The 72,089-nt window shown below is 41.3% G+C and overlaps 1 protein-coding gene and 1 long non-coding RNA gene across 6 annotated transcripts; both read left to right on the top strand.

Moving 5' to 3' along the window:
• Nucleotides 1–18,660: 18,660 nt before the first annotated feature.
• ZNF706 (zinc finger protein 706) lies at nucleotides 18,661–27,970 on the top strand. Of its 5 annotated transcripts, XR_002523916.2 has the most exons (5): nucleotides 19,206–19,300; nucleotides 20,043–20,086; nucleotides 23,273–23,409; nucleotides 24,941–25,048; nucleotides 25,796–27,970. XR_002523916.2 is itself a non-coding variant. In XM_009213444.3 (4 exons), exons 2-3 carry the CDS (start codon nucleotides 23,275–23,277, stop codon nucleotides 25,034–25,036), a joined length of 231 nt encoding a protein of 76 aa, XP_009211708.1. In that variant the 5' UTR covers nucleotides 18,661–18,875; nucleotides 23,273–23,274; the 3' UTR covers nucleotides 25,037–25,048; nucleotides 25,796–27,970. The 5 variants fall into 5 exon arrangements, 4 of the variants coding, with proteins under 4 accessions (XP_009211708.1, XP_003903084.1, XP_009211710.1 ...); XM_009213444.3 differs by lacking the exons at nucleotides 19,206–19,300; nucleotides 20,043–20,086 and adding an exon at nucleotides 18,661–18,875; XM_003903035.3 differs by lacking the exon at nucleotides 20,043–20,086 and having other exon boundaries at nucleotides 19,029–19,300.
• A 13,657-nt stretch (nucleotides 27,971–41,627) lies between these two features.
• LOC110743987 lies at nucleotides 41,628–50,718 on the top strand. Its single transcript, XR_002523915.2, has 2 exons — nucleotides 41,628–46,123; nucleotides 46,459–50,718. It is a non-coding gene; the product is annotated as an uncharacterized LOC110743987 (long non-coding RNA).
• Nucleotides 50,719–72,089: the final 21,371 nt, after the last annotated feature.

Raw genomic sequence — 72,089 nt, 5'->3', positions numbered from 1 at the left:
TAAAGTGTGGGATCAAATGTCATACCTCCTCCTAGTTTGCTGACATGGATGGCTGGTCATATACGTGTTTCTCAGAGATACACCTTTCCAGACCATTCTACCTATAGTAGTGTACCCTCTCTCCCCATCCAGTCTTGCTCTCTCCTGTCCAATCTTTTTTTTTTTTTTCTTTTGAGTCAGAGTCTTGCTCTGTTGCCAGGCTGGAGTGCAGTGGCGTGGCAGGATCTCGGCTCACTGCAACCTCTGCCTCCTGGGTTCAATCGATTCTCCTGCCTCAGCCTCCCAAGTAGCTGGGACTACAGGCGTGCACCACCATGTCCAGCTAATTTTTGTATCTTTAGTAGAGACGAGGTTTCACCATGTTGGCCAGAATGGTCTTGATCTCTCAACCTCGTGATCCACCCGCCTCAGCCTTCCAAAGTGCTGGGATTACAGGCGTGAGCCACCGCGCCCGGCCAAAAATAAAAACATCTTTACATGCCGTTGCAAAATCTTCCACAACAGCATTTTTTTTTTTTTTTTTAAGACAGAGTCTCACTCTGTCGCCCAGGCTGGAGTGCAGTGGCGCGATCTCATCTCACTACAACCTCTGCCACCTGGGTTCAAGTGATTCTCTTGCCTGAGCCTCCGGAGTAGCTGGGATTACAGGCGCCTGCCACCGTTCCTGGCTAATTTTTGTAGTTTTAGTAGAGACGGGATTTCACCATGTTGGCCAGGTTGGTCTTGAACTCCTGACCTAGAAATCCACCCGCCTCAGCCTCCCAAAGTGCTGGGATTATAGGCGTGAGCCACCGTGCCCAGCCCACATCAGCATTTTTAATAGCTACATGTTATTTTGCCTTATGGATTTTCTTTATTGTTGGGCATCTAAGTTACTCATAATTTTTCATTATTGTAAGCACTGTTGCTATAAAAATATTTCTATTAATAGTTACTTACATCTTTGTATTAAATAATTACTTTCATAGAACAAATTCCTTGTCAATAAATTATTAGATTCAAGAATATAAATATTATTAAGGCATTTGATAGCTTCCCCAGACACCCTATTTCTGAGTTTTATCTGTGAAACGGCATAGATCCTTAACTCCACCCTGCTAGTGGAGGCGTATCCCTGTGCCCAGCCCAGTGGGTGGCACCTTGCCCCTCATATATCAGTCACTCATGCTTACTTTCTGTCTGCCTCTTCCCATGACTTTCTTTCTAGCCCTGACTCCTGAGGCAGACCATTTCTCTGAACCATGTTAGGCATTGCTAGACCCCTTGCACAGGATCATCCCTGCCTAGTGGGTGACCAGAGTCAGCTCTTGCCTTTCCTTATGTCTTCCTTTCTGTGACCATTGTGGGACACCCATATAGTCCCAAGCCATGACAATTTTTGTGGTGTCTTGGCTCTTGTGACACATTTTGGTCATCTCTGCAGTTTATATAATACTGCTTCCTTAGTCATGTGTTCTTAAATGTAACTCTTAATTATAAGATTGGCTTTTTAACAAAATATGAGCTTCTTGATAATATCAATTGCCTAGCATGAGCACTGGGATGTCTTATGGAAAAAGTAGATGGCAACCAGTAACAACCCATTAACAGACTAGCAACTCAAATGACCCTAGTAACAAAACAATGGTATTTAAGTTGTTTTAAATTTTTATTGTGGAAATATACATATAACATGAAGTTTATCATTTTAAGCAAGTGTACAATTCAGTGGCATTAAGTACATTCACAATGTTGTGCAACTGTCACCACTATCTAGTTCCAAAACTCCCTCATCAACTCAAACAGAAACTCTGTAACCATTAAGGAATAACTCTCCCCTTCCACACTCTCCCAGACCTGGTAACTTCTATTCTACTTTCTGTCTCTATGAATTTGTCTTTTCTAGCTATCTCACATAAGTGGAATCATACTATATCGTCTTTTGGAGTCTGGCTTCTTTCATTTAGCACAATGTTTTTAAGATTCATCTATGTTGTAGCATGCACCAAAATTTCATTCCTCTTTATGGCTGAATAATACTCTATTGTGTGTGTATACCAGTTTTTTTATTCATTCATCCACTGATGGACATTTACATTATTTCTACCTTTGACTATGGTGAATAGTGTTGCTATTATTAAATGCCTAGCGACTCTAATTACCCTAATTTTAAAAAAAGAAAAGAGGTATTTAACCTGTTTTTATGATTCATCTCTGTTCCAAACATGTTCAATTTTGTGTATGTGTGTATGTGTATCACTAGCCACATTCTCCTGAATAAGCAATGTTTTAAATAGTATATCAAACTAGCAGCCCAATTTTATTTTATTTATGAACTAGCCTCAGCCTGGGAATTATTTGAGGAAGTTTACAAAATACATAAGGATCAAAATAAGTAAAGAAACCAGGCACAGTGGCACATATCTGTGGTCCCAGCAACTTGAAAGGCTGAGGCAGGAAGATCACTTGGGCCAGGGAGTTGGAAGCCAGCCTGGCAACATAATAAGACATCTTCTTAGATAGATAGATAGATAGATAGATAGATAGATAGATAGATAGATAGATAGATAGATAGATAGATAGATAGATAGATATAGGAAGATGAAGAGAAAACCAAGCATGACATTATAAAATGAAGCCAGAGGCCACAAACATAGATAATGTGCCAGAAATTCTTGCAAAATCGATAGGTCACAATTTCTAAGCTTCTTAGTGACCAAACACAGAGAGAAAAGATCAGTCATCAGTCACAGGGTCTCTAAGATAAGAAACAAACAAGTGAAAAACTATGAGTAGCTCAGGAGAAAGAAGCACATACGTTCCCAGCACTGAATTGCAAGAGAAGAACCATTTGATAAAATAGATTATATTTTTCTTAACTTTCTTATAGCGAATACAGAGTTTTATGTGATTGTATTTTTATACTGCTGCTCAAAGGAAGCTAAAGGTATAACATAAAGGGCAACTCAGGAAAAACAGTTACAAAGGAGGTGGTAAATGAAAGCTGTCTAAATATTCAGTCTTTGTCCAGGGATGAAATTTGAACCTTAACAGGAATGAGTAAATGGCATATTCTCAAGGAATTATTTTTAATTATTTCTTACAACTAAATTTTTGATGAGTTTAGTGGCAGGGAATTTCATGTCTTCTGAGAAGAACCTAGAACCCCTTGGCCTATGCTATTGATTAAAAGAAAATTCACATACTAAACAATTCTCTAAGCAGAAAATAGGCCTGGGATCCCTTTATCAAAATTAGAAGGCCTAGACCACGTCAAATGCTGGGGAGGATATGGAGCAACCAGAATTCTCACATGTTGTTGTTGGGAATATAAAATGATACAATCACTTTGAAAAAGTCAGGCAGTTGCTTAAAAATGAAGTATGGCTGAGCATAGTGGCTCATACATGTAATTCCAGCACTTTGGGAGGCCAAAGTAGGAGGTCTACTTGAGGCCAGGAGTTTAAGACCAGCCTGAGCGATATAGCATGACCCTTATCTCTACAAAAATTGAAATTAAAAAATTAGCCAGGCTTGGTGGCACACACCTGTAGTCTTAGCTATTTGGGAGGCTAAGGTGGGAGGATTGCTTGAGCCCAGGAGTTTGAGTTTGCAGTAAGCAATTATCCCACCACTTCACTCCAGCCTGGGTAATAGAACAAGACCATCTCCAAAAATAAAATAAAATAAGATAATAAAATGCGCACTTATCACATGACCCAGCAATTTCACTCCTATGTATTTACCCAAGATAAATAAAAACATATGTTCTTAAAAGCACTTGCACAAGAATGTTCATAGCAACTTTGCCCTAATAATTAAAAACCTAGAAAAAGCCTGGTGTCCATCAATAGCAGAATGGATAAACAAACTTAGATGCCCATACAATGAAATTCTACTCAGCAATAAAATGGAAAGACCAGCTGATATAAATAACAGCATGGAAAAATTTCAAAAACATTATGCTGATAAAAATTTGGTAGAAGAGTGAAATAATGTGAAAACTTAAAAGCAATTCGGATTTGTGTCCAGTTCCATGGATCAAGACAAATTGCCCCAGTTTTGTCATGGGGAAAAGGGGAGTAATAATCTCAGAATGTGAAAAATAAGCATAGTGTGATTTTATTTTGTTGGTTGTTTTTTGTTTGTTTGTTTGTTTGTTTGCTTGAAACAGAGTCTCTGTCGCCTAGGCTGGAGTACAGTTGCACAATCTCAACTCACTGCAACCTCTGCCTCCTGGGTTCAAGTGATATCCCTGCCTCAGCCTCTTGAATAGCTGAGATTACAGGCACCTGCCACCATGCCTGGCTAATTTTTGTATTTTTAGTAGAGACAGGGTTTTACCATGTTGGCCAGTCTGGTCTCGAACTCCTGACCTCAGGTGATCTGCCTCAGCCTCCCAAAAGGCTGGGATTACAGGCTTGAGCCAAGGTGCCCTGCCTTATTTTGTATTTTAAAATGTTACATGTAGATTATGTGTATCTTTCTATAACTTGCCTCTTTTTATTTGGCACTGATTTGAAAGTACTTGGCAAAGATCAGTATTATCATTAGTCAAAAAAGATAATGGTTGGCAAGAGGAGAACATAGAGAAAATATGGCTTAAAGAGGACATCAAGTGATAAATTTTTTGTTTTGTTACCAAAGAACATGCTGAGTAAAAGAAGCCTTACTAAAAGAATTTACACTGTATGAATTCTTCTGTGTGAAGTTCTAGAGCAAACAAACCAACCTATGATGGATGAAACCAGAATAGCAGTTACCTCTGGTGGGGCAAGGGTAGAGATTGACTGGGAAAGGGGAGGAGAAGACTTTCTGGGGTCATGCTAGTGTTCTCTATTTTATAGGAGGTTAAAGAGGACCAAAATTCCTCAAATGGTACCAAGCAAAGAAAAATGTTAATGGTAGAACCTAGGTGGTGGGTATATGGTTATGTATTATAAAATTCTTTCAACTTTCCTGTATCCTTGCAACTTCATTTTTGTCTTTTAAAACGTTGACCAGACTGTGTGTGGTGGCTCACGCCTGTAATCCCAACACTTTGGGAGGCTGAGGCAGGTGGATCACTTGAGGTCAGGAGTTCGAGACCAGCCTGGCCAACATGGTGAAACTCCGTCTCTACTAAAAATATAAAAATTAGCCAGGCTTGGTGGCAGGCACCTGTAGTCCCAGCTACTAGGGAGCCTGAGGCAGAAGAATTACTTGAACCCCAGAGGCAGAGGTTGCAGTGAGCTGAGATTGCACCACTGCACTCCAGCCTGGGCAACAGAGCAAGACTCCATCTTAAAAAAAAAAAAAAGAAAAAAGAAAAGAAAAGAAAAGAAAAAAGAAAGGAGCCTAAGTAAAACATAATTTAATAATAAAAACTCTTTTTTAAAAAAAGTCATAAAAGATACCTATATGTACTTGGAATTTTTATTATTGACCTATGGTGGGTTTTAAAATATATTTTTTAATTGTGCCTGTCAATCTTTTGAAAAAATTCAAATGAAAATAAATCAAAAAATGTAAACATCAGTTGATATATTCATCTCTGAACATTACTACTGCAGCTTTAAGTAAAATCCACAGGGTGGCAGAGAAAAGGAATCACAGAAGACATGCACATTTCTGATTTAAGTGAATAATGCAAAATATTTTATTGCTTCTATTAATAGAAAAGATTTGCAGACTTTGTGAAATGTACTATACAGCACACAGCACTAAACTTGTAATCTAAATCTAAACTCCAATCTTTGCTCGAAGTTATTTGCTTATGTAAAAAATGATTCGCCATGCTCATTTGCACAATTCTCCTCTTTTTTGGAGGTTATTTTTTATTTTTGTGAGAGAGATTGACTATTTCAGTTAATGCTTCTCATTCACATAATGGGTCATGCACATTCCTCTTCCCCCTCCTTCTACCCCATTGGTCTTCCGGTGATCCCAGCCTCCCCCACGTCACGGGGAACCCAGAAGCCAGAACCCTCTAAATTCTTGATCAATGCACTTACTTCACCACTGTTAACAGATCCTGGCACACTCTTCCTTTCAACCTTAAGCAAATGCTTTACTTGCTATGATGGAAATTTCAAAGGAGCAGTAGCAGTAAATGATGAGAAAAAAAAAAAAATTCCCTGCAATGTCATTACCAAGAGGCTAATGAGTAGACTAGACTGAGTTATTCACAGAAATTAACATGTTTTATACATAAGATCGATCTCACGATTATTCCATTTGAGGAGGCCTTGATTTGTCTCCTATAATTTTCCAAAGGGATTCCGTGTTAGTACACACACTGAACGACACCAATCTCTCTGCAGTTCCCCTCTATGATGCTGCTTTGGGATGGCAACGAAGCAGGGGTGATTTAAGAAAATGTTAGCAGTTGTCTGGTGTTTGTTTCGAAGGAAAAGATAATGATTAAAAATAAATAAATAAATAAATAAATAAATAAATAAATAAATATCAGTCGGGCTCGGGGTCCAGGAGTGGGGGTTGGGATCTTCGGGAAAGGCAACTGCGGGAGGAGGCTGAAGGGAACGGGGCAGGGGTTGGGTGTGGAGGGACAGGGAGGAGCTCAAGCCAGGACCAATCCTGCTTCCCGGGCTGCGCGACCCTGATCCTGCAGCACGCGAAGAAGCGAAACCCGCTGATGGGCCGCTGAGCCTGAATCCGGGGCGGTGTAGAGCCCCCTGGAGCGAGGATCAGGATGTCCAGTCTCATAAGGGACGTGGAGCCCGAAGATCCCTCGTTCCTGGTGGACCCCTCTGCTACTCGCCGTCAGCCTTTGCTGTCAGGTGCTGGAGCCCCTTCCTCAGCATCGCAGGTGGCATCACAGTTGCAGGGTGCAGGCTGGGGCTGTCTCCCCCTTGGGGATGCTGGGAACGTCGGGTGGCTTCGTGGACATGCTTGGGATGATGAACGACATGAGTGATGGAACAGATGACAGCTGGAGGCTCTTGCCAGATCATTTCATCCTCCGCTGCCATCTCCTGTTCCAGCGCGGGAGAGGGTGTCCCCAAGGTCTACCAAGGGACATCAGAGACGCGGTCGCACCGGTGGGGTCCAGGCCACGCGGGGGACTGACAGGGATTCGGGCGGTGGCCTGGAGCGGACTGGGACTGGAGGAGCGGCAAGACCGTATCCACCCGGTGCGAGTGAGGCGGTGCGAGTGAGGCCGCGGCGTTTGCCTGCTGGGTGACAGGGGCAGGCTTCCTGCCCCCACAGCAGCGCCCTCTGGCATTTCCACTGTCAGAGGCATGGGGTGGTGGGGAGGAAGGACTCAGGAGCCTCTCCGCCTGGACTTACAGGAACCCCGGGACTCCCGCTCCCGAAGGTCCCGCCGCCTTCCCCAGGCCTGGGCCTCTCCTGTACTGGCCGAGAGGCCGAAAAATCATCCCCGGAAATAAATTTTCCTCTCCAATCCAATTCCCCCATCCCCAATTTAATATTAAATTAATAGGCAAGCTGGCCCCCACCTCTCCCTAAGGGCCTCAGGGAGACCTTTTCACTGCTCCCTTAACCTACTTTTTCCTTCTTTAATCCCCTTATCATGATGATCCACTTCTCCTGTATCCACTAACTTGATTTTACGTTTTGCTGCTCCATTTTTTGAGCCTCCTCAGCTTCCCTATTCTACCCCTGTCATGCATTGGAGAGTCTTTGGGGGTGAGCGCTGGATTTAGAGGCTTCCTCCAACCCTCAGCTACCCTGGACCCTTGCCCACCTCTTCCTCAGAGGCCCCATTGCAGGGGCTGGAGCCCTGTCCAGGGCTGGGTAGGGGGCCCACCACAGGTTCCCAACTCTTCCTCCCTCACGCCTCCCACACACGCATCACAAAACTCTTCCCCGCACCCTTCTCTTCCTTTATTTTTGGAAGTGCACAACTTGTAACTCGGTGTTTATGGAAAAAAAAAATGGGGAAAAAATAAAATTTGTGAAGCCAGAATTCCTTTTGCAAAGAGACTGATCATATCTTTGGATGGTTGGAAATGACTGTCCATATAGTAATTCTGCAAGGTGCATCATGGGACCTTGCACTGGGACACTCTACAGATTTTTCACATAGAGGAATCAGGGCTAGGACATGTAGCATATTCAGCTAGAATATGCAAAACAGCAGCCAACTGCTCTCAGAAGCTCACTGTGCTAAGACCAAAAGCCTGCTCTAACATTAAGGTCCCATGCACCTTTTTATGTTTTGCTGAAAAGTAAAGTCCTTGGCAATCCTGTGGGAACAGGACATGAGAACTCTCTCACAATTTCAGAGCTTCAGTCTCTGTTGGACTTGTCCAGCAAGTTGACTCATTCCTTTCCTAGCTAGGCAGCAACCAGATATATTGGTATCATTCAGGAGCACACCCTTCCTTAAATGCTTGTTCAGCTGCATTTCCAGTATTTTGGATCTGCTACCTTCATTCCCATTTCAATACATATTTATGACCTGAAGCTTTACACTGCCACTTCTTGATCACAATTCAGGCTAAGCATTTTATATTATGAAAAAAAGAAATGCTGTGCCAGATGACAAATACACTCACTCTCATAATTGCAACAATAATGTAACAGCAAAAAAAAAGTTTGTCTGAAAATTACAGTACTCAGGATTCACCATATTATAACAAATGTGAATTTTACTAAATACCAAGAAAAATCAGAGATTAAAATGTATCCCAAAAACTTTGGACTCAAAAATAGGAAAAGTTCACTTTCCTATTTCTCTCAACTTACTTATCTTTCCAGTGAGCCAAACATCTGATACATGTAAGCCATTGGTCAAAAGATGAATCGGGCAAGAGAAGGAACTGAGTATATCTATACATCCCCCACTGATACATTAAATATTGAAATATCCCCGAACTGAAAAAGTCATTTTTAAAAAAGTCAATTTTCAACTAAGTTATAATTAGTTTTTCGTCTACACAATTGTTTTTAACATTGTATGCTGTCATTCCCTCCAGTTAATTGGGTTATTTTATTTACTTATTTTATAGATGTAGGGGTACAAGTGCAGGTTTGTTACATGGATATATTGTGTGGTGGTGAAGTCTGGGCTTTTAGTGTCACTGGGTTATTTTAGAAACAAGCCAACTACTTGCAGGCAGCCCTATATATGGTCGACATATGCTATTGGACAAAATGTTGGCTTAGATTGTCCCTATGAACAAATGTAGAAACCAAGCCACAGTCAGTTAGCATAATTTGCCCAGTTGATGCAAACATTTCACATCTCCTGAATTGAATGGTTGGTTAGGACAGTTGAGTCGACTGTAGAGCTAATGAGACAAGGCCTTGAGACCTCTTCCCTCTCTAGTGGAACAGATAATAATGCACTAACATGATCACAGATTCAAGTAAGCCAAACATCTGACACATGTAAGTCATGAGTCAGAAGATGGATCAGGCAAAGGAAGGATCTGAATATATCCATCCATTCATCCCCACTGACAGAAAGCCAAGCTGAACACATAAGAAAAGCTGAAGCCAGTCAGTGATGAAATTAACTACTAAGGTTGATATGTACACATACACCCCCATCTTGGAAATTGCAACTACACCAGGTATACTACAGTATCCTGATGGCTATGTTGGATGAACCCACACATCATATCACATTTGTCCCAAATGACACATCATTTGCTTATGAAAGACATCCTTCATTTATTTGTACTTTAAATTCCAAGCTGCTAAAGATAGCTCTCTTTAAGGTTAACCAATTCACATTCTTTATTGACTTTCTGAAATTATGTGAAAGGAAAAAAGTTAAAATGTCAGCTAAATAAAACTAACACTTGGGTAATTGGGTACTCCAAGTCTACTTTGGAAATAAGACGAGTATAAACAATAATTTTTTTATATACGATACTTAGCAAAGTTATAATATTTTTTGTTTTTGTTATTTTTTGTTTTTTGCTTTTTTGTATCTATTATTTTTAATTGGCATATACTATTGTACATATTTGTGGGGTACAGTGTGTCATTTCAATAAATCTATACCATGCATAATAATCAAATCAGGGTAGTTAGCATATACATCACCTCAAATATTTATCATTTCTTTGTGTTGGGTACATTCAAGATCTACTCTTCTAGTGATTTGAATGTATACAGAAAATTGGTGTTGATTATAGTTATTCTTTATTGCTATAGAACACTCGAACTCATTTGTCCTCTCTAGTTGTATTTCGTATCTATTAACCAAACTTTGGGCTATCTCCTTCTCCCTCCTGCCATTTCCCACCTCTGGTAACCACTATTCTACACTCTGCTTCTAGCAGATCAATACTTTCAGCCTCCACATACAAGTGAGAACATGTAGTATTTATTTTTCTGATTTCACTTAACATAATGTCCTCCAAGTTTATTCATATTGCTGTGGGTGACAGAATTTCATTCTTTTGTATAACTAAATAGTATTCCATTATATCACATTATATATATGTGATCTATATATATTTCACATTTTCTTTGTTCATTCATGTGTTGATGGACGTTTAGGTTGATGAAAACGTTTAGGTTTTTTTCTTTCAGCACTTTGAATATATATCTCATTCTCTCCTGTTCTGTAAGGTTTCTGTGGATAAACCTACTGTTAGTCTAATGGGGATTCCCTTACATGTGATTTGACACTTATCTCTTGCTGTTTTAGAATTCTCCCTTTGTGCCGGGCACAGTGGCTCACGCCTGTAATCCCAGCACTTTGGGAGGCCAAGATGGGCGGATCACGAGGTCAGGAGATCGAGACCATCCTGGCTAACACGGTGAAACCCCATCTCTACTAAAAACACAAAAAAACTAGCCGGGCGAGGTAGCGGGCGCCTGTAGTCCCAGCTACTCGGGAGGCTGAGGCAGGAGAATGGTGTAAACCCGGGAGACGGAGCTTGCAGTGAGCCGAGATCCGGTCACTGCACTCCAGCCTAGGCGACAGAGAGAGACTCCGTCTCAAAAAAAAAAAAAAAAAAAGAATTCTCCCTTTGTCTTTGACTTTAGACAATTTGACCATAATATGCCTCAGAAAGGACCTTTTTAAGTGTATCTATCTGGGGATCTTCGAGCTTCCTGGCTCCGGATATTAATCTCTCTCTCCAGGCTGGGGAAGTTTTCAGCTATTATTTCATTAAATAGGTTTTATATGCCTTTTCCCTTCTCTTATTCTTCTGAAATTTTTATAATACAGATATTTGTTTGCTTAATGGTGTCATATAAGTCTTGTAGGATTTCTTTAACCTTTTAAATTTTTCTTTCTTTTTTCTGACTGGATAATTTCAAATGACCTGTCTTTAAGCACAGAGATTCTTCCCCTTGCTTCATCAAGTCAGTTGTTGGAGTTATCTATTGTATTTTTTATTTCATTGATTGAATTCTTCAACTGCAGTATTTCTGGGGTTTTTTTTTTTTAATGATTTCTATCTCTTTTTAAAATGTCTCATTCATACTGTGAACCGCTTTCCTGATTTCACTGAATTGTGTATCTGTATTTTCTTTTATCTCATTGAGTTTCTTTAAGATCATCATTTTAAATTCCTTCTCTGGCAATTCATTGACTTTCTTATCACCTGATGACTTTATCACCTTGAACGTTAGGATACAAGTCATTTACTCTGAGACATCAGGCCATCTAGGGGTTTGATGTGTAATCATGCAAAATTACATGGCCTGCATAGGAACTGAGTTACAAGGTCAGAATTATCATTTATAAAGTGTCCTAAGCAAGTGAAACAACCAACTATAGCTGTAAGGATCATGAAAAACAGGGAATCTCCCCCAGTTTACACAGACAACAAAAACTAAGTGTAGTTCACTATCTCGTGGTACCCATGGATTTTAATTTATAGAGGTGACTGAGTGATGACACAGAAAGACCAATGCCATTGAAAGAATAATTTACTACTTACAAGTCCTGGGAGAACGAGGCAAGCCATGCCACATAGAGCCACATGGGAAGCACTAAGTTTGGTTAGGAGGCATAAGCAGGAACAAGAGGAAAGCCTAGGTCAGAGCCTTTTTGGGAGGTTTCAGGAGAATGTCAAGGCTGGATGGAGTAAACAGCTTAGAGCGTGCCAGTTTAAATAACTTCAGTGGGCTTTGGCCTATATGGGTGGTCCCTACTTGCCTGGTATCTAGTCTGGGAATGCATTAGGGCAGGGTAAAATATTGGCTTGGTGTGTGAGAGTTAGAGCAGGCAGTTGTGGATACAGACTTGAGATTGCATACGAAAGGTATATTCCTAGGTAAGTTGTTATTTCCTTCAGGAATTAGCTAGCCCTGGGAGGAGCAGTCTCTCCCCAAGGCCGTATGACCCGCCCAAATGTCAAAACATCACAAGATACAGAAAATAAAAAACATGATTAACATAGTCACAGAAGTTTCAACAAGTATTTCCCCTTAGTTCATGCTATTTTCTATTTATTCCTCAATCAGTTTTCCTTTATAAAACATAGAAATTTCATTTTTCTTTTCTTTTTTTTTTTTTTGAGACGGAGTCTCGTTCTGTCACCCAGGCTGGAGTACAGTGGCCGGATCTCAGCTCACTGCAAGCTCCGTCTCCCAGGTTTACGCCATTCTCCTGCCTCAGCCTCCCGAGTAGCTGGGACTACAGGCGCCCGCCACCTCGCCCGGCTAGTTTTTTTGTATTTTTAGTAGAGACGGGGTTTCACCGTGTTAGCCAGGATGGTCTCGATCTCCTGACCTCGTGATCCACCTGTCTAGGCCTCCCAAAGTGCTGGGATTACAGGCTTGAGCCACCGCGCCCGGCCTTCATTTTTATTTTCTATGTAAATAGTAAACTGCCTTGGTTTCAAATTTTCATACAGATAGAGTTTTGGATGATTTTGATTCTGCCTTTCATAAATACAGTTCTCTTTTAAAAACCCTGAAGTTCCTGTTGAGCCATCAATCACAGAAGTTCAATCTCTAGAAGGAGTCTTGGAAGTCACTCAGATTAGCTCTTTAATTTTATATCTGAGTAATCAGTCATTAAAAATTCTTCTGAGCCTGAATGGCTTAACTACTATTGAAATCAAATACAGAATATAATTAGGCATGTAATTAAAAGTATTAATAGACAAAAAGTATTAATTGGCCAAAAAGTGGTTAAATTTCAGAGTGTAACTAACCTTTTTTTTTTTAATTGTCTTCTCTCTTTCAAAATAATGGTTCAAAGTGGAGACATTATAAAAATATCTATATAAATCATCAGAAGTTAGGAAAAACTACAGAAGCCGTTCCCAGGTCATATTTCTCTGTGTGAGGTCATCCTGTTATCACCAATGCAGTCAATAGATTTCAGACAAAATCAAAGCCATCCATCAAATCAAGAGAGCACTATGCTTAAGATCAAGACACAGGTGTCACCCAAAAGACACCTGTATGAATTCCTACCCGAAGAAGAATGAATCACTCCATTCTTGATTTGCATGTTTGTTTTTGCCCCCTGCTCAAGAGTAATCATGGAAAGACAGAAAGGATGGGCACATTTACTTTGGATGCTCTCTCCTCCCTAGTTTGTTCAGCTGCCTGAGTGCCTAACTATTAGAATGGTATGTAGAGAACTAGAAAAATTGAATAGTTAAACATAAAGGCATGTCCTTACCTGGAATGAAAAGTAGAGACTCTAATTGCAAGGAGATGCCAAGGGTGCTAACAATACCTGCACTTATTATAATACCTGGACCTAATCACCCACCTTTCTGAAGTACAGAGGCTGTGAAGTCATACGTATTGCCTAGAAACAAAAATGGTTAGAAGATTATTAGAAATAAAATATCGTTTTGTTTAATTTAGTTTGTGTTATCACAGTAAAAATGCACACAGTTTAAAAATTCAACTAGTCCTATAGCACTAGTTATGAAAAACAGAGTTTGCTACCTGCCAAATTCCCTCTTCTCAGCAACAGCTACTTAAAATTACTTTTAGTTAAGTCTTTTGATATTTATCTACATACTTCTAAATAACATTCTTATACTACTATTTCTTGAAATTTTCCCCAGTCTTAGGCATTTACCTACGGACTTTCCACTGTGGCAGAGAGAATTTAGCTCTCTTTCACTTCACCAACCCCCACTACTTGTCCCTACCACACATACAAACCTCTCATTTCCCTATCCTCCCAATAAAGTTATATTGGCATTTAGAACTGTGGTTTGATTCATATTTATATCATTATGTAAATGCTAGTCACTGCTCAGCCATGTAATACACTATCATTAACTTGTATTTCTTTCACAATGTTTAATCTTCCCAGTAGCTGTTAATTGTTTTGCTTATTCTTTGCTTTTCTAAATGTCCTTATTACAAATTCGATCCAAGTTATAAAAGCTCTCCATAAATTCATACTCATGAGGTATTCTATAAATTTCATTTACTTGAAATTTCTTCAGCAAAAACTATACTGGCTGGTCTTTAGGCTTCTCTAGGTTGCCTAGAGAAGTATAATACTATCTCATAGTTTGATTTGCATTTCTTTGATGACTAAGAATGGTGAGCATTTTTTCATGTGCTTATTAGCCATTTGGATATCTTGTTTGGAGAAGTATCTAATCAGATCTGTCACCCATTTTTTAATTGGGTATTTCCTTTCTTAGTATGAAGTTGTAAGCATTCTTTACATATTCTAGATAAAAGTCATTTATCAGATATATAATTTGCAAATATATTCTCCTATCCTGTAGGTGGTCTTTTTTTTTAATGGCATCTTTTGAAGCACAAAGTATCTTAATTTTGATGAAGTTCAATTTATCTTTCTTTTTTTTTCTTTTGTCACTAATGCTTTTGGTGTCATACCTTAAAAAGGCTTTTTTGGCCTGGTGCAGTGGCTCACGCCTGTAATCCCAGCACTTTGGGAAGCTGAGACAAGTGGATCACCTGAGGTGAATCATGAGGTCAAGAGATCGAGACCATCCTGGCTAACATGATGAAACACCGTCTCTACTAAAAATACAAAAATTAGCTGGGCATGGTGGCATGTGCCTGTAGTCCCAGCTACTTGGGAAGCTGAGGCAGGAGAATCTCTTGAACCCGGGAGGTGGAGGTTGCAGTGAGTCAAGATCGTGCAACTGCACTCCAGCCTGGTGAAAGAGCAAGGCTCTGTCTCAAAAAAAAAGAAGGCTTTTTTAACCCATGGTCATGCATATTTACTCCTATATTTTCTCCTAGGATTTTTATGTTTTAGCACTTACATTTAGGTCTTTGATCCATTTTGAGTTAATTTTTGTATATGGTATGAGGATAGGATTCAACTTTATTCTTTTACATGTGGATATCTAGCTATCCCAGTACTATTTGCTGAAAAGACTACACCTTACCCCATTGAATTTGTTTGGTGCCTGTGTTGAAAATCAATTGACTATACATATGAAGGTTTATTTTCAGACTCTCAATCCTATCCCATTGATTTATATGTCTAATCTAATTCCAGTACCACACTGTTTTAATTACTGTAGCTTTGTAATAAGTTTTTAAATTGGGAAATGTGAATCTTCCAATTTTGTTCTTTTTTCAATGTTGTTTTGGTTATTCTGGGCTCCTTGAATTTCCATATAAATTTTAGAATAAGCTTATGTAAAGATACCAGATGGGATTCTGATAGGGGTTGCACCAAAATCTGTGGATCAACTTGGGAATTACTGCCATCTTTACAAAGTCTTTTGATCCATGAACATAAGATACCTTTCCATTTATTTAGGCCTTCTTTAATTTCTTTCAACAACGTTATTTAGAGTTTAGAATACAAGTTTTGCACTTCTCTTGGTAAGTTTATTCCTAAGTATTTTATTCTTTTTGGTGCTATTCTAGTAAATCACACTTTTTTTAAGTCTATTTTTAAAGTCTCTGAAATCAAGATGTATCTTAGAATCAAGGATGTCAGCATTTTGTCATAATTCAGTTGGTGGTATTTTTTAATCTTATGGACATAAAGGTGACTTACAATTAATGGCTCCTTAGACTCAATACAATATGGTATTAAATGTGAATGTCTATAAGACATCAGAGGGGAGATGAGTAGTAGGCATTTGGATATGTCAATTTGGAGATAGAAATGTAGGGGTCACCTGAAGCTTGCTATTTAAAGCCACAACAGTGAATGAGATTCCTTTGGGGAAAGAATATAAAGAAGACAAGACGATCCAGGTTGCACGTGTGAGAAATCTCAACAAGCAGAAGTGAATGGAAGAGAAAGAGCGAGTAAAAAATAAATAAACAAAAATAAATCCATTTCTGTTGTGAGTTTATTGTTGTCATTATTGCTGTTGCTATTATTTGCCACTACACATTTGTCAGAATAATCTGTTTATTGGGAAAATAATATGTTGATTAATCAACCAATTCTTTCATCCCCCCAAACCCTACATGAATACAAATAAACAAATAAGCTTTTGAGGTCTTTAGAGAAGCATTTTAATCTGATTGTGATTTTGGATAGAAAACAGGTACATGTTTATTGCATCTTAACCTTGGGTAACTGTTTAAACGCAGAAGAAGAAAAACAGGAGAGTTACTGTAGCATTCACAATCAAAGCCAGAAATGTGTATAAAAATGCTTCTAAGGAGTTCATATCACATCTGCTGTCACATTTCTATAACATAAGTAGGACACCAGCTGGTAGTAATGCTAATTCATCCGCCTTTCATTTACTGTGTGTCACTTCACAGATGTTGAATCTTATCCATTCCTTGTTTTTTTTTTTTGTTTTTTTCATTTTTTTCCTTGTATTTCAAATTCCCTAACCATCACATAAAGTTACCAATATGCCATATCTTCTAGGCAGTAGTTCTCAATCAGGGGAGACTTTGACCCCGAGAACATTTGACAATGTCTGGAGACATTTTTAGTTGTCACAACCGGAGGTGAGGTGCTACTTGGATAAGTGGGTAGGAGACAGGGATGTTGCTAAACATCCTACAATCGCCAGGACAGAGTCCCATAATAAAGAATCATCCAGCCCAAATTTCAACGGTGCTGAGATTAAGAAACACTACCTATGAGGATAAGTTACATGGTAAGTACATGAACTTTCTGGGGGCAAATTCAATAGCTTTCACCAAATTCTCAAAGGAGTTATGACTCAAAAACTTAAACACTGGCTTGAATACATATTTCATCTAGGCCACGGTAAAGAGTGACATATTAACCTACTTCACAATAGGAGTCACCTCTTTAGTTAAGAAGACATATCTCTGCCACACAAATTTCACTGTCCCTTTCCACTGTCTACTGTCACTCATGGCTAGACAAACACAGATCTTTGAAGTTCCCATTTCCAGGGCCAACAAGTACCTCATCCTTCTGTCAACCAGATTAATACAACCATTACGGTTATAGTGACTATTAGTGACTAAGCCAGAGCTTCATGATATGTCAATTTAAAAGCTGCTCTCTTCAGATACACTCGGTTCATTTGATCAGTATCCATTTACTCAATGTCTACTGTTTAACATACTGCGTATTCGGTGATGAAAATAATCTTACAATCTAGGACTAGAGAGTAATTTAAAACTGTAAGAAGGAAGGAAGAGCATAAAAAGTGAAGGTGAGAGAAGCTGAAATGAGGACGAAGAGGGAGAACTGAACACCCAGATAACTGCATGCCATGTTTCATTTCATATTTTTCTCCACTCAAACGCAATAGGCAGCTAACTCCTTCCTGGCTAGTTTAAGCAATTCTGTGATATCTGTAGTCCAGTCCAAGTCATTTGGGATATATTAATATTCAACTAACATTTCCTGGGCACTGACAGGCAAACTTGGGAAACAGCACTACAGGCAAGGTGAGAACAGCCAATGCAAACGCTTTTTTTTTTTTTTTTTTTTTTGTCACTAGTAGTTCTAATTAGAAACTAATGTGGCGGGGGGCGGCGGTAAGTATGCAGAATAAGGCTGATGTCTAAAGTACTGTCTCCAGATAATCAGCAAATTTAATCACGGTTATAATCGTCATTGCTGTAGTCAGATATTGACAGTTTGCTGCCATTGCCTGTAAATGCAGAGAGAGACAGAGCGCGCCCAAAGAACTTTAACCATTCCCCAAAGTATTAGCAGCTCAGTACTGTACATTGTTAGCAGTCAAACTAAACCCCTCAGGGAAGCCTAGCTAGCAATTTTTCTTTTTCCTCTTGTTTTTAGGCAGGGTCTCACTCAGTCGCCCAGGATGGAGTGCAGTGACGCGATCTCGGCTTACTGCAACCTCCTCTTCCTGGGCTCAAGCGATTCTCCCACCTTAGCCTCCCGAGTAGCTGGGACTACAGGCGCTGGCCACCATGCTCCGTTAATTTTTTATTTTATTTTTGTTGAGACGTGGGTCTCGCTATGTTACTCAGGCTAGTCTGGAACTCCTGGGCTTAAGTGATCCTCCTACTTTGGGCTCCCAAAGCGCTGGGATTACAGGCGTGAGCCACCGCGCCCGGCCAGCCAGCAATTTTTAATGGGGCTCAGGCTTGAATCTTGAACTCACTAAAACCCCCCAGCTTGGAAAAACACCCGGGGTTTCCATGGGAGTGAGGTAAACGGCGGCTGGTGAAACAACAAAGGCTGTGCGTCCGCGTTCAGAGCCGCTGGGCCGCCGGGCTCGCTGGGGGCCGGGGCCGCGGTGTCCTGGGTGGCGGGGCTCCCGGAATGTGACTCAGCCACCGCGGCCCCGCGATCCTCTCCCGAGCCACCGCCTCAGCCGGTGCCGAGGAGGGCGACGCCGAGACCGGCGCGTCAGCCAGGGAGGAGCTGGAAAAGGGGCGCAGGGCCTGAGGCCCGGCCGCCGCCCGAGTGGATGAGCGAGCGAGCGAGTGACTTGTGAAACACGCCGCGGCCCGGTCACCAGCCAGGACCGGGATCACGTGACTCCCAGGGCTGGGTGAAGAAGCCGCCGGGACAGAGCGCGCCGGAGGGGAAGAGCGCCTGGGGACAGAGGGCGACGTCCCCTGAAGTTAGTGTCCACCAGGGCCCGCCCCTCGCGCTTATGTAATAGGGGCGCGCTGCCATTGGCCCGCGCGACCGGCCAGGGCGCAGGCGTGCGAGAGGGGTGGGGGGCCAGGAGGAGGCCGCCGCAGGAAGGCAAGTGGGCGGGGCTGCGAGGAGCAGGCGGGGCGGGGGCGCCGGGGAGAGCGGCACGGCGTGCGCGGGCACGAGGCGTAGTGGCCTCCCCTAAGGCTGAGGCGGCGGCGGGCGCGCGGCGGTGGCGAGCGTGCGAGGCGCGGGCTGTTGTGCTCCCGGCTCTCCTGTTTCCCCTCCTGAGCGGGTGGAGGAGGCCCAGGCGGTGCTGGGCGCGCTCCCCCTTCCTGTCCCTCCGGCGTCCTCTCCCGGCCCTCTCGCGCTGTGCGGTGTCTCCGACGCAAGACTGTCCCGGCCCGGGTGAGCGGCAGCGGGGGCGGTGCTGACGCCGCGGGACGCCCGGGAAACGGGGCGGGGGCCGGCCAGCGGGGGGCGGTGGGGACCGTGGGACTTGCCGCGAGTCGCGAGGGGTCGCGGGGGGCGGCGGGGCCCGGCCCGGCGCGGACCGCGGGAAGGAGGGTGAGTTCGGGCGCCTGCCAGGCCCTGCAGGTGGCCGGGTAGCAGGCCAGCCGCGGAAGCGGAGCGGTAACCTTATCCCCGGCGACAGCCGCCGGTCGGCTGCCGGAGTGTGGCGCTCCCGGTGGCCGCAGGGGCCGGGGTTCGGGCAGTCTCGGCCTCCGGGAGGCGCGTCTCGTACCAGGGTCCGTGAGAACTGGCTAGATGGGGGCTGCGTGGCCTTTGGTGGCAGGGAGGAGGAAGGGGTCTCCAAGGTGGGAGAGGCGGGTTTGGGGAGGAAGGTGCGCCAGGCTGCAGCTGGGGTCGGAGAAGTGTTGGGTGGAGACCTCACTCTGGGTGCGTTCCTCCTCTCCTCTCCCCAAAACGATGGTGTTAAAAGCTAGGGTCAGGATGTGGAGCGCTGCCTGGGCCTCTTCCTTTCAGATGGTTATGGAGAATGAGCCTACTTCCTGGACCCAAAATCCTTTTCTTCTGTTCCTCATTTGTGTTGGTTTTAAAAGGAGCTTTGGGGCAGTGCTTACTTGTTGCCTCCTACGAGAGCGCCTCATTTTAGAACTCGTTTCTTCTACTACTTCCATCTTTGCAGCCCCCTCGGAAAACCACACTGAGAGTTGCATTAAAAACGAACATGTAGGTATTTGTAAATGACTTTTTCCCTCCAGTTTGTCCCATTTAATTCAAGGAGCGGTTAGAGCTGCCTACGATTTTGTAGAAAATTCTGTTGGCTTGAGAGCAAGTCCTAAGTTGAGCTGTCCAAAAGCAGGTGGTTGGTTCGTTTGAATTTCTGCTTTCAGAAAGGAAATCGATGCGGCGTGTTGTCAGAAGTTAGGGGCCTACCTCATGCATTTAGTCTATTTGATTCCATTTCCTTTACCTGGTTTTATTTATTAAGTCTCTTCGGGCTTTTTGGTTGCTGTTTGGTGACAATGGAAAATGGGTTAAATCTATTGTGTAATGTTATATTTTAGGGAAAATCCTAAGTGCAAAAGTTAAAAATAATTTTGCGTATCTAATGACATTGCTTTGTACGAGTCACTACATGGAAATATCAAAATAGATATTAACTTCTAGAAAGCAAAGAAACTTCTGAAAGTAGTGGCTTACCATTTTTGAAGATTTTTTTTTCAACGTAAAACAAAGTTTCCCACAAAATCAGTGTATTAACATACAGAAAATACATTGTGTCGAAGAGTTAAGATGTGTGAGAGGACTGACTATTTTGTTACAAGGTCCTGATAGTAAGACATTGAGACAAAAAATCTTACAAAACATTGGTATACATAAAGGTTGATCACGTGACTACTGTCGTCCAAATAATACATAAGTATCCAAACCTGTTTCCGTGGGAATAGGTTTGTAAGCTTGCGGTAACATCGGACTTAAATACATTTTTTTTTTAAATGTGCCTTTTAGCTTAGAATTAATAAGATTTTGTTTTTGTTTTTGTTTTTTATCTAAAGCAAAAATGGAAGCTTAGTCTTCAAGGACTGATAACAGCTGGTAATATTTACCATTGTTTGATGGGAATGGGGTTCTCATATTAGACTGGCATGCTAAACATTTTCAGTTACAAAAATGTATTAGGCTCGTATGCTAGCTTAGTATAAAAAACCCATATTTCGTCAGTTGAAATATTCAGCTGACTATCCTGAAAAACATTGACCCTCTTTTGTATTTTATCTGACTTTCAGTTCATTTTTTTTAATGCTAGTGGGAACTTCTCCAATCAGTGTATTTTTTTAGTTTCCTTTTTTGGGGAACAGGAGGAGCTCAGTAATTTTTATGAAATGCTTTGACCTCATATCCATTAACTAATTACGGTCCTAGTCAGAAGAAGCTAGCATCATCCTTCTCTGGTGAAGTTGATACAAATCCATTGTATGTTCCTGTCCTGCAATGATTTACATTCAGTTACAGTGCTAGTCAAAACTATATATATATATATATATGAATTCTACTTAGGATCCAATTTTGATATATTTAAAAAGCAATTGAGACTCATGATAGACTCTTTATGAACAGGTTTAACTTGTGTGATCGAATAAAAGCCCTTAATTTAAATGGAAAAGTAAAAGTAACTTTTTTCAGTGACTTCATTTTTTTTTTTTTTAATCCATTTGGGTTCACGTCAGATCATTGGTACAAAAAGTGGTGTCTTTCAGCTTTGTAAAAGAACCCTCTTAACCAAGTTCATTCCCTCAACTGGGAACTGACGTCTAGAGAGCAAAGAAACTTCTGGGATTAGTGGCTGGCTGATAATCTCATTTTATAATTTGTGCAGCAATCCAGCAAGACCAACTTTTTAAAAAAATTAATAACAGTAGTTTTATGAAAACTAAGTAAGAGAACAGTTTCCACCTATTTCTGAGGTCTCCTTTAGAAGGATTAACAGACAGCTTTTATTTCTCTTAAAGTTATAAAAATCACAGTCGCAAGTCACAATGAATACTTTGCAGAGTGATCAAGTAAAATGATGGCGGGGGCTAAACTTTTTTCGTAAACTTTTGAAGATTACAGACAGTAAAGTGCATAAATGTTAAGTGTACAGTTCAATGAATTTTTACAAGTAAGCACACTTGATTCAAGAACATTTTCAGAACCCCCTAAGTCCCCTTCATGTCCTGTCTTCCCAGTCATTACCCATAACTTCCAAGGTGACCCCTTTCACTGTAGATTAGCTTTGCCTGTTTTGATCTTTAAATAATGTATATTCCCTACAACTGGCTTCTTTCCTTTAACATTGAGATACAACCAGTTTGTTTTTGTTTGTTTATTTTTGAGACCAGAGTCTCCCTCTGTCGCCCAGGCTGGAGTGCAGTGGTGCCATCACGCCTCACTGTAACCTCCGCCTCCCAGATTCAAACAGTTCTCCGGAGACCTCAGCCTCCCAAGTAGCTGGAATTACAGGCGCTCGCCACCATACCTGGCTTATTTATTTATTTATTTATTTATTTATTTTATTTTTTGTATTTTTAGTAGAGATGGGGTTTTACCATCTTGGCCAGGCTGATCTTGAACTCCTGACCTCACGATCTACCCACCTTGGCCTTCCAAAGTGTGGGGATTACAGGTGTGAGCCACCACACCTAGCCACAATTTTTTTTTTCCTTTTTGAGACCGAGTCTCGCTCTGTAGCCCAGGCTGGAGTGCAGTGGCGCGATCTCGGCTCACTGCAAGCTCCACTTCCCGGGTTCACGCCATTCTCCTGCCTCAGCCTCCCGAGTAGCTGGGACTACAGGCGCCCACTACCGCGCCCGGCTAATTTTTTTTTGAAGTTTTCGTAGAGACAGGGTTTCACCGTGTTAGCCAAGATGGTCTCGATCTCCTAACCTCGTGATCTGCCCGCCTCAACCTCCGAAAGTGCTGGGATTACAGGCGTGAGCCACCGCGCCCAGCTGGCCACAATTTTTTAAATGCTGGGTAGTATTCCGTTGTATAAATACTATAAAAATATGTATACAAGTTGTGCATCCATATTACTGTTGATGGGCATTCACATTTTTTCCAGTTTTGGAATGGGCACTCAGAACATTTTGTACATGTCTTGATGTACATAACATTTGCATTTCTGTTGAGTACATACCAAGAGTGGAATTGCTGGCTCATAGAATAAACAACTACCAACTAGTTTTCCACAGGGTTCTGCCAGTTGATACTTTTGTAGCATTTGTGTGTGGGAATTTTAATACCTATACATTTTTATTTGCCAGATGTTTCTATAAAACTTAAGGCTTCAGTTCTAAGAACGTTCTTATGCTTAGATTACTCTGTATTAGAGTAAATAAGCCACTCTAATGCTTCACCTTCTGTTTTTAGATATGGCTCGTGGACAGCAGAAAATTCAGTCTCAGCAGAAAAATGCCAAAAAGCAAGCTGGACAAAAGAAGAAACAAGGACATGACCAAAAGGCTGCTGCCAAAGCTGCCTTAATATATACCTGCACTGTCTGTAGGGTAAGGGGAATTGAATTGAAAGATACAGCTCTCCTGTGAGCAGTTCTTTCATTATAAATTGGTTTTTATAGATTAAAATTTTGAAATGACAAAAATAGATGCTTTGCTTGAAATAGTAGGTTTGAGAGCTGATTATTTTAGGTATCTATCTTCATTCACCCTTTCAACAAACATTTTTTGAATGGCTCCTATGGCCAGGCAAAAATCTCTAGGTCCTGGGAAAAAGGAGTGAACAAAACAAAATCCCTTTCCTCATATAAAATAAAGATGTCTTCATAAGGGCATATAAAACACTTCACTAGCATATCATATAACTCTAAACTATACTGTTAGAGCTATATAATATGCTAGTAAATATACCTCTGGCTATATAATTGGCTTTTTTCTTTTTCTTCACTAAATTTTATAATTAGGATGTCTGTAAAACCATATAGAGTATATTCATGTTGAGAGCTTTTCCTAGAATTAATGTGTTTTATTAGATTTGAAGAACAGTAATAATAACAGCTACTTTTGAGTGCTTACCATATGCCAGACATAGAGCCAGGTGTTTTACATGTATTCACCTATTTAATCCACCTAACCCTGTAAGATAAAGTACTTTTATTGTTCTCATTTTACAGAAGAGTAAACTGACTCATGGAAATTAAACAATTTGTGTGGGGTCTCCCAGCTGGTTAGTAGAAGAGCTGGAATCTGAACTCAGGCAGTTCAGCTCCAAAGTCCACCCTCTGGACCACTACTGTACTGCTTCTCAAAGAAGTACTTCTGAAGCTCCAAATCAGAACCTCTTGTCTGTTTGTTTAAGCTCATTACCCTTGAAGTTAGTGAATGGCAGTACCAAAGGAAACCACAATGGGGTTAGTCCACTACATGTACACTCAAAATAATGAAATTGAGCAACTTGTGATAGTTTGGAAAGAGGCAGGGTGCAAATTTTAATCAACGAATGATGAAGAAATGCCTTAATCTAAATGTGCTAGAGTAGTTCACACACTTAAAAACTCAAAACCACAGACTTCTATTTCATATTTTGTGTAATTGAATGGGTTAAGAATAAATAATTGAAGGTTCTTGCCAAGGGAAGTCAGTATAGTATAGTATCTGAGAGGTCACATACCTAGTACTAAGTTAAAATAAGGTCTTGGGCAAATTAAACTGGGTTTTAGTTTCCTTATCAGGTAAAATGAGGATGCTAGTAGGCGCTGAAGATTACTTTGAAGGTTCTGTAGTAATTAAGGTAACATGCTTAACATAATAAGGGTTCAGTAAATGTTACCTATTGTTTGCTGTTAATCAGATAAGCAGAATACATTCTATGTGACCTACCTTTCTTTATATGTGAAATGTGGGAATGTTAGGAATTTCTTTACCACAAAGTCCCTCTTCATATGCTAGCCACTAAGTTGTAGGAATTTAAAGGTATTTTTGTGATAATTGTCTATCCTGAGAAGGTTCAGGATTCTAAAAAGTAACACATTTTTATTTCATAAATAAAGTCTAGCTCTCTCTTGCACGATTTTTTTGTTAGACACAAATGCCAGACCCTAAGACCTTCAAGCAGCACTTTGAGAGCAAGCATCCTAAGACTCCACTTCCTCCAGAATTAGCTGATGTTCAGGCATAAGGTTGTTTACAGGTAACTCACCTCTTTTTCTATTGGTTTGTTAATATCAGGGTTGTATACAAGACCAAAAGTGTCTTCTGTTATTGTGAAATTAATTTCTGCCTTCTGAGATTTTATTGCTTCCTCTTTGTAAGTTAATGTGTAACTTAGTCCCTTTTTTTTCAGACTGTTTCCTTTCATTGCCTTTGAAACATCCATATTTTTACTACTGTAGCCAAAAATGGGGAGATGAGTACATGCTAGCCATCTCTGATCCAAGAATGGAAGAAACGTATCAGTTTAAGGAAAATAGTGATTACAAAGATATTTGAGAGTTTCCCTCTCAAAAACAATGTACACCAATGTTCGTGAGCACCTCTTTACAATTAGTTTACTTATAGTACTTAGCAGAGGTTCTTCTTTTCCCCCCCCCATCAACCTATCCCCTTAGCAGAGCTTCTGAGTATTAAAATATAGGGCAAAATGTAGATATGTGCTATATAAATTTGTTTATAAATTTGTTGGTTGAAAGTTACCACTTTACACATTACATTTGGTTGGATTTTTTCCCCCTAAATAGTGGAGTTGGTGGTGGGTGTGTTGTGTGTTTGAGAATTATTTCTTTTTAAAATAAATTCATCAAAGTTCAGAATATAAAGTCCGGTTGACAAGTTTACCAGATACTATCTTCAGAGTGCTTCTTCTTAGTTATTTGAAATGCATATAAGTTGCATTTATGCAATGGTAACATTCATTGAAAATTTTGCTTATGTTTTATAGGTGGATTCACGACACCTTTGACTCTTCTACTGTCTCAGACCTTAGGTAACATACCTGCAGCTGCTTTTCTAACAAACTGTTGATCAGCAAAAATAAAGGGGCTACAGAAACACTCATTTTTATGCTGTTCCCTTTTGGGCTTCATGCAAAGACAATTCTGTGTAAATGTACAGTTGACTCTGATTTGGAAATCTGAAAATCAGTCCATTCTTGTTATAAAAAATTTTTTTACAACTGTAATTATATTGATGTTCATATTGTGTAAAATAACTCATTTAATAAAATAGTACTTTGATTTACGACATCACAGGATAAATGTGTTTAGAAATTCTGTTCTAACTTTCCACATTATTTGCCTTATAAAAATCTAATGAATTCATCAGCTAGAATTGCAAGTGCAATTCTTATATCCCTCTCTCAGCTCAGTGGCAGGTTCCTTAAACTAGAGCAGACTCATTCATTAAAATTGTGCATATGATTTTATGGGCAGCTGATTCTCTAGGTGAAAAATGACTTATCTGCTGCCTTAGTATATTGCGGTTATGTGTCATTGTACCCCTCTGATCATTTCCTGTGTTTGAGTTGGAATATTTAAAATTGCAGTATGACCTGGCTCTAACTGCCAGTCAGGTGTACCCTGTAGATAACTGATAAATTCCTAAAAGCAGTTGGATTGTCAGTGAGCCCTTCTGAAAGATTAGGTTCTGATGTATATGCCATAATGAAATAATCATTAAACCTATTGTTTAATGCAAAATATGGAACAAATGTGAACTGGTAAAGGCCGATCTTGATACTAGATTCTTTGAAAACTCTTGAAATTCTTTAATTTAAAATTGAAACATTAATTTTTGAGGTTTTTGGTAGTTACTATTTGGCCATTTTTACAAATGGATTTTGCATTAACAGGAAGATTGGAATGACTTGTGGCTGGATTAATTCCCAGAACCCTCTCCCTCCTTTCTTTTCTAAGTGAGTTGTTGATTTTAGGAGTTTGCTTTGTGCTGTTTCCTAAAATCAAAGACTGGTGTACAGTATGACTTCCATCTGAACTTGAAAAGTATTAAAATGGGTCAATATTCACATTCTTTTAGATCTCAGGATGGGGAAATGGGTTTGTTCAGATGGATATGGTAAATCTTACCCAATTACGGAAGGCTAATTTTAGAGTTCTTCTAATTTGCTTGTGTCAACTCTTAACTTGTAAAACTGCTGTTAACTCAATATAATAGGAAGAACACTAAAATACTTACTGGTAACTGCTTAGAGCCACTTATCTGATCCTGTGGATTACAGAATGCATTCCCTCTTCTGCTGTAACTTGTCATTGCTTTGTTTTGTAGCTCTGCATATTTTGCCCACCTTGTCTTCCCTGTAAGTTTAAGATGTTTCCAAGGAAAAGCTTCAGTGCTGATAGTTTCTTAGCAACTCCTATTCTTATGCCCTTACTTGAAAATAGTCCTTTTATTTTGTGTATTTAATTTCCTAAGTTTCAGATTTAATATCTGTTGTTTCCTAATATGTTGATTACCAGAACGTTAGAATTTTACCTAATTTCTTGTGGATATTTCAGAAGTTCTGGTTAAATCACAACTTAAAAGTTTTTAAAAAGCGCTTTGAGCATATGTATGTTTATGTTCAGTGACAAATCATAGAAAACCATTCACAAGTTTTCTTTTAATTTTTTTTCATTTGTTTTAGTGACTGTAATTCAGGATGAAAGTTTTTTCTTGTACTTAACCCTTTTTTATAAGCAGCTGAAGATACCATATTTAACACTATTATCTCAGTGACAGGGAAATAGCTGCATTGATCTTACGTGAGCATATTAATCCTTATAGTTCATGAGGGGATTATTAGTACAATCCCCGTTTTACTGTGTTTGAGTTAAAAACCAAACATCCCTGTAATTTAATTTGAAGATTCTTTAACAGATTGCAGCAGAGTTCATTATAAAACTGTTATGGTGTCTTCAAAGACTTGATAAAATACACTGAGAGAGAATTGGTCCATTTGTATGCTGTATTTCTATTACTTGCCAAAAGGAATGGGGTTAAGATTAAACTTGTTTCCATTCTCTTCATGTGGATATACATCCCCATGTTTAACTGACACACTGGGGGCTCAGTTGTGTGCTGTAATGTCTTATTAAAGAAGATATTAAAGAAAACTAAACTAGTCTAATTTCTTCTACATTTTAAGAGGTTTTTATATTCCCACTTTTTTTTTTTTTTTTTTTTCTGAACTTAGAATTGGCTCTTAAGTATAGCTTGGTAGATGTGAGGGTAGCAAGAGATTTCTTTCATTTCTCGTTGTTTTCCCTGTAGTCTGCCTTTTTGAGGTCTGTAGAATACTTGGGTGGAAAAAAATTTGTCATTTTGAAAGCTTACTATATAGAATAAGTGTGAACTGTTGGAAAGGGGGAAGTGATTGGCTATTAACATAAAAATACAATTATGAAAAATACTTAGGTCAGTTCATTGAATTGGATGGATAAGTCCTTGATGATATTGTAAGATTTGAAGTTATACTTTTAGTTTAATATTAAAGACACTGTATAGGCAATTAATGACATCATAATTCAAACCTGAGATGTGGCATAAGGTAGAATTTATCAACATTACTATTTTACCTAAGAAAACCCATGTTTTTAATTTTCATTAATATATGTAATGTGGCCAGGTGCAGTGGCTCATGCCTGTAATCGCAGCACTTTGGGAGTCTGAGGTGGAGGGATCACTTGAGGTCAGGAGTTCGAGACCAGCCTGGCCAATATGGCAAGTCCCCATCTCTACTAAAAATACAAAAGTAGCGGGGCCTAGTAGCACATGCTTATAATCCCAGCTACTCAGGAAACTCAGGCAGGAGAATGGCTTGAACCTGGGAGGTGGAGGTTACAGTGAGCCTAGATCTTACCACTGCACTTCAGCCTGGGCAAGACTCTGTCTCTCTCTCTCTCTCTATATATATATATAATGTATATGTAATATACTGTACCTATTTTAAAATGTGGGTAAAGGCCTTTTTCTATAACACAGTGATCAAACACAGTCCAAACTATAGCTGAAATACTGTATTTAAACTGCTCAGTCTGAATTAATTCATTTGTACTAGATTTCTGGTTTTTTTGGAAAGTGTTTGGTTTAGTTTTGGTCAGAGGACTTTTTTGGTCATGTACTTTTTAACAGTGTATGGCAATGAAGATCCACACCAGGGAGTTGTGTTTACTGTGACTTTACATTCTGAAATAGTTTAGGCTACCTTAATTTTACTTATTGTAAAAGTTTCAGAAAAATCTTAAGAGCTTTCAGTTTGTAGGTTTAATGAAAATATCTGTCTACTTAACAAAGAAAATAAGACTTTTTAAAATAAAAGTTCAACCTGTCATTTTTGATTGTAGATTACCATGTTAAATTGAAAATATTTTTTATTTTAAATGTTCTTTTGATAAGTTGTCTTTACACCGGCTATCCTTTTAATAGCCATTTTAGCTTTTATTCTTTGAATACCATATGGCTCCAAATTTAAAATCCGCACATTCAGAGACAGACTTTGGTCATTTCTTTTTTTTTTTTTTTTTTTTTTTTGAGGGAATGGGTCTCGCTTCTGTCACCAGGCTGGGAGTGCAGTGGCTGATCTCAGCCTCACTGCAGCTCCGGCCTCCCGCTTGGTTCACGCCATTCTTCCTTCTCACTTCCTCAGCCTCCCGAAAGTAGTTAGATCATACAGGCGCCTACCACCTCGGCCTCCTTCCTCAAGGTTTTGTATTTTTTTAGAGATTTGGGTTTCACCAGGTTCAAGAGGATGGTCTCTGGACTTGACCTTGTGATCTGCCCGTCTCGGCCTCCCAAAGTGCTGGGATTACAGGCTTGAGCCACCGCACCCGGCCTGGTCATTTCTTTATATTCACTTGGGGATATCTTCAGTATAAAGTAATTGTTAATGCTATCATTAACTAATTTTATTTGAGGGTTGTAGGCAGGAATAATATCTTTATCCCAGATCTTTCTAGGATGAACTCTGAGAAGTTTAAGTCACTAAGGTATTTATTGAAAATCATGTATGTGAAGTTGCATTGTAAGCTATAAAGTATTACATAAAAGCAATGTTTTATACAAAGAAATATAGCAAAGTTTCCTAATCTTTGGAAATTCAGATGTGTTATGGAGATAATACATATATTTATTTACATAATTTTAGGCTATATGGCTAAGTGCTTGGTGTGTTTTATAGATAATAACTTAATGAGGTATATGTATATGTATGTGTTTATGTGTGTATAGGATGGCTTGTGGGTTAAAGAGGGCAGTCTGTGCCTGGGAGTATGGGGAGTCAGCTGAGGGAGGAGTAGGAAGGAATAGGGAAATCAAGGTGTGGGTGGCTGATTGAGCAAAAGTACATAAAGTTTCTTTGAGACAAAGTGAGTAGGCCAGCCTGAGCGCAAGGCTTGTGAATGAGAGCCTTTGATCCCATGGATATGAGTGGGGAGAATCATTAGAATGGGACGAGATTGTGCAATGCGTGCACACTTTAGAAAATTGTTCAAATTACTCCTGACACTGGGGTCTCTTTCAGAGTTTGGGGGCAGGGAATGACATGATGCAAGTGTGTCAGGAAGATTTATATTTATTAATGAAATACTGTGTTGATACTGGTTTGATAGAGATCTTTTTACAACCTCTTGTATGTTTCTCTATTTAACAGTTTACTATCCATAAAACACTTTTAGTTATTCTAGGTTATTATGAATGTAGATTAAAGGGCAAGAATTTTGCTGTGCTCTAATGCGATGATACTACTAGGGCCCAAAAAGCTGTATTTAGGGATGTTTGTCCCTGCACTAAATAACCCCAGACTACAGTGTGGCTGTACGTGGCATTTCTTGTCCTCTACTTCATTATAAAAGTAACACATTTTGAAATATATCTCATATATAAAAACTTGAAGACTATGGTAAAGTTGAATTTTAAAAATTTACCAGTACAAAACATTTTGGTGAATAGTGTCCATGTCTGTCTCTTTCTCTGTCTCTCTCTCTTTCATTCTTACCACATAGATTTTTTTAAGTTAGTGCATGTTTTTGAATTTTGTAGTCACTTTTTTCATATGATGTCTTTGTACTTTGCCATTTCATTTAGCAACATAACAGGTGGGTTTTTCGTGTTATTGACTGTGCTAAGTGGAATTTTTGTGGCTGCATAATGATCCATTGGGTAGATTACCTATCATTTTTTTAACCATTTTCCTGTTGTTGGACGTTTAAGTTTTCTCTAATTTGTGCAGAAGACTTTGTTTCTACATTTAGAATTACACATCATAAAACTTTAAAGCTCTTCTGTAAAGTGTACAATGCTTCATTAAAATAGCAAATGACAGAGAACCAGCGTTGCAGACTATATAGTATGTAGGACCAGACAATACTTGACCAATGATGTTTTGCATGTTACTGCATTACCTTTGTTTGAATTCTAGCACTTTTTCCTGAATTTGGTAGGTTAACCCTTGTATATTTCCTGGATTTCTAGTGGAGCAGGAATATTTTAACTACATTTGTTAGCCAGATACTGTTTATATTTTGTGAATTGTCCATTGCCCATTTATTTGTTGGGGCCTTCTGACTATATTCAATCTGCTATCCACAGTAAACTTGGAAGAACTGAGAGTTGCCAGATAACTAGAGTTATGAAACCTGTAACTTATTTTACATGGAGAACGAAATCGTAGGCTCTGTCTGCACCACTTGCTGGAAGCCTTAACAGATAAAGTATAAATCCACAGTTTGCATTTAAGGCATATTTTTAATGCAAGACTAGTGAAATATGTTTTCTATTGTTACCTGACTGCTATGAAGAAATAGTATTTTTATTAGATTTAAGTCAGTTTAGTAAGTTACAGTAACAAAATAAGCTTTCATGTTTGGGATCTATATTAGGTTCTATTATTTAATATTTATGTATATGGATTTTCATAGTAACAAAATAGACTGTATTCAAGCCTTGCTTTGAATAGCTGGGAGCATTTCTGATAGCAACAGTGTTTCTTACTTAAATAGGATAGAATATGGCCAAACATAAGAATTTAAAGCTGTAGTTGAATGACCCAGTGAGAAAAATGGAAAACACCTAAGTTCAAATCTGGATCTGCTTTTCCCTTGCTCATTTTGGACAGGTTACTTCACCTTTCTGAGTTGCATTATCTTCAGTCACCTTATAAAATGCAGGAACTGGCCAGGCGTGATGGTGCACACCTGTAATCCCAGCACTTTGGGAGGCCGAGACGGGTGGGTCAGGAGGTCAGGAGTTCAGGAGCAGCCTAGCGAAGATGGTGAAACCCCATCTGTACTAAAAATACAAAAATTAGCCAGGTGTGATGGCAGGCACCTGTAATTCCAGCTACTTGGGAGGCTGAGGCAGAGAATTCCTTGAACCCGGGAGGCAGAGGTTGCAGTGAGCTGAGATCGTGCCACTACACTCCAGCCTGGGCAACAGAGTGAGACTCTGTCTCAAAAAAAAAAAAAAAAAAAAATACAGAAACTAATACCTACCTCAAATGATTGTTTTAAGTTAACAAGCAAATGAAATAATGAGTATAAGTACCTGCGCAATCGTAAGTGCTCAGTAGCTGTTAGCTTTCTTCCCTCTATCTTCCTTTCCCTCCTCCCTCTACTGAAACTAACACAGTGTGTCTTTACACATACCCTTCTCACGTTTGCCCATTTCTGCTTGTGCTTTTTCTTAGGACTAAAATACTTTCTCTTCTCCCCCACTCAGCCCTGGTCTCTTGCTGTGGAAATGCTACTTATTCTTCAGGGCTCAACTCGAATGCTGATTTTTTTTTGTTTTTTTTTGTTTGTTTGTTTTTCATGAACCTCAGCACTTAAATGTACTAATGTGGGAAAAGGAATATACAGTAATAAATATGAAAGAAGACTACAAACTATAAAAAAAAAATAGTGTCAGGAGACTAAATTTTAGAAGGGCAAAAAGTTCCTGAAAAGTAGTAATGGAAATTTATTTACTTGTTTTCAGTTAAGCAGTAATAACAAGGAATGAGTGTTAGCACTCCCTAAGCAACTCCTATTTATTTGCTGTGTATTTTGTAAAACTCTCATTGTGAAAATGAACCCAATATGATGAAATACTAAAAGGACATATAATGAATTACAACTCAGAAGGCTATAGGAATTTGCAGAATTTGACATTAAGTCTGAACCACTGTCAATTTAGGAAAGTGATACACATAGGAAGCTATCCAGAAGACTGGAGAATAAGTAATTTGTGTCTTGATTTTCTAAAAAGCACAGAAGAGAATATTGAAGAAAATGCAGAATTATAAGTTTGCCCTTGGTCTCTAGGTAAATAAGTACGTTATCTTTTTACTGTGAATCTCCTTTTTCCTCAGTTAGGCCTTGGACTAATTTCATGTGTAGTTTTATTTCTAGTATTTTTCCCTTGTCATGTTTGTTTTCTTTGCGACAAGAGAAATTCTTCTAAAACACAGTTCAAGTCACAGCCCCCTCCTCTGAAGCACTTAGGTGCTCTCCCTGGCCCACATACAGATGAACACATACTCCTGGGTTGTGATTGACAGGTCCTCCACACAGTCTGACCCCAGCATGTGCTTCCAGCCAGCCCCTTCTGCCATACTTGTTCCCATCCTCTTGCTGAATGAATTGCTTGCTGTTCTTTGAGTAACTCTTACTATGCCTTTCTTGTCTTCACACAATCTTTCTGCATCTTAACTGGGATGCCCTCTTTTTCTTCTTCCGTTCTTCTGTGCCCTCTCTCTAATGCTGTCTAATCTGATAGGATCACTCCTTGTAACCCTCAAAGTCACTGGGCGTGACCTTTCATCTTTTTATCATTTTATTGTTCTTTACTATCCTTGGGACAAGAGTAGTCTTATTTTTGTGTCTACTTTAATGTTTATGACAGCATGAAACTATTGTCTTTAAATGTAGCATTCCCTAAATTGCAACAAACTATTCTCATTGCTTTATAGATTACTTTTTAATAAACTGTTTTTTGGATTTACTCTTTTAGATTACTGAAGCCATAAGAGGAGGGCTCCTATAAGCATTACTGTATATGTAGAACACTTTATATAGTTTACAAAGTATTTTTTCTTTTTTGAATTGCATGTAAAAATATGCTTGAGGAAATCAAGGGACAGCTTGATGATACATCTCAATTTTAGAAAGGCAAAGTAATTTACAGTAATTTTGATAGCAAGATTATCTACAGGCAGTAGTACATTTTAGTGGATGGACCTTAAACTTATTTTGAATTTCTGCACTCAGATGTTTAATATATGTGTGTTAACCTGTTGAGTTTCAGATCCTGCCAGCTTTAAGTGTGTGTGTAATACGTGTGTTACCAGTTTACAAATAACACAAAGTAGGGAGGGAAAGCTAATACAGAATTACAATCCAGAAAGATTTCAGGCTGAAAGGCTAAAGTAAAAACAAGAAGCAGTTTAAATGGAGTAAATGTTAAATCCATTTAGAACTTATAAAAATTACAGTTTACAAGTACAAAATATAGGCTGCAGTCTGTCTTGGCATTTTTTCAGGTTAAGAGCCAATGTATTAGTTTATTAAAGTCTTATTATGAGCCAAGCATGACTTCTTTGCTTTAAAATACAGGAATGCAATCCTAGTTTAGGAGAACACATGTTAATCACACATTTTTATTTATTGAGAGCCAGTTTTCTTGTGAAGTTGATGTTTTGTTCCGAATGTCTCTGTCTGCTGTTTATAAGTGAAACACTGTCTACATTCCTCACAATGCAGGGAGGAGGTCAGGGATGGTGAGTCGACTGTAAACCATGTTTACTAAGGGGACATTTGGAAAGTTGCTGTGCTGTCTTGTTGAGAGCAGATCTGAAAGCCATGGATAGAAATTATCTCACTGTAAGAAATCTCATTACAACATCTAGATTTATCCAGTATCACAATGGCTTGCCTTATGGCATGAGCACCCCTTCCCTAAAATTCTTAATAAAGGGATTATCTGCTGATGTCTGGGACAGGGCAGCAGGGTTTTCTGTCATTTGATAGGGGATCAGATAGGCTCTGAGATCCTTCTCATTCAGCAGTCCTCTTGCATTAAGTAATGCAGTGCTGGGAGCCCATGATGTAGTTATGTGCTTTGAGCATGTTTTGTCAAGTGGAAAAAGCTGCTCTTATATTGACCTGTTTGAACATACAAACTGTTTGATCTTACTTGTCCTTATCTTTCTCAGGTGCTTATAAATTTAAACGGAGAGAATATTGAGTCAGAATAAGTGTCAGAATATCTTCATCACACCTGAATTTGAGATACATTTCTGACTATAGAGCATATTTATATTCAGTATTTTAATAGGCTCCTAGATGTCAAACTTAGTTTAGAAATACTTATTTTTAATCACCTGGCAAGTGGTGCTGCAATATTATTACTATAGGTTAGGTCAGGATCATTCTTCGTCAGTGGACTCTACAACTTAAATCATAAAGTTCTGTCAGTAAAAAAAAAAAAAATCTTGACTATACTGTCAATGTAAGTATCCATAAATTATATGCACATACTTCTGTTGTAATTATAAAGCATTCACAGGATGAGATGAAAAACATTCTAAAATTTTCTTTTCACATCCCAATGGATGAACTTACGTTACCACCTGGGACACACGCCTCACTTTAAACCATTGCTCTTTGTCATAGAACCTGTCATAAAAACCTTGTTTTTAAGCTAAAAGGTTTTCAGCAGCTCACAGATACATAGATCTTTATAAGTCAATAAAAGCAAATGAAATGTAGTAAGGATCCATGCTGTGTAAAAAAAAAAAAAAACAACTCAGCAAAGCATGTAAAACATGTACCCTTGAAAAAGTACACTGGTAAAGGGCACGTGGCAACATATTTTGAACACTTAGCATATGTAGTTTGGAACATGATACTGAGACTGGAGAAGTCGGGACTGGAGAGATTTGTATAAAGTTGAAGTTTTAGGAACATACCTTTAAGGCTGTATGTAGTGAAAAGAATAAACAAACCAAAGTTAAAACATTGGAAAGCCCTCACTAAGGGATAGGTAGAGAAGGAGCTAGGAGAAGTAACTGAAAGAATAGTCAGAAGAGGTAGGAGGAGCACCAGGGTCATATAGGTTCTCAGACATGAGAAGAGTTCGGGCTTAAGGCTGGGTTGTCAGGGTCACGAACTACCATCCGTTGATTGAGTGCCTGCTTTGTACCAGTGTGTGGATTAAATACATTCTCAACAGTGGTGGTCAGCATCCCAGATGCTTCCCTAAGGTCAAGCGAGTATGGTTTTGGGAAAATAGGAGTAGAAGCTGAGGGTCAAGGAAGGAGCAGATACAGACCCCTGATTTGAATCAAGTAGTGTCACACAGGAAATGGCCATATATATGGGATCAACGCTTCCTTCCAAGAGGCCTAAAGCCCTGATTACCAATTAATAAACCTATCGTTTAGCAGACATGCTCACAGCTTAAAAGGTACTGTGATGGTGTTAATTTTTTTTTAGGCACAATAAGCTCAATTTATATTTAAAACATTGACATAAGATATTTAGAAATCATTATGCCATATTTATGTATAACGTCTTAATCTATGATCTTCAGCATTGTAAACCTAAGTGATTCTATTATACTTTTACATATTTATATAGAGTCATGCCTTGCTTAACCATGGAGATATGTTCTGAGAAATGCATTTTTAGGCAGTTTTGTCATTGTATGAACATTATAGAATGTCTTACACAAACATAGATGGTATAGCCTACTACAGACTGAGGCTCTTAGGCCACAAACCTGTACAGACGTTATTGTACTGAATGCTGTAGGCAGTTGTAGCACAATGCTAAGTATTTTGTATCTAAATATAAAAAAGGTACAGTAAAAATTGAGTGCAGACCAGGCGCGGTGGCTCATGCCTGTAATCCCAGCACTTTGGGAGGCTGAGGCAGGCAGATCACCTTAGGGCAGGGGTTCAAGACCAGCCTGGTCAACATGGCAAAACCCTGTCTCTGCTAAAAATACAAAAAAGTTTACCCGGGCATGGTGGTGGGTGCCTGTAAACCCAGCTGCTTGGAAGGCTGAGGCAGGAAAATTACTTGAACCCAGGAGTTGGACGTTGCAGTGAGCTAAGGTCTCACCACTGCACTCCAGCCTGGGTAACAGAGTGGGACTCCGTCTCAAGAAAAAAAAAAAAATACAGTGTAAAAAATACAAAATGTTAGACCTGTGTTGGGCACTTACCATGAATAAAGCTTGCAGAACTGGGAAGTTGCTCTGGATGAATCTGTGAGTGGTGAGTAAATGTGAAGGCCCAGGACATTCCTGTATACCACTGTAGACTTTATAAACACTGTACACTTAGGCTACAAGTATTTTTCTTTAATAGTAAATTAACCTTAACTTACTGTAACTTTTTTTTTTTTTTTGAATTGTGTAAGTTTGGTTGTGTGTGTGGGGGGTTTGGTTTTTTTTTTTTTTTTTTTTTGAGATGGAGTCTTGCTGTTGGCTAGGCTGGAGTGCAGTGGTACGATCTCAACTCACTGCGACCTCCATCTCCAGGTTCAAGCGATTCTCCTGCCTCAGCCTCTCCAGTAGCTGGGATTGCAGGTGCTCACCACCATGTCTGGCTAATTTTTATATTTTTAGTAGAGACGGGGTTCACCATGTTAGCCAGGCTGGTCTTGAACTGACCTCAGTGATCAACTTGCTTGGCCTCCCAAAGTGCTGGCATTTCAAGCATGAGCCAAAATGCCCAGCCTTAACTTTTTTACTTAATAAACTTTTTATTTTTACTTTTTGACTCTTGTAATAAAACAAACACATTGTACAGACAGCTATACAAAAATATTTATATCTTCTGGGTTTTTTTTTTTTCTGTTTTTAAAGTTTTTTATTTATTTTTAAACTTTTTTGTTAAAACTAAGACACAAGCACACACACATTAGCATAGGCCTACAGAGTCAGGATCATCAGTATCACTGTCTTCTGCCTCCACATTGTGTCCCACTGGAGGGACTCCAGGGTCAATAACACACATGGAGCTGTCATCTGTGATAACTTAAATGATGCCTTCTTTTGGAATACCTTCTGAAGAACCTCCCTGAGGCTGTTTTACGGTTAACATTTTTTTTAATAAGGAGATGAGTACACTAAAATAAAAGTATATAGTATAGTAAGTACATAAACCAGTAACACAATTGTTTATTATCAAGTATTACATACTGTATATAATTGTGTGTGCTGTGCTTTTATGACTGGCAGCAGAGTAGATTTGTTAATACCTGCATCACCACAAACACCAGTAACACATCACACTACAATATTACAAAGGCTACAACATCACTAGATGATAGGAATTTTTCAGTTCCATTATAATCTTATGGGACTACCATTGTATATGTAGTTTGTCATTGACCAAAATATCATGCAGTTTATGACTAATTACATATAAAATGTAACTTTATATGTAAGTTATATAAAATGCACATGAACATGAAGTAATATTTAAAAAACAATTTATGAAATTATAAAATAAAGTTATAAATTATGTTTATATAAAAAAATGCACTAGACTTTATTGGTAGCATGAAAATAGAACTCACGTTGAGCCACTCACTGTTGGTTGAACAGGAGAATAATACTGACCATATGATAACCTTTCTGATCAACAGTTTAAACCCTGAGATCCATTTTACTCTTTTCAGTCAAAAAAAGTGATTGTGGTTATTTTCTTGAGAAAATTCCTAGACATGAAATGTCTGGGTTAAAAGTATGCACAAAAGCTTCTACACTGGTAGAAGTAGGTTGGAAACCAGGTGTCCGTGGGAAAGGTTTTTGTATAGGGAAGTGATAGAGGAGCCATTCAGAAGCTGTCGCTCAGTTTGTCCGCAAGAGACTAAAGTCTCCGAGGCCTAGGTTTCTTAGCTTTAAAGCGGTATCTTCTCCCATCTTACAGCACTGTGAGGAGGACTTTTTTTTTTTTAAGTTTGGAAAAGTGCTTTTGTAAAGTGTAAAAACCTTTGAGGTGTGGTGCAGTAGTTCTTCAAGGAGGTGTGCGATGCACTGATGTGTGGCTTCTAGCTATGGAAAGAAGTTACCTCTTTTTTTTTTCTTTTTTCTTTTTTTGAGATGGAGTCTCGCTCTGTCGCCTAGGCTGTAGTGCAGTGGCGTGATCTCAGCTCACTGCAAGCTCCACCTCCTGGGTTCACACCGTTCTCCTGCTTCAGCCTCCCAAGTAGCCAGGACTACAGGCGCCTGCCACTATGCCCGGCTAATTTTTTGTATTTTTAGTAGAGTTGGGGTTTCACCATGTTAGCCAGGTTGGTCTCAATCTCCTGACCTCGTGATCCGTCTGCCTCCGCCTCCCAAGGAAAGAAGTTATCTAATGAGCATTTTAAATTACTGAAGTTTATAGACTTATGAGAATGGGTTCAAGGTTATCTCTATAAAAATTCATTCAGTAGCATTTCAGTGTACTTTCTTGAGAGGGGAAAACAGAGTGTGAGTTGCAGCCAGCAGGTTGAGAATCCCATGTGTGACCCTAGATACACCTTCCTGTGTGTCAATAGCAGGAAGAAGATATTTTAGAGTCACAGAGGTAGAGAAAATAGCATGGACTTTCTCACCGAGGTTCAAATTCATCTCTGGCATTTAGAATTTGAGTGACCTGGAGGAGTAAACTCACTTCATGTCTCCAAATCGCATTGTTCTCATCTCTGAAATGATCTGCTTTACTGAGTAATTGTGAGCATTTAGCTGTATAGCTGCACATAATAGAAACTTTTTATTTTAAAAAAGCTCATTAGTTATCTAAAAGGTAATACTCTCTGGAAGAGGTGGTTATGAAGATACATTGCTACATCAGGGTGTCCAGTCTGGAGAGGTGTAAGTGTTCAAAATACTTGAGGTTTCTTAGATTTTGAATTGATAGCTATGGGAAATGCCTTTCTCAGCTCGTAAATGCTCTGGAACTTTTCTTCATAGTATCTCATTCTTGACTGGTCATGTTGGGGGTAGTTTTTGATTATGAAAGTAATAACATGGTTCATGGTTAATAATTCAAACAATGCAGACAAATATCAAATAAGTAAAAGTCCCATATGTTTCCATTCATACTGTGAAACTGGTTTTCCTTTTGTTTTGATTTTGATTGGTTTGTTATCTGGTGGGTTGATTAGTTTGAGTTTTGGTTTTCAAATTCAAACTGCCTTCTTTTTTTTTTTTTTTTCAATGATTGCTTGCATCATCCAAAGGGAAAAATTCCTCTGACCAGTGACCATCCTATTGACAGAGACTGCTTCTAAACTAAACCAAGCTTCTGTGATTTGAAACACCTTAAAAGTTCTAACTACAAAGCTCACCAACTCAATATAAAACCAGATTTTAACTGACTTGGGTCATGAAAGGCTGTTAATAAAATAGAGCCTGCCACTTTAAGGAAATGCCATAGCCCACTGGCGTATGCAGAAGCTCCTTGTGCAAGGGAGGCGAGCCTGCAGTTGATGTCATAGCCCAGCCTTCTAATGCCATTTGCATAAAGAGTATTTGATTGCATGATTACATAAAGTGAGGTTTACTGGTATTTTCTTGTTTAGTTCTTGAAAGTCTAATTATAGGCCTAAGGGAATAAACCTGCCACTTGGAGAGGATTGTTGTGGCTACTGTCAGATTCCAGGGAGAAGACAGATTAAAAGCAAAAATTTGAATTTCAAAGAAAATACTTTAATGCACCAACACAATGAAGTGACCTTTATGTCAAAATATAGAGGTTTGCGTCTGTTGTATTCTAAACTGGTTCTGCATTAAAATAACTTATCTAAAGAAAAACGAATGCCAGGCACTGTGGTTCATGCCTGTAATCCCAGCAATTTGGGAGGCCAGGCGGGTGGATCACCTGAGGTCAGGAGTTTGAGATCAGCCTGACCAACATGGTGAAACCCCATCTCTACTAAATAAAGAAAAAAATTAGGCAGGCATGGTGGCACATGCCTGTAATCCCAGCTACTCAGGAAGCTGAGGCAGGAGAATTACTTGAACCTGGGAGGTGGAGGTTGCAGTGACCCGAGATTGCACCATTGGGCGACAAGAGCAAAGATCCGCCTAAAAAAATAACAAAGAAAAATGAAGGTTCAATGTGAAACATTTTCACTTAGCTTAAAGGGTTGAAATTAGTGCCCAGTTAACCTGTATCCAGAGCTGATTTTTAGCTATAGAAAGCACTATGATTGTGCCAGTGACCCTGTGGAAATACCTCTACCCAGATGGGAATAAGGTCACAGGCCTGACCCCAGTGGGTACTCCCTCAGCCACCCTGTACCCTGTTGCACCCCTTTGAAATCCAGCAACTGAAGGGGTGACATTTGGCAGAGCAGGATGCTGGCTGCACCATGCACCAACACAGGGTGCAGGATCTACTCTGATTGGCCTGCGCCCTGCTGATAGTGAAATACTGTGTTTTGAATGTTCATCTCTATCCGTGTTAACTTCAGCTAAAGGCACATCGGTGGATAATCCAAAAACCCACATCTGGCTTTTTTTTTTTTTTTTTTTTTTTTTTTTTTTTGAGACAGAGCCTTACTCTGTCACCCATTCCGGAGTGCAGTGGCCCAATCTTGACTCTCTGCAACCTTTGCCTCCTGGGTTCAAGCAATTCTGCCACCTCAGCTTCCCAAGTAGCTGGAATTACAGGCGTCTACTACCACACCCGGCTATTTTTCTTGTATTTTTAGTAGAGACAGGGTTTCACTGTGCTGGCCAGGCTGGTCTCAAACTCCTGACCTCAGGTGATCCGCCCACCTTGGCCTCCCAAAGGGCTGGGATTACAGACATGGGCCGTTGTGCCTGGCCTTTTTTTTTTTTTTTTTTTAAATCACAGGAATGTGACATGTGAATTAAGTGGTCAAATGTAAAACTAATGGGGACACCAAGCCTCAGGAAAAACATCCCATGTTTCTGCTTAGCTCTCTTATGTGTTATACTACCTTCCCTTTCTCTTTCGTATACACATAGATTTTCCTTAATTGCAGCCCAAGAGGACACTGCCCCATTTTGTTTTGTTCTTTTGTCATTGAGACTTTTATTAAAGTGGGTGCCTCAAGTCTTTGGTAACAGTGTTAACAGAACACTGACAATGACTGGATATCAGTCAGTGTTCATCTCCTTCCCAAGCCACTGTCTGAACACTAAGATCCTTTTTTTTTCTTTTAATGAAAGGTAAAATACAATTCTGCTCTGTGATTTATACTTCTACCAGATTTATTTTATCGACCTTTCATTAGTCTCTCAAAGATGATACACTGTTTTTCTTTGTTAAATGTTTGGGCCAGGCACAGTGACTCATGCCTATAATCCCAGCACTTTGAGAGGCCAAGGCCAGCGGATGACTTGAGGTCATGAGTTCAAGACCAGCCTGGCCAACATAGCAAAACCCTGCGTCTACTAAAAATACAAAAATTATCCGGGCATCATGATGCAGACCTGTAATCCCAGCTACTCAGGAGGCTGAAGCAGGAGAATCACTTGAACCTGGGAGATAGAGGTTGCAGTGGGCCGAGATTGCGTCACTGCACTCCAGCCTGGGTGACAAAATGAAACTCCATCATGTTGTCAAAAAAAAAAAAAGTAGTTTGTAGGAGGAATGATTGTTTTCTATTGGAAAAAAAGCCAAATGGAGTAAGAATTTAGAGCATGAATTTCGAATGAGACCTATATTGTAGTTTCAACCTTACCCCTTCCCTGTATGGCCTTAGGCAAGTCACTCTGCCATCCAAATCGGTTTTATCATCTGTAAAGTAGGGGTGGTGGTAATAGTTAACTCTGTCTCAAATGTGATAAAATCATTATGTGCTTAGAGCAGAGTTCCCCCTACTGGTCCTTGGCCTGTTAGGAATCAGGCTGCACAGCAGGAGATGAGGGGTAGGCAGGCAAGCGAGCAAGCGAAGCTTCATCTATATTTGCAGATACTCACCATTGCTTGCGTTACTGCTTGAGTTCCATTAGTCCAGTGGCAGAATTAGATTGTCATAGGAGTGCAAACCCTACTGTGCACTGTTTATGCAAGGGATCTAGGTTGCGCACTCCTTATGAGAATCTAATGCCTGATGATCTGTCACTGTCTCCCATCACCCGTAGATGGGACTGTCTAGTTGCAGGAAAAAAGCTCAGGGCTCCCACTGATTCTATTAATACATTATGGTGAGTTTTATAATTATTAGATATTACAATGTAATAACAATATGAAGTGTACAATAAATGTAATGTGCTTGAATCACCCTGAAACCCTACCCACCCCACCAGCCCTGTCCACGGAAAAATTGTCTTCCACAAAACCCGTACCTATTGCCAAAAACATTGCAGACCACTGGCTTAGAGTATTCAATAAATGTTAGCCAAACAGTTAGCAACTGAATTTTCTGACCCTGGCAGACATGCTTCTTGAATATTTGGTGTCTGAATTATTGGAGAGTACCAAGTGACCTTGGAAAAGTCACTTGATCTGAATTCCAGTAAAATGAAGATAATACATACACCTCCCAGGGTTGTTTTGAGGCTAAAATGAGATAATAGGAAAGCATCTGTATGATAATTTGCTCAACAAGTAATTACGGAGTGCATTCCATGGGTTATAACAGTGAACAAAATAGACAATGGCCTTGGTATTCATGGCACTTAGGCAGAGCAGGAATAAGTACTGATTTTCAATCAGAGAAGGGGGAAAAGTGCCACATCATGCAAGTTACAAAATTAGAATGCAGTTCTCCCTCTGATGAAGAGAGCAGGTTTTATTCTCCACAAAATTAATGAAGCTTTCTAGTCACTAGGAGTTACAAGATTATGTCACTAGTACCAAGATAACTGGTAGTGGTTGATGACTCGCTATTTATAAACCCGGAGTATGAACTTAAGGCTGCCTTTCTGGAGCATGGGCCTGATAATTGCCAGAATGTGCTGTCTGCCTGTGGTTACCCATTCTGCTGACTCTGGTGGGAGCACATGTTAAATGAATTCTGGAATGTATCTCGAGTGATCAGAGCCCTGGGCGGTAAACCAAAGGCTCTGGGGCACAGGTGTCTTTTGGGTTTTTTGTTTGTTTGTTTGTTTTTTCTTTTTAATCCCAGTTGAAGGTCATGTCTGCAAGAGGTATGGGAAATGAACAGATGGTTTTATACATACTATCAAATAAAAGTTAGCTTTTCTGGACCATGTTTTATGGTATTGATATTTCAAGGTTCAAAAGCGCCCCTGGGAAGCTGTTGCCTCACCTGGATTAGAAATGTAATCGATTAGGGGATACTTTTGAAAGATAAAGGGGGAGATAGCAAGAGTAGACCAGGACAGCCTTCACACCCTGATGTAGTTCTCATATCTGTGAGGGGAGAAAGGGAGAAGGAAGGAGGGGCTGGGTGGGAAAAGCCTCAGATTGCAGCACAGTTCTGAGAAAGCCACTGACAGGCCTATGGTGTCCCCAGGCAAAAGTTGCCCAAGAGAAGAATCCCTTGCAGGGCAGGGATGGACCAATACTATACCCCCAGTGCTAGGTCAGCAGCTGTGGAGAGGGCAGCGACCTGGACAGAGTGTGGCCTTAACCTGAAGACGGTGGTGGGTCTGAAGGGGCCAGGCTCCACAGCTGGCCGTCACATTGAAGGAGAGCTAAACAGCATACTGAGTGCGCAGACCCCAGTTTGAATACCATTTTTGGGAACTGTGGCATATAAAGGTAGATTCTTAGGAATCCAATGTGCAAAAACACCCACATCTAGATATTCATTCAGTACTGATCACCTAGGTGCCAGGTACTGGGGATGCAACCCTGAGCATGATAGGAGGGTCCTGCCTCGTGCAGTGTATAGCCTGCAAGGGCAGGCGCAGGGCACCGTGGAAGAGGCCAGCAGGTGTATCCTATTCTACACAGGGTGGTCATCACATTCCTCTTAGGAGGCCAGGTAACCTGAGCTCTGCAGGCGTTAGGAAAGCAAGGACAGAGACCTTGAGGCAGGAAAGAGGGCCCAAGTGCCAGAGTGACGGGAACACTCCAGGGGACCAGATGGCATGAGATGAGATTTAGAGCAGAGCAGGAGCCAAATGCAGCAAGGCTTTGTCAGTTACGGCGAGGCTTTTAGACTCTATTTTAAATGCGATGGGAAGGGCGGAAAATGTCCCGAGCAAGGGAGCAGTGTGGTCAGAGTTACATTCGTGAAGACCACTCTCCCTGCTGTGCAGGGATCATTTGGAACGTGGCGAGTGTGTGCGGTGGTGGGAGACAGATGAGTAATCTGTAATAACAGTAATCCAAGTGGAAGATGGAGACTTGGACCTGCTGATGGCATCTGTGTATGGGATGAAAGAAAAAGAGGAATCAAAGATGCCTCTCAGGTCTGTGGCTTAATCAGCTGGTAAGGCCATATGCTGAGATGATAGAGAACCTGGGAGAAGGAACAGATTTGAGAGGAATGTGCTAGGAAATTAAGAACTCAGTTTTGGATATAAGTTTGGGATGCCCATTAGACAAGTGGCAGTGTCAGGTACATTGTACTTGAAACACATATGTCCAGAGGCATATATGATTCTGAGAGGGAGGTTGGGCTGGAGATAATAAATTCCAGAGCTGGTAACATGTAGAAAGTATTTAAAGCTTTAGGATTGAGTGTGATCACTTGGGAAAGGATTATAGATAGAAAACTGAGGGCCCAAGACCAAGCCCTGAGGAGCCCCTACATTCAGAAGTTAAGTAGAGGAATAGGAGGCAAGAAAGGAGAGAAGAAGCAGGGGAAGGGTGTTTCTAGGGGAGCACTCAGTTAAATGACCCCAAGAGGAGGGCAAGCCAGATGAGAGAAAAGTCTCCGTAACCTGAGGGCATAGTGGGGACCTGATAGCATTTGCAAATGACTGGGGAGGATGCATGCCAAATTAGCACGTTACAGAAGGAATGGGAGATGGGAAGGTAGAAACAGCATGTATAGACCTCTTCAAAAGTTTTGTTGTGAAAGGCAGCTGAGAGATGGATTAATCGCTGGAGGCAGAAGTGACCACTGGAAGGGAATCCTAAGTTTTCATTTATTTGTTCGTTCATTTGTTTAAGAAAGAAGTTGTTATAAAAAGAACATTAGGACTAATAACTTTCATCCCACTTTGCCAGGATTAGACTCTCAAACAAAAAGGAAGAACAAAAGCTATTCCCAGCCACGGGAGTGGAGAAGGCCCGGATCAGCAGGACATTGAGTGACTGGGAGACAGGTTTTCCATCAGCACATGGAAACCCTTGGAGGTTGGACCTGGGTGGTGTCCCTTAGATGTCTTCTGACCTAGATTGGAGGTAATGAATCCAAAGTTCCTATACGAATGCTGAATGATAACCTGACCTAAACAAGGCCAGCCTTTGAGGAGTTCAATAAGAGAACCATTACAGTAGGAGGAAGAGGACTTCTCCCTCCTCAGTCAATGATGGCCACAGCTACAGGGAAGACAAGGTCAGCAGTTACGCCTCAGGGACATTAAGACCAACACTGAAACGATGTTTGTTTCTGGGTTACAGCCTCACCATTTACTGCCAAGTAAGGCATCCTGACTGTGGGGCAGAAAGGCTTACTGGGTATTAGAAGCACAAAATGTCAGGAGCCAAAAATAAACTATTGTCATTTCTTTTGTAAGGGTTTCCCAAACTCTTGATTGCCTCTTGCAAGCAGATGACCTGGGAGCAAATGTTATGGCAAAATGATGGACTCCTAGCAAGGGCTGAAGCATGCCCTGTGAAGACTGTGGAAAGAATATATGCTTGTCAGAGATTCGGTAACCTCACCAAGAAGACCTTAAACTGCAGTTTAAGAGGGTGGAAAAATTACTTCAGTGAAACTATAAGCCCTGTTATTGGTAAGAAAACGTATGACACAGAGTAATTGGAGAATCTCTTAATTTGCATGCAAAAATAACAGGAAGAAAAAGTAAGGAATGTTATATCTGATTTCAAGTGTGAATATGAAGCAAACGAACTTGAGATGTTAACACCTGGAAGAAATCAAGATTTCCTAGATACCGTGAAACACAGGGCTCAGGACTGTGTACAGCAGGTGCTGGCACCCCTTCCATTACCTCTGTTCCCAAGTAATTTAGAACCTTAAGGAGGTTCTAAATTGGAATATGGAATATGGAAGCCCTGAGAGAAAGGATAGCAGAGGAGCAGTATATGTCCAAAATGTCTGAAAGTGCACAGAAAGCCAGAAGCCTGCATGAAGAAGCGGGATGGAGAATATTTGTGTGGAGATGAAAGGAGAGAGACTCAAGTGATTCTACCATGGGAACAGTTTAAAACCAGGGACCACAAGCCACTACCATCCGTGGACCATGTTTCCTAACCCCAGTTTCAAACAGAGAGAGGCAAGATGTAGTAAAAATGTTTTTCAGCTCTCTAGGCCTTTACTAGAATGTTCAGTCTGCTGAGTGCATTTGGTAAATTATTGACTTGACAATTTCATATCTAAGAAAATGAATGAAAAAAATGAGGGTCTACTATCTAATTCTCACGAAGAAGGAAAATTATATCATTGTAGTTTACAATTACATGTAAAAGAGGTATTGTGACTAGTAAAAAAGTGGTGTGAAAACTCAAAAAAGAGCAAAAGCTATACCCAGGTTCTAGCAGGGAGACCTTGGGTAATCAGGCAACTCACTCCAAGGTAGAATGGAGTCAGGCACAGGGGTCCAGGAGACTTAACTTTAATGAGATTGATAGTGAAAAGTTCAGAAAATTATAGTTACGATTCTATGGCCAGAAACTAGAAGGGAATATGGTGCAAGAGGAATGGAACCCTAAAGAACGGTTCTGTCACACAATCACATGTAATTGTTACGAGAAAGAAGTAGCTCAGGTACCTCATTGAGTTCTCCAACAGACAAGAGGCACTCGCAGGGTACCTGAACAGCACAAGCTGCTGGGAGTTGGCTGGAAGGCCAACTCCGGAAAACTGAGGCTTTCAAATGAGTACTGGTCAATATAAAGATAAATTATGTTTGGAGATCAAAAATTTAAAAAGGAGTAATGTAAAGACAGCTGACAAGAAATGAACAAAATAATGCGTTTGGGAGGGATTGGTAAAGAAAGACCTCAGAAATGCTGGGAACCTCAGAAAACGCAGCTTTGTCAGCATCTGTTTTTCTGACCCAGGATAAGATCTTCCTTTTAGATCTGCTGGTCAAGGGACAGAGCTGAACTGTAAGCCAGCCCTGGTCTGTGAGGTTCTTGCCATTCATGCCTAAGACTGGAAAGCTTTACTTTGAATATACTAAATCTTGCTCAAGGTGTAGTCTCCCATGCTTCTCAAGGCTGTGTGTCCCATTGGGTAAGGCTGTGGTCTTCAGAGTGGGACAGCAGCACTAGAACTGCTTGGCCTGCCTGCCTGTTACAAACGCAGGTGCTGGTACCCCTCCCATTACCTCAGTTCCCAAGCAATTTAGAACCTTAAGGAGGACAGCAAGGGAGCTTCAGAAATCAGCGTTTTCAGTACATTCCTCAAGTGATGCTATCCAAGATCAGACTTTCAGAACCACTGAGCTAAGTTAGCCAACACCTCTTGTTGCTCAGAGCTTCCATGAGTATATGGGCTTACAGCCTGAAAATCCCTTTTTATCAAAGCTTTGCTGCATCCTAACTCATGGGACAACAGACAAGATTGCCTATGGAAATCAGGCCTTTAAAAAAAAAGGTTATACTTTTCTAATGGTTAGATTTGCGGTAATTCTCAACTCTGCATATTAGAATCTCCTGGAGAACTTTTAAAAACACACATGCCTATGCCCCACCCCAGACCAATTAAATCAGGAACTCTGGAGTGGGGATCAGGTATGATCGTTTGCTTGTTTGTTTTTGTCTTGTTTTAAGCTTTCCAGGTGGTTCTGATGTGTGGCCAGGGTTGAGAACTACTGCTGTTGAAACTTTAGAGAAGTGTAACACTTTTAAAAGGTTCTATTCCATGTGATACCTCTTATCCTTTCACATCAACAAATAACCTCTACTTTCCATTTCTTCTTCATGAAAGATAGTGTTCTCATTTCTCAAAATTAGAAGGAATAAAACAAACATGGCTAAAAGAGAACACAATATAGTAGCTATACAAAATATGTCTCTCGGCCCTAAAAATTTGCTTCTGGGGCACTGAAAAGATACGCAGATAAAATTGCATAGCCGTAAGTTCTTAAAGCTTATGATAAATGAGAGTGGCCAAAAGACAGGAATCAAGGAAATGTCAACCCAGTTGTCCAAAAGGTGACTTATGGACAATACCAGCTAATAAAATTGAAGCTGTTTCCTGGGAAAAATTCTAGAATGTTTAATTAAAAAGATAATTTCTGAGACTTTAAAAAGAAATCAGGAAAAGTAGACTATTCCTGTTTGGGTTCATTGAGGGTTGCTGGCAATGGAGTTTAACCCTATATCTGACAAAATCACTCCAAAATCGGTGGAGAAATGTAGAATTTACAGCGGCTTGAGCAACCACATCCAAACCTTATTGATAATGGAATGATGTTTAACCTGGAGAGAGATCTCTAGTTTCTTGTTCTGATATACTTTGAAACCTATAGTTGTGAACCTCTTTATTCTGGAAGTGAATTTTAATGTAAAGAATTTTTTCCAAACTGATGTTATACTCCAGCTTAGGTATGTACATATACAAACACACAGGGGACTTCAAAAAGTTTGTGGAAAAATGGAAATAAAAGATAAAAATACAAAATAAAACTTGATTTCTCAACATAAGCTCCATCAAGTTGAAGACACTCTTGTGAGCAATGATACTAACCATCATTTATTCCATCTCTAAAGAACTGAGGGACCTGGGAATTTAACCATGTCAGTGCAACCTTTTTTTTTTTTTTGCATTATTACTGAAGAAAAATGGGTGCACTTTAAAGATTTGTTAAGAAAAGAAATAAAAAGAAGTCAGAAGGAGCCGAATCAGGACTGTAAGGTGGGCCGAACATGAAAACTCTCATAAAATTGCTCTTGTTTGATGAGAGGAATGAACAGAAGCATTGTCGTGGTGGAGGAGGATTCTCAGGTGAAGGTTTCCTGGGTGTTTTTCTGAGTCTTTGGCTAATGTTTTCAAAACACTCTCATAATAAGCAGATGTTATCATTCGTTGGCCCTACGGAAAATAAGCAAGCAAAATGCCTTGATCACCCCAAAAAACTGTTGCCATGACCTTTGCTCTTAACTAGTATACTTTTGCTTTGACTAGAGCACTTACACTCTTGGTAGCCAGTGCTTTGTCTTCAGGATTGTACTGGTAAAGCCATGTTTCTTCTCTTGTTACTTCAAAGAAATGCTTCAGGATCTTAATGTTACTTGTTTCCAATTTCATTGAAAGCTCTGTTTTTGCCTGCAGATGATTCTAGGAGCAATGGTTTTGGCATACATTGAGTGGAAAGTTTGCTCAACTTTGATTTTTTCAGTCAGAATTGTGTAAGCTGAATCAATTAAGTTGTCTGTGGTGTTGACTATTGTTTCTGTTGTTAATTATCAGTCCTCTTTAATTAGGGCATGAACAAGATGAATTTTTTCCTCACAAATTGATATGGATGGCTTGCCACTATGGGCTTCATCTTCAACATCATTTCATCCCTTCTTAAAACGAGTTACCCATTTGTAAACTGCTGATTTCTTTGGGACATTATACTCCTAAAGTTTTCATAAAGCATCAGTGATTTCACCATTCTTTCACTCAAGTGTCACCATAAATTTGACACATTTGTTCTTGCTTCAATTTTAGCAAAATTCATGTTGCTCTCATAGGGGCTGTTTTCAAGCTGATGTCTTACTCTTCCGAGAGCCTCAACCTAGATTCTATTCAGACATGTTATAACAAGGTAGTATGAGTTTATTGGCAAAAAAAAAAAAAAAAAAAAAAAATTGAAATACATGCATAATATACATTTTCCATGAACTTTTGAAAACTTCTTGAGATATACACACAAGCCCATAGATTCTTCCACATTACTCTTTTCTAAAACCTCTTCATCCCCATAATTCCATAAAATAATATACAACAGACTTGGCTTTGGCTTATTGCACTCTTAGTCCAAGTTAGTTGTTTTTCAGCTTTAACTTTGGTGACTCATTTGTGCTCAGTTCTGATTCAGACAATGGAAAACTATTTTAGCAAGAGCTGAACTGATTTTTATTCCCCTGTTGATGTCCAAAGCTCAGCCCACTGTCGTGCACTGTGCATTCACATTCTCTGTTTCGCAAGCTTTGCTGGCCAGGTTCACCAACGAACGTTAAATTGACCAAACATGTACTAAGTGCATTCTGCAGACATAACGGAAGACTAAATTTTGGAGATCTTTGCTTTCTGAACAATGCCCTGAAAAAAAAAAAAAATTTTTTTTTTATTTCTACTAAGTAGCCCAGTTTTCCAATCACATGAATTTTCTGGAATATTTTTGGAGAGAACCAGATTTATTGAAGAGCTGTGTTTTTTTTTACCCCAGATATAGACAAAGTTAAATTTATTCTGAGTATAAATCATCAGAGTAAGAAGTTAAGATTTAGTCAAGAAGATACATTTGTTGGACTATGGGTTCAGCTGTGTGCAACAGAGATCTAAAGTTTCAATGGCTTAAGCAACATTGAGGTTTATTTATCTTCCATGACAGTGTGAGAGTTTGCAGCCAAAGACGAGTATGGTGGCTCCATGGTGTCAAGGACCCCCAGGTATCTCCCATCTTATTGCTTATTATCTCTGGGGGATGGCCCTCATCTGCATGGTCCAGGCAGGAAAGAGGAGGATGGCAATAACCCCACCCCAGAGGCTGCACCCAGCACTTCCCCTTACACACACACACACACACACACCAGCTGCAAGGAAGGCTGGCAAATGTCTTTATTTTGTACAATCAGTAAAAACTGAGATTCTATCAAGAGAGAAGGAGGACAGACATTGGAGAAAAACAAGTAGACTTTCCAACATATTCCTGAAAAATTTAAATTTCAGAAGGGGCTATAGGTTGACCAGGCAGGGAAGAATCACTGTTTCACCCAAAGAATGACGTCGAACTTCAAGTATCTAAGCCACCATCAAAAAGGCTGGTGCTCTTCCAGGTTTTTCTTTAGAGGGCATCTGTCAGGCTGGGGAGAACACTTCTCTAGGTGGCCTTGAGCCAGTGTTATTGACCCACTCAATCAGAGCTGCCCTGCAGCCTCGTTAGCACATCACAAGAACCCAGAGTGGAATTCTGGGATGGAAGAGCTGGGCAGAAAGTGGAGGGAGGTCATCCCAGCGGCAAAGCTAATTAAAAGGAGAAACCTGTTTTCCGCATGCACCTCCTCAGTATGCACACATGCTATTTTCTTGTCATTACATGCCTCACTTGTCACCAAAGCATTTTCAATCAATTCCTGGGTGTTGTTCTTATATCTTTAGATTTAGCACATTCTTTCTTTAGTGCTCCTCCCTTTTATTCCTCCAGCTGCTTAGAACAATTTTCTTCAGCATTTAAACAAACCCACATACATTCCCCTCCCCCCACTTTTCTTTTTTAAACAAAGCAAATGCTGCTTTCTTTTAACCAAAATAAAAGAGCCATAGATAATTCCATCTTTTAGGTCCACATGGCAGATCTCAAGTCAAGCATTCATTTTCTACCTGTGTAGAACTTTAATTAGTTTAAGTGAGAGGTCTGTGCCAAGAAACAGGCACCACATCACAGTTGGAATCTGCAGAGCAGATTTTTTTTTCTCTCAATAATGCTCTTTCAAACTGAATCCCGCTTGCAGTTTTGATACCAAAAACATGTGTGTTAAACAGCTACGAGTCGTTTCCGGGTCATTCGCATTAACCATGAGCTTTCCTGACAGTCTTGACCCATAACAGCAGACCTCTGTGTTTGAAGTGCTGTATGATTTACAAAGGACTGCACACGCATTGTCTCATGTCAGCTGCACACTTAGCCTGCCAGGAAATAACATCGCCCCCATTTTGGTGATGAAAAAATCAAGGCCTGGAATGGTTAAGTGGCAGAGAGTGAACTGAAACTGGGTCCAATCTGTCTGTTGCTAATGTAAGATGTTAAAGAACTTTACGGTTAAAAGAGAATAAGTATCTATTTTTAACAATGTGCTAAATGTTCTTTTCTTCTTTCCATGGTCCAAGATTGTCCTAAACTTTGATTTGATGTAATTATTTTCCACAGTCCTCTAAGTCAGGCTTTGAAATTCTTCTCTGCCTCTGGGTCTTGGTTTGCTTTGAGGTAAGGATCGCCAGCATGGATCTTTCTTATATAATCTCTAGGTCTTATATTTTAGTTTCCTACCTGAAAATTTTTGATGCCACTTTGAATCTATGACAGTAAAGGAAAACAGTTTCTCATATATGCTATTTAAGAGTTAGATATTTAAGATTAAAGAAACTATGTAAATATCACTTATCCAGAAGTCTTCTGAATATTTCATTTCTCATGGAAACGCTGGATGTTTTTAAGCAACATTATCCACTATAAAACAATTCAAAAGGGGGGAAAAATCCCACCAAGATAACAAAAACTGCGGGTTTTTCTTTTTATATGAAGTAGCCAATTTTCACAAAAAGTGCTATTAGCAGTTTATAACACTGCTAGAAATGTATTTTATATTAAAAATCGCTAAGAGCACAGTCATGGTTTTAAAGATGCTTTAGAATGGGAAGAATGTTCAATCTTTTTAACATGTATTGGCATGTATAGGGTGTACTCTTTTAAAGAAAAATTTCAAGTATTATAAAATCCAAGAAACTTTAAAACTGTGTCATTTATAATGTAAAATTAATGCAGCTGAGATTCAGTGGTTGACTCATAGCTCCCACATTCATCTTCAGTTCTCTTTAGCTCATATGGTTTTCTTTAAAAATTAGTGATATCAGCTAAATGGAACTATTTTCCACTCCTACCCACAGAGAAAAGTGCTTTTGTGAACATGTCAGCTCTGTTCCATCATTACATGCCATCATACAGTGCAGTAGAAGCAGGCTGGCTGTGCATACTTGATAATCAATATTAGTACAGATTCGAGAGCAAAATCCAAAGAAAAATACTGTATTTCCATCTATTTATTTTGTGCACATAAGCCACCCTTTTAGAACCAAGGAATTTATATCTAGACAAGATCTTGGAAGTCTTCCAATCTAGCCTCTTTATTTTGTACCTATGGAAACTGAGGCACAAAGAAGTTCAGCAACTTCCCCAAGGTCACACAGCTGATAGAGGTAGGCTGGGACTAGAACCCAGGTCTGTGTAACTCCAAAGTCTGTGCTTCTCCCACTACACTGCTTCACAGATAGGAGCTGATCTGCCTCAAATCCTCTGCCCCTTGGCCTTTCCACAACTCTGCATTGCTGCCATCTAACAGTGCCTTCCACTGGTGCCATGCTAAAGCTCCTTAGGAGGCAGCTTAACATTGTTCTGTAAAAGGTCTACAGATGTAGGACGCTAGCTATCTGTTCTCCCCGGAAATCTTTTCAACTCAATTCTGCGAATAACTTAGGCTTTTCCAGACTAAGCAGTTCCTTCTCTCCTTCTTGCAGTTTGCTTTCCAGTTACCTTCTTCTGGACACATTCATTTCCAGTGCCCCTTCTATTAAAATGGGCCCCACTAGAATCTCTGTTACTGGGCGTGGTGGCTCACGCTTATAACCCCAGCACTTTGGGAGGCTGAGGTGGGCGGATCACCTGAGGTGGGGAGTTCAAGACCAGCCTGACCACCATGGAGAAACCACGTCTCTACTAAAAATACAAAATTCGGGCCGGGAGGGGTGGCTCACGCCTGTAGTCCCAGCACTTTGGGAGGCTGAGGCGGGCAGATCACGAGGTCAGGAGATCGAGACCATCCTGGCTAACACAGTGAAACCTCGTCTTTACTAAAAATACAAAAAATTAGCCGAGCATGGTGCTGGGCGCCTATAGTCCCAGCTACTTGGGAGGCTGAGGCAGGAGAATGGCATGAACCCGGGAGGCGGAGCTTGCAGTGAGCCGAAATCGCGCCACTGCACTCCAGCCTGGGAGACAGTGAGACTCTGTCTCAAAAAAAAAAAAACAAAAACAAAATTAGGCAGACGTGGTGGCGCATGCCTGTAATCCCAACTACTTGGGAAGCTAAGGCAGGAGAATCGCTTGAACCCGGCAGGCTGAGGTTGCGGTGAGCCAAGATTGCTTCATTGCACTCTAGCCTGGACAAGAGCAAAACTCTGTCTCAAAAAAAAAAAAAAAAAATTGGCCCCACTCAAAATGGTACTCCTCCAAGTTGCTTTTCATCCTCATATTCCCCATGGCCATTCATCCCACTGCTGTACCTCCTGTCTCCGAGTCCTCTTTGCCTTGCTTCCTTCCCTTTCAACCCACAGCATCGGAGCAGTTTCTCCCCCAGCTGACCCTCTTTCCACTTCCAGTGCTCAATATTTACCTTGCCTGTGGAAATGGTCTCTTAACTGGTTTCCTTAAGTCCCTCCAGAAATGCTGTTCTAAACTGTAACAACTGTGCAAGGTCTAATTGCCATTGGTTTATCACCCACTGGACCCAGAAGCACCATCCTGGATTCTGCTTCTGCATACCCCTGTCAGCTCTGTGTCTTTAGGGACATCACTTAAACCTTCTGCTTCACTTTCTCCACTTACAAAATGAACATCAATCTCTAAAATGATGCCCAGTCCAAGCCTATGTGTGTCTCCTCACTCCAGTTTGTCCAACAGACTGCTTCCAAAAAAATCTTCCTAAAACACTGACCATCTTTTGTTGTTGTTGTTGTTGTTGGCTGCAAAATCTTTCATTTCCTCATCCGTTCACATAACTTCCAATCTTCTTGGCCTGGCACTAAGGACCTACTACAGATTGGCACTGAAATATCTTTCCTACCTTATCATTCCTTGTGCTTCTCCACAAGCCCACTCTCATGCCAAACTCAGCTGTTCCCATTCATCATACATGTGCCGACCTTTCCTGTCTCTTTTACTCTGCAGTACCAAGTGCTCTCTATTTTGTAGTCTAGGAGGAACACATGTCACCTTTGTAAGCTGCTTGAAAGCAGGGGCCACACCTTCATCCTTGTTTTCCAAACAACACCAAGCACTTAGTAGACACCCAATAAATAGTTGCTGAATGAAGGTATTCAGCCTGGAATTGCACTAGGATTTTTTGGCCAACACATCGTATTCTTGACTGATACTGGACTTCCAATCAAATAAAATCCTTAAGTCTTTTTCATAGTCTTTAATTAAACTACTTCTCTTCCATTATTTCCCTTTGCCTACTTTCGAACTGATATTCAGAACTTTTCTGTTAATGTTTAATTTTTATCCATTATTATTGTCTGTACAGATCTTTTTGATTTTTGACTCTTATCTAGTTTTTTGTGGGATTTTTTTGTTTTTGTTTTTTGTTTTTTGTTTTTTTGGCTTCCCATTGTGTTATCCACAGGCACGATGGGTATATTGACTATCGTTCATTGATACAAATGTTGAACAGGAGAAAAAACCAGTAGCTTGCCAACTTGGCACCTCATTCTCTAGCTTGACAGTAATCTCTTATCTAGTAGTTTTTAGATATGATTATTTAATCAAATATCACTAGCCCCTAATTTTGTTACAATTCATTCATGTATACAGACAGTGAAGAATCCTCTTCATTCAACACATTTATTGGGAACCAATCATTGTCCAAGGCAATATGCTAGGCATTGCGTAATAGAAAGCCATTAAGATTTTACCCCTGTCCTCTTTGGCCTGCAAAGAGCAGGTAACACTCATGTACTCGTGCACAGACAAATGTAGTACCAGGTAAATTGTGAGGCCAAACACAAGAGGCAGGTCAAAGGGCTTTGGATTCAGAGGATGGAGAGGCTCTTTCTAGGCTGGTGAAATATTTGCAGAATGAGTAGGCTCATAAGTGGAGGTGAGGTATAGCTAGGCTGCTGTAAGAAAGAGTCTAAAATGCAAAGGATTTACCACAATGCAGTTAATTTTTCTCACAACTGTCGAAGTAGGCAGGTGGTCCAAGTCCAGTTATCAGCCCTCCTCAACACAAGGTTTCCACTTGTGAGCTCAGGATGACCACTTCAGTTCTCATCATCTCCCAGGTGGAAAAACGAGAAAGAGAACTAGACGTACCACCCAGTCATTTTAAGGACATAGCATAGCCAGGCCAGGTGCAGTGACTCACATCTGTAATCCCACTTTGGGAGGTTGAGGCTGGAGGATAGCCTGAAGCCAGGAGTTTGAGACCAGCGTGGACAAGAAAGTGAGACCCTGTCTCTACAAAAAAAATTAAAAATTAACCATGTGTGGTGGTGTGCACCTATAGTCCCAGCTACTCGGGAGGCAGAGGTGGGAGGATCACTTGAGCACAGGAGTTGGAGGATACAGTGAGCCATGATTGCACCACTGCACTCCAGCCTGGGCAACATAGTGAGACCCCATCTCTTTAAAAACAACAAAAAAACATAGCCAGGAAGTTGCTTACATGTCTTCTATTCCTATAACATCTGCCTGAGCTTAGTCACATGGCCGCACCCAGCAGAAATGCGGTCTTATGCTAGGTAGCCCCAAGCTCAGCTAAAGCTTGCTTTTGAAGAGGGGTGAAACAGACAATATGGAAGAGAATTACTAGTCTGCCACAAGGAGAAAGAGAATTCTATGTGAGGAAAAAGCTCTAGAAGAGGGAACTGATTAATTAATTATATCTCAACCGAGAGGATGTTATGAGAAACATAGATTTGGATTTAATAGAAAAACTTAGAACAATGGAATGGGCGGACTTGAGAGTGTCCTCTGCTTCTGAAAATGATCAAGAAAAATGGTAAGAATGTACACCTCAAGGGTGGATGGTAAAGTTCAGCCTTTAAGCCTCAACGGCGGTGTGATTTTAGGTGGGGTGGGGGTGGAGGGCCCGAAGCCAGGCAGACTACCACAGCAGCCCCGATGGAAGCAGTGAGAATGTACTGGAAGGAGCGGCTGTGGGAGCGACAGTGTGATGAGAATAAACCCGGCTCGGCTCTGCCCTGTGCATGCACAGGTGAGCTGTTTGCTCCCGGGCGTGTCAGCTGGTATATGTGTCTCTCAGAAGGCAGCTGGGGAGCACATTAGCTCAGAGACTGGGAGGCAGACTCAGGAAGCCCTTTCTTTGCCTTGGTCAGGCATGGGGTTTGCTGCATTTTCCCAAGCCCAGGAAATGGAACCCAGTTCTTTTTCTTTCTGTGTAAAATAATGAGCATCACAATAGGCTGTGCTCATGAGAAGACATTTTGTTTCTGCAGAAATGTTTTTTCTCACTCTGACCTGATTTTGATTACTGTTTCAATTCAGTAAACACATTACCAGATTTTAAAATAAGGTGACTTGTTTTCCCCAACTCCACAGTTCACCAAAGGTATTTCATCTGTTTGTTCTGAAAATGCAGCTGCTCTCTAGACTTATGTGTGCTCTGATAAGAAATGTTTTGTGTAACAATAAAAATCATTTCCTTTGATGACTACTGTTGTTGCTTTGTGTTCTAAGAATATTTCACGTCTGTTCCGTAGTAGCATTGCCCCCGCTAAGCAAATTCTACAGGGGACCAGTTTGTGTTCCAGACCAAGGGAGTTGAAGTTTCTAACTCCTAACATCCATTCAGGGTCCTATCTAAAGAATCATAGGCAGCATCTTTGTCAGGCAGATCCCTTGGTTGGGGGCGAACAGGAGGAGGCATGACTGGTGGGCCTCCAGTGGTGGCGCCCTCGCCCACATCCCTCCGTTGCACTCCTTAAATGCCTGGATGCTGCATAAAAGCTTTGGCCCTTCCTCTCAGGCCTTGTGAGCCACAAAATGATGTGTCAGTGGGGAAGATGCTGAGGACATCAGTGAGAACCAGGAGCAGGCAGAGCCTGAACCCCAGCCCTGAAGGAAGGCGGAGGGAACAGAATACAGCTTTCTGGAGAGAGAGGAGAGGCTGAAGGCACAGCTAGGGAATAGGCATGCAGTTCCTGGGCCTCAAGTGGGCCAGACTCGCACCCATAGAAGCTGTGTGGCGGGGAGCAAAGAACACAGGCTCCGGAGGCAGATCCCCTGAGTTCACTCTAGCTGTCTGACCTTGGTCAAGGTTGTTAGCCTTTCTGTGCCTCAGTTTCCCTATATTCAAAATGAGCGTCAGAATAGTATCTATCTGCAGGCATTGTCTGGAGGATTAAGTGACTGGATGTATATGAGACAGAGACTGTCAGTAATCCTACACTACCCTCTTCCTTCTTTTTCTATAGTAATAATAGACTCCCAGTTTTCAGCTGTGCTCATGGCTGCCCAGGATAAAGACTCTACTTCCCAGCCTCCCTTGAAACTACGTGTGGCTGTATAACTGTGTCTGGCCAATGAATTAGAAGCAGATGCTATCTGGCAGCTACCTGGGAAGGGCAGCTGACATGTACTTTTTTTTTTTTTTTTTTTTTTTTGAGACAGTCTTGCTTGTCACCCAGGCTACAGTGCAGTGGCACAGTCTCAGCTCACTGCAACCTCTGCCTCCTGTGTTCAAGTGATTCTCATGCCTCAGTCTTCTGAATAGCTGGGCTTACATGCATGTGCACCACGCCCTGCTAATTTTTGTATTTTCAGTAGAGACAGGGTTTCGCCATCTTGGCCAGGCTGGTTTCAAACTCCTGATCTCGAGTGATCTGCCCACCTCGGCCTCCCAAAGTGCTGGGATTACAGGCATGAGCCGCCACACCAGTTTGGCATATACTCTACACCCTTTTTTTTCTTTGCACCATCTAGTCTGCTGCCTGGAATGTGGATGTGATGTCTGATATTCTAGTTGCTTTTTTGGCCTGTGGGGATGAGGACAACACCCTAAGAATGAGGAACTGTGAGCTAGAAGGAGCCTGTGTCCCTGAAGACTATGAGCAAAGCCACTATACCAGTCCTTGGCTACTTATTTCTGTAGTTTTACATGAGAGAAAGAAAATAGCTTCTTACTTAAGCCACTGTTATTTGGGCTCCTTATTACTCATGGTTGAACCTAATCTTAACCTCTACAATGTGCAGAACACTTAAAGTGATAGCTGGCATACAATAAGCAATTCCGTAAGTGTTGGATAAGTGTTGTTATTTTGTGTCAAATAACGGATAAGGTGAAGCCAAATTATAGGAGGGCTTGCAAATCGAGGAGAAAAGTTTGCTCTTGATGCAAGGTGAAGCTTATATCTGTTACTTCTAAAATGTGATTTAAAAAGAATTAAAGTGACCCATAATCACTAGGACCATCCCAAAAAGATAAAAGGCAAGAGCTATGGAAAGCAAGGGAAATAATTTTACCAGACCCTAGGCTAAGAATAGTTATTAAAATTGTGCATAAAATATAGCTCTGGGCCGGGCACAGTGGCTCACGCCTGTAATCCCCGCATTTTGGGAGGCCGAGGTGGGCAGATCACCTGAGGTTGGGAGTTCAAGACCACCCTGACCAACATGGAGAAACCTCATCTCTACTAAAACTACAAAATTAGTCAGGCATGGTGGCGCATGCCTGTAATCCCAGCTACTCAGGAGGCTGAGGCAGGAGAATCGCTTGAACCCAGGAAGCAGAGGTTGCCGTGAGCTAACACCATTGCACTCCAGCCTGGGCAACAAGAGCTGAAACTCTTTTTTTGAAACTCCATCTCAAAAAAAAAATATATATATATATATATATATAGAGAGAGAGAGAGGAGAGGGGGAGAGAGAGAGAGAGAGCTAGCTCTGAATTGCTTGGCTGTTTTGACTCTAAAAAGATGGAAGCATTTTCAGGCTTTCAAGCAGAGGTTTCCTGTTGTGCAAGGACTCTGTAAGGCAGTTCATGCTAGCACTTCTGTGTAGAAAAGATTGGATGGGGAAGAAATAAGAGTCCATTAAGGAAGCCATTGCAAGAACCCAACTAAGAAGTGATGAAGGGTCATGATGGTGGAACGGATATCAGGGAACAGATACGGAAGATGATTCAAAGGAGCTTCAGAGGACCTGACAAGGATTAGCGATGGGGATAAAGGAAATGCAAACATAAAAAATGATTACAGTTTCACATGTGAGCAATTATCGCAGTCAGATGTCCGCTACTATAATGCTGTGTAACAAACAATCACATAATCTCAGTCCATTACTACAGTAAATATTTATTGCTTATGGGTGTGCAGGTTGGCTGTGACTGTCTTGGGTGGTTGGAACCAGATAGACTTGACTCCAGGCTGCTAGTTGTGTTTAGGTTTATTCTAAGTGTCGCCTCATTCTGGGACTAGAGGCTATGCAGGTAGATTCATCTTGTGGCAGATGGCAGAAGTGCAAGAGGTAAAATCAAGCCTCAAAAGCACATTTAAAGCCTCTGCTCACATCACTTCTACTAATGTTTCTATGAGTTGAAGTGAGTTACATGGTTTGAGAATATAGGGATCAACAAAATCAGTTGTTCCTGTACTCTCATTCAACAATCAACACAGACTTCTGTTACCTGTGGTCACCAAGAAGTATGTGGGGATTTCTCCCCACCAGCAACCAATGTATCAGTTCTGCAGCAGACACCAGCGGAGTTTTCTAATTCAATTCCGTTCTGATCCTATCTACATGGAGATAGCATCAGACGCCACAGGGTGAGGGCTCAGCCCCACAAGACTACTGTCACTCACTCCGTGTGAAGAGATCACCAAACAGGCTTTGTGTGAGCAACAAGGCTGTTTATTTCACCTGGGTGCAGGCGGGCTGAGTCTGAAAAGAGTCAGGGAAGGGAGATAGGGGTGGGGCCATTTTATAGGATTTGGGTAGGTAAAGGAAAATTACAGTCAAAGGGGGTTGTTCTCTGGCGGGCAGGAGTGGGGGGTCACAAGGTGCTTAGTGAGGGAGCTTCTGAGCCAGGATGAGCCAGGAAAAGGAATTTCACAAGGTAATGTCATCAGTTAAGGCAGGAACAGGCCATTTCCACTTCTTTTGTGGTAGAATGTCATCAGTTAAGGCAGGAACCAGCCATCTGGATGTGTACGTGCCGGTCACGGGGATATGATGGCTTAGCTTTGGCTCAGAGGCCTGATAATTACCCCATGTTTCAGACACCAGTCGCAAGTAATAGGTCGTCTCCTATACTTCTGTCCAATTGGCTATAAATTGAGGCTTCCATGACCCCCTCCTTGCGCTTGATTAATTTGTTAGTATTGTTCACAGAACTTGGGAAAAATTCTTGTAGTTACTGCTGTAAACCAAAACTAAAATTCGAAGGCCCCTCAACCATCTGAATGGGCCTCCTCCTCTAGGCCAGAGCACTCCAAGTTTAACCTGAAAGACTGGTTCAAGCCATGACTGGAGTGGGGGTCAAACATGCCTCATTATGACCTTCTCCCTTTTGGAATTCAGGAAAAGCCAACCAGCATTAACATCAACACAGACCTTAAGTCTGATAAGAAATATTTACAGTCTATTCTCCTTAAAGCCGGCTACCTGGAGCCTTCATCTCCATGATATAACTTTAGTCTCTATGACCTCTCATCTTAAGCCAGATATTCCTTTTTTTTGGTAATCACTCTTTCAACTCTTTCCAATCAGAAAAATTTTAAATCTACCTATAACCTCAAACCCCACCTCCTATGAGTTGTCTCTCCTTTCTGAACTGGACCAATATATATCTTAAATGTATTTGACTGATGTTTCATGTCTCCCTGAAATGTATAAAAAATTAAGCTGCACCCCGACCTCCATGGACACGTGGGTTCTCAGGGTCTCCAGAGGGCTTTGCCACGGGCCATTGGTCACTCACATTTGGCTCAGAATGTCTCATGCTCATCCGTGTGAAGAGACCACCAAACAGGCTTTGTGTGAGCAACATGGCTGTTCATTTCACTCGGGTGCAGGTGGGCTGAGTCCGAAAAGAGAGTCAGCAAAGGGTGGTCGATAGTCATTAGTTCTTATGGGTTTTGGGATAGGCGGTGGAGTCAGGAGCAATGTTTTGGGGGCAGAGAGTGGACCTCACAAAGTACATTCTCAAGGGTGGGGAGAATTACAAAGAAACTTCTTTAGGGTGGGGAGATTACAAAGTACATTGGCCAGTTAGGGTGGGGCAGAAACAAATTACAGTGGTGGAATGTCATCAGTTAAGGCTATTTTCACTTGTTTTGTGGATCTTCAGTTGCTGCAGGCCATCTGGATGTATACGTGCAGGTCACTGGGGATATGATGGCTTAGCTTGGGCTCAGAGGCCTGACACAGAATAAATCTCTTCAAATATTTCATAGAGTTTGACTCTTTTTGTCAACATGGTTTATTATAAAGGGTATCACAAAAGATACAGATGAACACCCAGAGGAAAGTGATACATAAAGCAAGTATGTGGGAAGGGGCACCGAGCTTCCATGCCCTCTCTGGGTGTACCACCCTCCACGAACCTCCACATGTTCAGCTATCTGGAAGCTCCCCAGAAACCCTGTCCTGGCCAGGCGCGGTGGCTCACACCTGTAATCCCAGCACTTTGGGAAGTCAAGGTGGGGGGATCACCTGAGGTCAATGTCAGGCCTCTGAACCCAAGCCAAGCCATTGCATCCCCTGTGACTTGCCTTATACGACCAGATGGCCTGAAGTAATTGAAGAATCACAAAAGAAGTGAAAATGCCCTGCCCCACCTTAACTGATGACATTCCACCACAAAAGAAGTGAAAATGGCCAGTCCTTGCCTTAAGTGATGACATTACCTTGTGAAAGTCCTTTTCCTGAGCACCTTGCGACCCCCACTCCTGCCCGCCAGAGAACAAACCCCCTTTGACTATAATTTTTCTTTACCTACCCAAATCCTATAAAATGGCCTCACCCTTTTCTCCCTTCACTGACTCTCATTTTGGACTCAGCCCGCCTGCACCCCGGTGATTAAAAAGCTTTATTGCTCACACAAATCCTATTTGGTGGTCTCTTCACACAGATGCACATGACAGTCAGGAGTTTGAGACTGTCAGGCCTCTGAGCCCAAGCTAAGCCATCATATCCCCAGTGACCTGCACGTATACATCCAGATGGCCTGAAGCAACTGAAGATCCACAAAACAAGTGAAAATAGCCTTAACTCATGACATTCCACCATTGTGATTTGTTTCTGCCCCACCTTAACTGATCAATGTACTTTGTAATCTCCCCCACCCTTAAGGTTCTTTATAATTCTCCCCACCCTTGAGGATGTACTTTGTGAGATCCACCCCTTGCTCTTAACTCCACCTCCTATCCCAAAACCTATAAGAACTAATGATAACCCACCACCCTTTGCTGACTCTCTTTTCGGACTCAGCCCGCCTGCACCCAGGTGAAATAAACAGCCTTGTTGCTCACACAAAGCCTGTTTGGTGGTCTCTTCACATGGACGCGTGAAACAGACCAGCCTGGCCAACATGGTGAAACCCTGTCTTTACTAAAAATGCAAAAATTAGCCAGGCATGATGGCAGGCACCTGTAACCCCAGCTACTCAGGAGGCTGAGGCAGGAGAATTGCTTGAACCCAGGAGGTGGAGGTTGCTGTGAGCCAAGATCACACCACTGCACTCCAGCCTGGGTGACACAGCAAAACTCCAGAAAGAAAGAGAGAAAGCGAGAAAGCAAGAGAGAGAGAGAAAAAAAAACCCTGTCCGATGGGGTTGTTACGGAGGCTTTACTACATAGGCACAATTAATTGGCTATTGGTGATCAACTTAACCTTCAGCTCCCCTCCTCTCCCAGGAGGTTGTGGGGTGGGGCTGAAAGTTTCACCCCTGTAATCCTGCCTTGATCTCTCCAGTGACCAGCCCCCATCCCAAAGCTACCTAGGGGCTGCTAGCCTAATCAGCTTATTAGCATACACGAAGACACATCACTTTGGAAATTCGAAGTACTTTAGGAGTTGTATGCCAGGAAATGGGACCAAGACCAAATATACCAAATATGTATATTTCACAATATCACACATGGTTAAGTCCAAAGACAAAGGGGCAAAAAAGTATTGGCCAACTCTACTGGAAGACATCGCAAAATCACATAAAGGAAGGAGTAAAGAATAGTGAACAATAATCCAATCTACCATAGCTACTCATATAAGAGTGATAGCCTAGACATGGAAATGTAGGGTGGAATGGACGGATGTCAGGTTTCTTAAACATCTACACCTGTAATATGACAGACACCTGTCTGATGATGCAAAGAGTTCTGATCCAAGGATCAGGAGATCTGGGTTCTAGATCTAACTCTGGGGCATACTCAGGCTTTCTCTTGTTGCTATTTTCTGCCACAGATGTTAAAACTAGACCATCAGCACTTTGGGAGGCTGAAGCGGGCAGATCACCTGAAGTCAGGAGTTCAAGACCAGCCTGGCCAACATGGCAAAACCCCATCTCTCCTAAAAAATACAAAAAATTAGCCAGGCATGGTGGCAGGCTCCTGTAATCCCAGTTACTCGGGAGGCTGACGCAGGGAGAATTGCTTGAACCCAAGAGGCAGAGGTTGCAGTGAGCTGAGATTGAGCCACTGCACTCCAGCCTGGGCGACAGAGCAAGACTCTGTCTCAAATAAATAAATAATAAATAAATAAATACAACAAAACTAGACCATTCAGACTGATTTTTCTTCTTCTGTCACCGTCTGCCCTTCCCTTCGCACAGTATGTGAGGCTCCTGTTGTACAGTAGCTCCTGAGGCCAGCGTTGCAACTGACCTTAGTGGTGCTGCCATGAAAACAGCTGTCAAAATTGGATATGCTACTTGATGAAAAGCCTAGAAGGGAATATTCCAAAATGTTACTACTAGTAGTGGGACTTCAAGCTATCTTTATGTCTTCCTGTATTTTCCAAACTTTCTGCAATGAGCAAATATACATTTTATAGTATCAATAAATTTTTAATAATTTTTTTAAAAACCTGTCTCAGTTCAACTGTATTTTCATCCATCCTTTGCCAATAAATATATCTCTGAAACATTAATCAGCACAAGGAAGCAGCCAAGCCAAGCCTTCCTTTTTTTGAGACAGGGTCTTGCTCCATCACCCAGACTGGAGTGCAGTGGTGCATTCACAGCTCACTGCAACCTCGACATCCTGGACTCAGGTGATCCTCCCACCTCAGCCTCCCGACTAGCTGAGACTACAACCACAAGCCAGCATGCCTGGCTAATTTTTTATGTTTTTGTCAAGACAGGGTCTGGCCATGTTGCCCAGGCTAGTCTCATACTCACAGACTCAAGCAATCTGCCCCGCCCATAATCCCAAAGTGTTGAGATTACAGGCATGAGCTACCATGCTCAGCCAGGAATTTATTCTCATACTCTAACCTAAGAGCAATTATTGTCCTTTTTAATACTAATTTCTGAGACTTTTTTTTTCCTGAATTTTGGGGTGGGGAGGGGATTTTTAACTTGAATACGAAAGAACAAACACAATTTGTCCTCTTTTTCTTCACTTAGTTATTGTTATTGTTTTGCTTTTGTCCTGTCTAGAAACTAGGTCAGGCATGAGTAGCACAAGAAATCTACCAGCTTATATACTTTCAAAATTCTCATCAGCCCCCTCCCACCTCGCAACATTTAGTCATGACGCCTCTGACAGCAGGCCACATTCCCACCTGGGAAAGAGTGCTCCGTGTGGTTGGGGTTATTGATACCATTCAAGTCGCGATTCACTCAGACCACATGGTAGTAGGTTTTGGGTGGAAGGCTTCTGCATCTGGCTAATCCTGACTGCAGTTACTAACATAAGCCCTCCCTTGACCCCACTTCTCCCCAGGACTGTCTTGTCTCTTTCATCTCTCATTTAAAACTGCCCAGACCCACTCCCTCCAATTCCTCACCTCCCGCCTCCTGTGCACGTTGCCACCTCACACAGCCTGGCTTCCGTCTTCCTCCCTTTGATGACATTGCCCCATGAGTCATCAACAGTCTACTTTTCAAGTCCAAAGTTCAGCCCCTAGTTTACTTTAGCCTCTCGGCTGTATGTAAAATCTTCAACTATTCATTCTTCAAACTCTTACTGTCTTGGTTTTTAGGAAATCCTGCTCTCCTGGTTCTCCTTGGCCTCTCTGGTCATTTAATTTCCTGTTTCTCCTGTTTTCTTCCCCTCAGCTTTTACTTGTTCTCCTGGACTCCACCCTCTGCCCACTGCTATTCTCTCTCTTGGTGGTCTGATGCTTTCCTAGTTTCAACCACGATTCATATGCTGATAACTCCAGCCCAGACCTTTCCTCTCTGATTCATACTTCCTGGAGCTGCTGGTCATCACAGGGATGTCACATGGGCCTGAAACTCATCAGGTCCAGAACTGAACTATTCATCTGTCCTCTAGAAGTCGTTGGTTGCACGCAACGGGACTGATCCCAACCAGCTTATTAATTGGAAGGACTGCAGGGTGGTTCCTAGAATCAAGGGGATCACTGAATAACCTGGTGACTGCTGGGTGAGAACCAGGTCGCTGTATAGATTCAAGCTCCAGAAGTGAATTTAACAGGCCTGACTTGGATCATGGCTCCACTTTTTGGGGTCCGTTATCAGAGTAAAGTGGGGCCAGAAGTGCACAAGGTCCCAGATAGACAAGACAAGAGCCACCACACCTTCCGAATCTGCTTTTTCTTCTACATTCTCCATCTCAGTTGGTGGCTCTGCCATCATCTACCTACACTGGGGGCAGGCGGGGAGTATTATTCTCTTTCTTTCATATCCCAAAGCCAATCAATTATTAAGTCCTGAGATTTTACCCCTTAGAGTATTTCTTCAAACAGTTGTCTCTTCCCTATCACTTGGACCCATGACCTTGTTGGGGACTTTCTTGTCAACTGTTTGATGACTACTAAGCCTCCCCAGAAGTTGGGAGTCTTGCCTACTTTAAATTTGTCCTTCATATGATAGCCGGAGGGATCCATCTAAAACCCAGATCTGACCGTGTTTCTCCCCTGTGTAAACTGGTCACTGCAGTCCAGGTTTCTTGCTACAAGAGACAAATTCTGCCAGGGTCCAGTCCCTGCCTGCAACTCACAGTCACGCTCGCTGCCCTGCTGGTGGTTCTGAAGCTACATTCTTCTTTGCTATGGGATCCCCTCAGCCCAAGAGACCCCCCTGCCTCCCTACCATCCTATCCCCAATCTGGCTGTTACCAACTCACCTTTCAAACTCAGTGGACACCTCACCTCCCTGAGGGAAAAGATTGCTCAGTATCCTCTGTTTCACTGTGAGTCTTTCCTCTTGGAGCTCTATGAGAGAATGGGGCCACATCTATATTTTTCATTGCCAAATCATTTGCACATGGCAAGTGCTTAATATATTTTCTTAGGATAAATAAATACATAACTTCTGTGTATGCTTCTTGACCCTTCATTTGCACCTTCAATGAACTTAATGGATTTTTTTTTCTCTTTTTCCCATTATACAAATCACTGACTTCAATTTATTGAATATGCATCATTTCCCTTTGGAAGGCAGCCAAAACTGGGGAGAGAATGGAGGTGGGGCTACTGGACAAACTACCCTGCCAAACAGAGTGTGTGCTGGTCACACTGTAGCCCTGCAGAGGGCGTTTGCAAATGCACTGAGATGGGGGCTAATCCCACTTCCATGTGCTAGCTACGTGGAGCACCTGCCTTACACATATTCACTCATTTCATTGTCACAATAGTCCTAGGAAGCAGGTCCTATGTCCTACTGTATCAGGCAGGGTCCCATCAGGTAGCCGATGAGCACACTTCAGCCAGGTAATGGAGGAGAGTTTAGTAAGGGGACATTTATAAAAGTATAAGCAAGGTAAGAAACTTTGCAAGGGATACATGATATCCCAGGGCTAGCAACAGCTGGAAGTCCTTATCACTGAAGGGCAGCCAACCCCAGCCACCCAGGAGGGAGGGAACTGGGAGAATAATGCCCTGGCATTTTTCTTTTCTCCTGCCAAGGCTCCCCATCACCCAAATGCAACCAGAAAACAAAGGGCAAGGAGGCCCATTGATGTGGTCCAGGAGATGAGCCCACCAGGCCATAAAGGACAAGAACAGTCTAGAGTGACTCTGGAAGGGCACGTGTGACCAGCAGAGTGAGATTAGACAATCCGAGGGCATGGAACCAGGGTGGCCCAGCTTTTTACCTGCTGACTCTGCTTCTATGCCTCTACAATGGTGTCACAAGACTCCGTTTCTCTGGCTTTGCACACTCACTAATAGCACTTCTGTTCTCACCATCGAAACAAGGTCAGACACAACATTCTTGGCTGAGCTAGAAGTTTTCCATGAAGACCCTAAGAGATGGTCATGTAAGCGTGAGACAAATCAGTGGCCCCAAAATAAGGAAGCAAGGCAGCCTCCTCTTTATAAACATAAATACACACACACACACACACACCATGTTCCTCTATGAGCTCCCAGGAAACCACCAGGCAACTGCCCTCCAACAGCACAGAGAATGTTTCAAATGAAACGGCCCCAGCACAATGTTCCAGCAGCAGGTTAACAACCTAGACTTGGAAATCAGACTAGCCAGGAGCTGGATTCTGATTCTATCACTGGCTATGTGAACTTGAGTGTCATCTGCAAAATGCAAATCAATGACACCCATGGAAGTGTGGTGAAGATGAAATGAAATACACAATTTTGGCTTTGCACTCATTAAATGTTAGCTAAAAACCACAGAGTGGTAACTTCTGTAGCTTGGCACTACCATAACTTTTTGACCTAATTGCTTATTTGTTCCGACTTTTTGAATCCTTTAGAAATGGATACTTCCACAGCTAAAAGAAGGATAATGATATTTTGTAGTGATTATAGTTTTGAAGTACTTTCATTTTAATTTCTATTTTGAAGTACTTTCTCCATATTATCAAAACCCAGAGAGAACGGCTACCCAAAAATCACTCTGCCTATTTTGAAGATGGAGAAACTGATACCCAATGAGACTAAGTGACTTGTTCAAGGTCACACAGACGGCACGTGGCTGAGTCAGGAATGGCATTCTCCTAAAAAGGCAGCACCTGACTGGCTTGTCTCGGTAAAGGCAGATTGACGGGCAGCTCAGAGGGCCCGCTGTGCGTGCTCAGACATTATTCCGCAGCAGTCATTTGTCTGCTGGCTGCTGGATCACTTAACAATGGGTGTTTCGCCAAATTATAATTATGCCCTTTGCTTGCAACAAAGAATATCTGAGCCACTTCCTTTAGCTCTGCCTGAGAGCCGGAGAGTGGCGGTGCCCGCAGTTGGGTGGGCGTGCACCCCCGCTCACTGCTGTTCAGTCTTCCTAGCGCAGACCACTTCTCTGTGGCTTCTCACGGCAGACAGCAGTGTGTGAACCCCAGTGGCTGTCACGAGTGCTTTCTCTTGTGGTCAGAGAGCAGAACTTGCTACCAGGTTTAAGTTGCTGGAGATGGAGGATTTTACAATCAAAAAACCAGTCTTTGAAAGCACAGAAAGTGCATTAGCATCCTCTCCCTTGGAGACAGCTATTTTTGTCTTTCGTCTTCAGAGACTGTGCTCCAGAATAGGGGAGACGAGTAGCAGGAGGAGAATAGAACAAAACAATATCCACAATGTCTCCAGCTCAGAAAGAGCAAATCACTGCCATTTCCTCAACAATCGCCACAGCAGTAATGGAGAACAGACTGGGTTGGAGGCAAGCTGCCCTTGGGTAAAGCACAACACGGATCTCTTTCTGTGGGATTGCTCTCCATATACTTCGTGAAACAAGGTTTGTTGCCATGGTTACTAGCAAATCACATGATAGCCTGGCTACCTAAAAGTGTGGGAGAACAGCCCAGATCAGACTGTGATGGGGGTAGGGGATACCTTCCTTCCCAGCTCGGCTGCTTTTCCCTAGCAGACTTGGATGACCTCAGAGGTCTTCCTCATTTCCAACCAGCCCACACCTGGGGTTAAGGGCCAGCCATTCTTTGGGCACCAAGAGATTCCTTTCATAACAAGATCATCACAAGTTTTCCTCAAAGGCCTCTCCCTCTGGTTCCAGGAGCTCCTCTCCCCCTTCCCAGCTCCTTCCTTCCCTGGCCCCTCTGCCACACACAGGTGCTGTAATTCAATCACTGGATTGAGTGGGGGGGGGGGGGTGGAGTGTGCAGCCTACACCACTTGAATAAGCTCTTTTCTAAAATCCAGGATGGCATGAGTCAGGGAATTTTGAAGCTGTGATACAATCAGGACACTGGTGCCTCACGGGGAGAAGGGAGGGAGGATGGACTCGCCCAGATCCTAAAGAGACCAGGCAGGTCTGGTTTCCTAGGTACAGCCTCAGCGGGGGTCAGCAGACCCTCAGCCTCAGAGTGATGGAACTGGGTCCATCCTGACAATCTCTGAGGAAGTGTGATGGATATGACCTCACGAGCATTGCCTTCCAGGGAAGAGAAAGGCAAGACCTGGAGAAAGCTTTCAGACAATCCAGCTCTCTGCCTCTTCCCCCTCCCTCACTCCTTCCCTGCAGAGCCCCGGAGCTAGCAGAGTCATGTGCTCAGAGAAGTGGGTTTGTGAGTGGGTGCACCTTAGTAGCAGCAGCACGGGCTGGAAGTGCACATCTGTTTTTCTGACAATTACAGATTGCCCACTTCTTCAGGTTCAGATCGTATCTCATCTTTTCAATTCCTTTAGTTTCTTGTCTTCTTCCTCCGCAGCAAAAGCAAGGTCTGGATGACAGAAAAAGACCCAGAAGAGTAAGCAAAAGGCAAGGAATGAGGGGGATTCTGCCCTAGATGTGCTAGGTGATTCAGAGAACTTCCTTCAGGGCCCCTGCCTCAAAGAGCACAGTGTATTCAGAAGAGAGGAGATGTACAGCCACACTACCAATGTCACTAACCCTGTTGGGCACCACAGAGCAAGGGCTGACACCCAGCCCAGCACTTTGGGAGGCCAAGGTGGGCGGATCACCTGAGGTCAGGAGTTTGAGACCAGCCTGGCCAACATGGAGAAACCTCATCTCTACTAAAAATACAAAATTAGCCACGCATGGTGGCACATGCCTGTAATCCCAGCTACTTGGAAGGCTGAGGCAGGATATTCACTTGAACCCGGGAGGCAGAGGTTGCAGTGAGCCAAGATTGTCCCATTGCACTCCAGCCTGAGCAACAAGAGTGAAACTTCATCTCAAAAAATAAAATAAAATAAAATAAAATAAAATAAAATAAAATAAAATAAAATAAAAGGTATACTGCCCAGAGCTAGCAAGATGTCTTCTCTGGTTGCTCCAAGATGTTCAACATGTGGCTTCCACTTCTTTATTGTTGTTCATGATCCAGCCATCACGTTCACATTCTAGGCAGCAGGAAGTAAAAAAGGAGGGAAGAACCGCATGCTCTCTCATTAAGCACACTTCCTGGAAATGCACC

This window comes from Papio anubis, chromosome 8 (assembly GCF_008728515.1).
Source record: "Papio anubis isolate 15944 chromosome 8, Panubis1.0, whole genome shotgun sequence".
NCBI lineage: Eukaryota > Metazoa > Chordata > Mammalia > Primates > Cercopithecidae > Papio > Papio anubis.
Note: the sequence above shows the minus strand (reverse complement) of the source record. Positions and strands in the feature narration are given on the sequence as shown.

Bases quoted from the DNA above. Each gene is read 5' to 3' on its own strand.
- ZNF706 (XM_009213444.3), top strand. From the start codon at position 23,275: ATGGCTCGTGGACAGCAGAAAATTCAGTCTCAGCAGAAAAATGCCAAA. The intron at 23,410-24,940 runs GTAAGGGGAATT...TTTTTTTGTTAG, and splicing joins ATACCTGCACTGTCTGTAGG to ACACAAATGCCAGACCCTAA.